Below are 55,452 nucleotides of genomic sequence, written 5' to 3'. Positions count from 1 at the left end.
TCTTTTCTGTTCTTGAAAGAACAATGTTAAAGGCACAAATCTGGGATGCAATTGATGTAGAAAATGTTTCAAATAATCAGAGATCAACAGGCATGTTTTTAGGACTTTCTTTTTTAACTCCTTCCACTTAAATGCGTTTAAACACAAATACGTATGTCCTGACAGTATTTTCTAATTGAACATGAAAATAGTATTGTATCATTGACAGGAAACACATACAAACAAAAGTGCAATGCTATTAGAGGCAGAAATGTAAAATGTAAACAAACTGGCTAAGTTAAAGACCTGAGCTCAGTTTTCTAAGCTTCATTGTCACAATAACATGAGAATAGAAGAACTAAAATGTGTTGTCTTATGTGATTATTTCTCATAGCACAAAAATAGAGAAGCCTCTATTCTAGAATTCAATAGGTTGAAATTCAGTGCTCCAACCTTCATCTCCACAGTGATAACCCATTTTTTAACAAATACTTTTCTTTCTCTTTTTTCTTGTTTTAGCACCTTTGGGTTATTTTTTCAATTTACATTGCATAAATATTAAGAAGTTGCTTCTTTCAATGTGTTTTATGCTAAAATGTTGCTTTTTTGGTTTTTTCTCTTTTTTTTTTTTTTTTTGCAAACCCCACATCGTAGTACCTCTGAAGAATATATACCTTCAAGAGCAACAACCACATAGCAGGAATGTGCGCTCTTATTAGGCTGACTGGAGGCATGGTCACAAATCACCCAGATGAGTTCATTGTCCATACTCAGTTTATCCACAGAATTATAGTTTGAGGTGCTTTGTTCGAGAAATGTGAAGGCCTTCCTTACAATGTCAGAAAATAACCAAGAGAAATAATGTAGCAGATGTAAGTAGCTGACCTGCACCACGTAAATATTCATCTACACATTTGAAGGTGAATTACCCACACAGTTTTCAGGAGGGTAGCAGGAATCATATCTATTCACTAGCACGCAGTCAATTCAGAAATAAGAAGTATGCCTGCTGGGCTCTCCTAATGCATCTTAACGGAGGTATAGTAAAGTGCTATGTGAGCAGACGTTGTTACTGACTGACCTGGAGCACAAGTGCTAGTGAGTTTTAAGGGGAGATGAGCTTGTTTGCTGGAGGAACTTTTGAAATTCCCACTTGTATTTTCTCAGTTGTGCCTAAATCTTATAATTTGCCTCTGGAACTGAATCAAACTATGGAGAGCAATTTGGGTTTATTGTAGTAATGGACAAATTGATGTTGCCTGAAGACAGCAAGTGCTCCAACTGCCCAGAAATTTAGGCAGCGTCTCACACTTGCTGTGAGAAGATGAAGAATGTGTTTTTAAGCCACAGAGTTTGGAAAACTTTGAAGAGGCTTGAAAATTAGATTGATTGAGCATCATACACAAGACCATTATTCTTATAAAACTCTTCCTCTGCTCCCAATAGAAAGATTATTGTAAGCACAGAAATGTAAAGTGCTTTGACAAGAAAAAGCAACAGCAAGAAGTAGACATTGGCTGAAGTCTGTAAACCTGAAAAGAATTAATCTTTTGAAAATAGGAGTCAGATTCTCAGCTGTGGGATAAAAAAGGCTCAGTTCTACTGTCTTCAACATAATTGTGCTGTCAGAGCCATCTACCACTGTGTCATAGTCACAACACATTCTTGTACTATTATCACAAATTCCTTCTTTTTCAGCATGGGCAAAGAGACTGCAGGGCTGGATATGGTGGGGAGAGAAGTACAAAACAAAGAGGGAGGAGGACAAAACACCATAGGGAAATAAAGAAATGCACTGAAAGAGCCCAAGCAACTGCAATGTTAGTCACTGGTGGATGGGATTGCTTTGAGTACACAGAGTTGTCATGAATTTTAGAAGAGCCACACAGCATACTGAAAGGTCTGCCCTCAGACCTGTTTTCTCCAGGGCATCAGGAGCAGGAAGCCAGTCTTCCTAGAAACTCATCTAATGCCTCAGTGTCAGAATCCACAGAAGGGAGACAAATAAACAGGATACATATTCTCAGCCTAGAAGGTACCAGAGATTCCAAGTAAGACAGAGATGGATGCAGTGTTGCTCATTTCATCAGGATTAACAGGGAAAACAAGCTCAGTTCATACAATAAGTAGGATTTCAGGAATTAATTAGAGGAAAAGAGCCTGGCCTAGTGGGGTTCAATGACTGTCTGCTGGAAGGGCCAAAGTAGGGTTGTAGCACAAGAAAGAAAGGCACAAAGGGGGCCTGGCTGGAGCCTGGCACTGGGTTTGGCTGTGGGACACCAGCAGGGCCCTGGGACCCCAGCAGTTTGTGTGCCAGTTGGGACACCAGCAGAGGGCACCAGGAGTAGCTGAAGCCACAGCGGCAGAGGCCTCCCCTGTGTTCAGATGTCCCCTGGTACGAAATTACTTTCTTCCCCTTGTCCTTGCTGCCCTTCTCTCCAACCGGCCCTTTCCCTGTCACCAGCTGTCTGTACTGAAAGCCTCAACACAGTACCCACATTCCCGTCATTCCCCCTAATTCTACCGCATATCTGCTAATTCTGCCTTTCCTTTTGCTGCCACTTCTCCCAGCCACCCTCACTTAACTATGTGTATTAAAGGGGAGATGCTGGTGGGGTGGTGATATCTACAATGCTGGGGCACCTGCATTGACTGTGCATGGCTTGCTCTGCCAGTTTTGACCACAGGTTTCTTAAGAGTGGGCACTATCATCAGCTGGAATCTCAGGACATGAGCCTAGCAATCCATGTTCTGTATGGAGGGTCAGCACCTGGAAGCTGAGTGGTGAGTGCAAGAAGAGGCTTTTTCATGGCTCTGCCTGTGGAAGGATGAAGAAGAGAAGAAGGACATGAGGCTTGCCACAAGCCTGAAATGGGCAGCAGAGAATTTGTTTGAGTGGGTCAGCAGTGTGTCGCTGACTGCCCAAGAAAACTGTGGGAGCTGTGGTTCAGAGTGAACTGGTGCTCTCGCTGGCTGCTGAGGATCCATTAGATGACCCAGCATGGTTGTTCAGCCAAGGAGGACTGGAGGCTGCAGCTTGTTGGCCATCTGTGCCTGACAGAATCCAGCCAAAACAGCACCCCGCAGGAACCCATGCTGATGCTCATTCTCATTTTGGCAGGTAAGGAGGTAGAGACGAGGGAGGAGTGGTACAAAGCTCTGTTATAAGGAGGATTATTAGTGTCTATGAATTTCTGTTTTCCTGTAAGAGCTGTGACTGATTGCACCAAATACTTCTTGCAGACAAAATCTGAAAAGCTGAAGAGTACAACATAAAAAATGCATGTGTTATGCAGAACCATACTTGTCTTATCACTCTCCTACCTGCGGCACATCCTGTGTGCTACTGGCTTCATTTAAGCTATATTAGATTGAGGATTTATTTTAAAGGAACACCCACTATCTAACTGAGAAGCATCAATTCATATGGATACCTACATTCAAGCATCAAATATTGAACCCCTCATCTACTGAATTCAATGCTTGAGTAAAGGCAAATTTGGATCTGAATAAAAGTCTCTTGCATATTTATGAGACTAACAATTCTCCATGAAATATTAATGTGTCTGTCTAACTATCTACTTGCACATTAAAACTTTACACTAGCTTTCCTAACACATATGGTTGGACTTTAGGAGCACCAACTTGTGAGTAATTCTCAGTTCAGCAAGGCATCAAGTGCCTGTGAGCATTTTTACTCCCTGAGTGCAATACTCCACACTTCTCCCAGCCTATGTATGGCTATTTACTTGTTCCCTTCTCTCTGCTTTAAACATCTGAGACAAAACAAAAGCGGAGAAAGGGAACTGGGTAAAGGGTATCCAGCATCCATCTGGATGTGAAACATGGCATGTGCTGTGAGTTGTATTTTTCCCTCACCTTCAGATACAGAGGAATCCTCCCAGCACATCCCCATGCTGTGAGGAGCACAGTCTGATCACAGGCTCTCCACTTCTGTCCTTCAGGGAAACCTCCTGGCCACTTCAATGGGAATCTGAGGAAACACCTCAGGCTTCCCCAGCTGCAGGCTGCAATGCTATAGCCATGTGGAGTTGCTTGGAGACATATTTGCCATGTCTGAGTCAGACCAGACAATGTAGTCAAAAGATAATTTTGGATCTGTAGATAATTTTAAAATGAAATTGCTTTGAATGAAGCATCAGCTTCATCAAAAAGCCAAATTATGCTGGAGTTAGCAAACATCACTCAGCTATGAACAAAACTCTGTGATTCCTTCTCTGTGCTTATTTGCTCTTTTCATGTCCTCTGTGCTAATTTCCCTTGGGTTTTCTCCCCTGAGTACTGTCTGATGAGGAGAGTCTTGCATTTGGCCCCTGTTACACGATCTTCTGACTGCCTGGTGACAACAGACATAATTAGCCTGAACGGGAGGAAACAGTAAAAGATAATCCTGCAAAATGACAGCTGCAAACATCCCGTGTGATAGCCCTCAATGTGTGCTAATGACTATTTTCAACACATGCCAGTGAAACACAGTGCAAACATGACTGTGGAGTAGGCATGCATGAGAGCTGGAGAAAGTAATGCAAAATCTTCTACCAAATGATGAACACGCAAAGAATTATTGTAGATAATTCCTTGCTGACATATACGAGCAGACAGATCTTTGTCCATTTCTGCCCTCAATTACATGGTGCAGTGACCAGGCAATTTAAGGGGGATGGCACCTGTGTTACTGACGGCACCTTGGATCCTCCATATACTATAATTACAAGAGGCAGGGCAAGTTTTTAGACTTACTTAAGCAGGACTTACACCTAGTTCTGTGAACAAAGCATATTAAACCTGCTGATATTTCTTTATTGTTCTAGTTTTATGTATATTAATTATATCCAAGAAAATAAATTCTAATAATTATGTTATTACTACTAATTAAGCAAATACAAAGCACATAGCATTTTGTTACAGAAACATACGATTTCTTGAGCTTCTCATTCCTTAGAGTACTTACCTTAGTCTAGTGAATCATGTCTTTCATCTCCTCAGCCTTTGAGAGGATGTATCAGATTAGAAGAAGCTGTAACTTATCTTTACTATAAAACCACTGAAGTGACTCAGGCTTCTTTGGAGATCAGTTGTTCAGCTACTTGTACTAGCCTTAAGAAAGAGAACAGATTTCTGGAACTAAAAACGTTCTGCATCTTGGAATACACCTATACGTAGGCATTTAAAAACGTATGTCTTCATTGCCAGGTAGGCAATGTAAGTAAGCTGTTAAGTTCAAGTCTATTGATACTGTTTTCTGCTTACTACCACTAATAATAAAATGTCAAACTAATTCTGTAAGTCAAAAGTCATAGTTTTAATGTGGAGAACAAGCAAAGAGCAAGTCAGACTGTTTTGGGGGACAGCTCAAGTCAGAGATTTTGCTATGTGGTGAGGAAAAGGGAATTTGTTACTTGACATGGCAATGCTTTTATGAATGTTGTGTATATTGACCTACAAGATTTACTGTGAGGCTCGCACAGTCTTTCAGTATTAATTTCCTTGCTTTTAATTCTTGTTTTGTAAATGCTGTGATAGATAATTATCTGTAGTCATTTCACAAATGTGGCTTTCGTAGGTGTCCATTTTCTACATTTCCTGGTTCTTCGGATGTATTTTTCAAATTTTATTTTTCTGATAGATAGCTAGACAAAACAATAAAATAGATGGAGTCATGAAGGTCACCAGATAATTAAAAGAGAGTGAAGGTAGCAGAGGCTGTAACTGGATATTGATGTCCCATTGTAATTATACCTGGAAAGCGTCAGAGAGCAAAAGTGCACTATCTGCACAGCATATGAGTTGCTGATGTGCTCCCAAAGGTGTGGGGCACTGCAGCTGCTGGGTAGCACACTGGGTCCCAGCAGCACCCCAGCCAGGCTCTGCACTTTGCTCACAGGCAGCATGGACAGCAACGACATGCAGCACTGTGCAATGCATGCTCTGCTTTGCCCTCAGCTCTGCTATGGATATATGCTCGCAGTTCTCAAATAAGTCAATTCCCACTCCATCGTACTATTTCTCACCTTGAATACTGTATGATTTAATATCATAAGCCTACCTATCTACTGGCATCTCTAAAGCACTTATCTCCATAGTGTGATACCTTAACATTGTACATGGAGTAAAATAATTGCAATTGCCTATGGACAGCTTGTAATGATCGCAAATATTTTCATTTCTGCTACTATTTTGGTAGGTAGGTTTGAAATAAACGACACATACTTGCTCAGCTTCCTATGAAAAGGTCTGTTACATCTTTTCCTTTTCCATTTTCCTGTTTCTCCTGAATTTCTTCCTTTTTCTCCTCTGAATTTCCTCCCTTACTTCTTTCACATTGCCCCTAAAAGAGATGAAAATAAAGAAAAAGTCAGAACCTTTTAAAAGAACATTCCAAAAGGCTTTCTAAAGAAAATCATTGTGCTGGCTAAAAGAATATGAATTGCATCTGCTGTTTCTTAACTCACGGAGAAAACTTACCTGTTTTAGTTTGTAGCAAGGCATAGGACCGGATGAGGCTAAATAAGTATGTGAGCTCTTGTGCTGTCTGAGCTTATATTGTCTAAGGTTTAGTTCCATCCACTAACAAACAAACAGACCTGTTTTTACTGTTACTGTTTCTGGTGACAAGATCAAATAAATACCCAAATACAAATGGGTCTATTTAAAAGCAATGCTTAGAAGATAGACATGGTTATACCTAATGTGATATAAACCTGAGAAAACTATGAGTTTTCATCCTGAGACAAATAAGACACAAGACCCCCTGTTTTGAGGGACAGCACTCAGATCAGAAAGGGGCAATTCATTGAAATGATGAAAGTCTAATTAGAAAACAGCTTAAGTTATTTAAATTGCAGTGATATCCTACTCTCATGCAGCTTACTTTTAAAAAATATGAAGTGTCTTTCCTTCTATTTTTATACTTTCTATAGACCTTAGCTGGAATTAGTTTGCCCCTTGCAATCAGGTGTAGATCTATCCTTTTACCATATGGTTTAATAATCTCCAAAAAAACTGCTGGGACTCTTAAAAGGGCTTTATTAAACCCCAGCAGACAAATAAGTATCATGTAAATAATAGTTTACATTGCTATTTACAACTGAGTAACAACCACAACTTACAGCCATCTTTCTTCTCCAAGAAAAAAAAGAATTCATGTTGAGATAAATGGGTAAAAAGAGCTGTCATGGTTTAAGCACAGCCGGCAACCCAGAACCATGCAGCCACTTGCTCACTCCCCCCTGCTTCCTCCCACTGTTCCCAGAGGGATGGGGAGGGGAATGGAAAGAATGTAACTAACTCCCACCGGTTGAGATAAGAACAGTCCAGTAACTAAGGTATAACACAAACCACTGATGCTGCCACCAATGATAATAATGATAAGGGAAATAACAAGGGAAGAGAATACAACCACTCACCACCCTCCAACCAATACCCAGCCTGACCTGAGCAATGATCTAGCCCTTCTGGGTAACTGCTTCCAGTTTTACATCCTGGGCATGATGTGCTGTGGTATGGAATACCTATTTGGCTAGCTTGGGTCAGGTGTCCTGTCTCTGTTTCCTCCCGGCTTCCCCTCCTCCCTGGCAGAGCACGAGACTCAGAAAGTCCTTGGCCAGAGTAAACATTACTGAGCAGCAACTGAAAACATCGGAGTTATCAGCGCTGTTCCCAGGCTGAAAAAAAAACAAAGTGCTGCAAGGACAAGAGGAAACTTGTAATTTACCTGAATCCAACAGGACCAAAAAAAGGTTCTTAAAAAAGCATTGCACATCTTTATATATGTTGGGAGGACAGTTGGCTGGGAAGCCTCCTCAGCTTGGGGGTACCAGACAGGGCCCTGGAGGACACTGGGGGTTGGCAGCAGGGAGCACACCCAGAGCTGTGGGGACTCAGGGAGCTGCAGGTTTCACAGGCTTCATGGGCTTCTCAGTTTAAAAAGACACTGAAAATCATGGGATTGGAAATCCAGGCTTGAGGAAGAATGTACCCTGAAGCAAGACAGGGGCAGGAGGGAGACTGGTTTCCAAACCTTGTGCTCCATTTTGGGTCAGAAAGCTGAGTTTATCTATTGAAAAAGGTTATCTTGGTTTAGCTTAATATTAAAGCATATGAAAAAGACAAAGCTTTAAGGCCTGGACAGTGCTGATGTCTTTTCACATGCTCACTTTGTAGAAAGAGAGGGATGCCCCTGGCATCGCTGGTAAGCACTAGTTCCCAAATTGCTGCTCTGCTGGAGAGGGAAGACTCAGGCTCCTGGTAGAGTAAGAACAGAAATGCAAAGCAGAAATAAATGGATAAAAAATACTTTTATTGTATTTTAATTTATCCCTCATGTCATTACATTCTTAATGCATGCAGCATTCAGAAACAACATACATTGCTAGTAGAGGGAAATTTCAGATTCTCAGCAACTGATATAAACGAAGAACAAGTCTCTGTCTTTGAGCAACCGTTACTCTCTTTGTAATCATGAAAGATGGTAAAGGATTTCCAGGGATACAAAGACCAGCACAATCTATCAAAATTCTGCCCTATGAATGAGATGACACACCACGTGCTGCTTCCCAAAACCCACCAGCCTCATACCCTTGTAACTGGCAGCATCTTGGCAAATTCTGCTGAATGCCTTAAGCAAAAAGAGGGTAGACAGAAGAAAGTTTCTGAATAGCAGGTGTCAAGCTTTGCTTTCAGAAAGCTGGGGGCACAGGGAAGAGCAGTCCATGGGTTTCCATCAGCTCATCAGCGCAGCAAATCAGAGCAGCATTACATCCCACTCACTTCCGTCTGGTTCCAGGGAGCATTTGAACACTATCAAGGCAGTCAGAGTTCCATCTCCTTCACTAAGCACCTCTCTTTGAACGGCAAAGTTTTCAAGCCACAGCTCCCACTGAGATCGTTGATGGTTGTAGCAACTTTGGATGTGCAAAAGATGGGGGGATTTTAATTTCCACATTTAAATATTAACTTTGATGTCTAATTTCAGGTGCCCAAGCCTTACAATGGGAGTCAAAACAAATAAACATATCTGCTCCTGACTAGTACTTTTTGGAAAGCTGAGTTCATCAGATACTAATCATGGGAAAGAAGGCTTCTTTCAGTAAAATTGTTTTCACATAAAGGTTACTGAAGCAAAGCAATATACAGGGTGTTTTTAAGTATTTCTTAACGTATTTACTCATACAAAATAACAGTCATTTGTAATACAGGACCATGTATGCAGAATAAATAACAGAGTGGACTGGAGTTTTTTCCAGCACATCTTTTCATATCCTCATTTCTGATTAGGTTGGAAGCACAGTGCTGGAAGGGCGTAATGAACATCTACCCAGTAATTTATGTGACAGGAAATTGAATAACCAGTTCCTCAGCCATTATTTCTGTGAATTTCCCAAGTTGTAAATGTATCAAAAGGTAACAGAAAAACATGAATTCTGTTGAGAAAAAGGTCTCATTTTTCTGGTATGCCTACAGTCTTTATGAGAAAAACACCCTCAGAATTATTTCGTTGACAAAAAACCTGCAAGACCAAATGTTTACTCATCTGATGATGTATTACCATGGTGGCCTAAATTGTCTGAAAATGTTAATGATTTTTAGATGCCCTGTCTTCTGGGATCACAAGAATCTAGAAAAAAATAAATAAAATGTTGGTTTCAGAAAAAAGCCACACATTTGCCACCCAAACCTCATTTTTTTACAAAATGTTTCAGGTTGGGAGTCCAAATTGCTGGACACTCAAAACAGCTCAAGCACTCAAATTTTAGCCGGTGGACTTGGCAATGTAGAAATGGGTGGTTCTTGGTGAGGAACATTACTCTGACACGTCCACAACTATACGCTCAAGTTACCATATTTCAGATGTCCTGCAGATACAGGGCTCGATTTTACTTACCCAGAATTAGGATTAATACCACTGGGATTTTATAGAATTGGTTTTAAAAACTGGAGAGAATGACTAACTTTGTGGACATGCCAGCCATAAATTTATAATCTGATTAAATATACTTGAACAAGGAAAACTGTGGTTTCCTCAGTGAAGTTGAATTCCTGGGTGTGTTTAAGTTGTCTGAAACATCCTACATCAAAACCCCAGCAGTAGCAAGCAGCAAGGTGCCTGTGTCCATTGAGTAGTACGAGTATAAAATTCAATTCTATTTTTTCACTTTGACTGCCAATTTTATGGCACTTCATTTAAGCCTGAATCTCAGAAGAATCAATTCAAATTAGCTTTATAATTTTCCCCAAAGAATCTGCTTTAAAATAAATTGAATAGGAACATAAGGCTTAGTAAATGAGTATAAAATTCAAGTGAACTTCTCTGAAGGAAAACCACTCTTAATCAGAAGACAAATAAAGCTCAGGTGCAGTAATGTATGACAGCTCTAAAAATAGTTTGTCCCTTCTGGTGGTTTAACATCTGACCAACTTCATGTAGTTGAGATGGCTACATGTTTCATGCTGTGTTGACTTGCTATGTAAGATTGTCTTTTAAGGCTGACATAAGGCCCTTTTTTTTTTCTCAAGAACTGTAATTTCATCAACCCGTAGTGATGCATGCCAGAGCACCAGTGCTTTTGGACTTGTTTTTGTGCAGTTGTGGTTCAGAGTGAGATTTATGCAGTTTTTCCATCACTGACGTTGGCATGATTTCTTACAACTTTGAATGTTTTCTGGCACACGTGTGCCAGGGCTTATCCTCCCTAAGTAGCTGATAGGAAGTCAGGGGAATGCATACCTGTGACCAGGTATCTTGATCACTGGCAGTGGGCACAGGCTCCCGAGGACAGAGAAAGAAAGTGGGACCATGCAGCAGTCATCTCCAAATTCGACTCAGCCTTCTTCCCAAGCAGGAGGAGTAGAGCATGTCTGGCACTGAGCTGGAAATGAATGCACAAAAGCATAGATAGCAGCCAGCAGAGTTGTCAGCGACACCTGAGGATGCTCACCTAAGGTGATATTAACAGGTTTTAACCAATGACTGGATGTTCATCAGAGCACTGAGCCCAGATATGAACAGCCCTTCTGAGTCTTATCCCTGTCATTAATTTTCACTATGTCTCCTTGGCAATTCATTTAGCTTTCCCTTACGGCTCTGAATAGCAAATGCTGAGAAAGTGCTAAGTTTAGTTATCCTACCACATATACACAAAAATCACTTTGCATTCTACTTATACACAGCTATGTTCAAGGTGGAAAGCTGAGACCGAGGTAAAATAAATTCCAGCCACTGTTTCCAGCTGCCAGGTGTCCCCAGTAATCTGCTTAGAGAAGGACGGTCAGGAGATGGGGATGTTCTCCTGCGGATTCCTGTGGCTCTTGCCCTGTTGTAATCTTCGGAAAGTTCACTGGAAATCCAGCTGAAGGAGGCATCTCCTGCTTCCTCAGCACAGCCGCAGAAATCCAGGTCTCGCCTTGCTCATTGCTAGTCTGATGCCACACATTTACAGAGGTACCAAACAGTCACTTGTGCTGTAACCTTTTTCCAGTAAAACAAATCAGATTACCTCCAATTTATTCCTTAAAAAATGCAGGGATGTTAAAAAATGCCAAGTGTTCGGCAACGTTCAGCACTGGCAGAGGCAGGACTGAGTTGAAACTAGCAGCTCCCTCTCCTTGCTCTGTCCTTAGCTGCTGCACGGGCTGTGAGAGGAGCTGCCCTTCATGCCACCAACATACCGACATTTGGAACCTTTGCTGCCAACATCCGTTGCAAAAACCTTACGTATGGAAGACAGAATCTACACCCAAGATGCTGCCAAGACATGGTGTTTGGGAGGAGCTGATGGGGGAATGGCAGCATTACCTCAGGAGTCCTAAACACATGAAGACAGAGAGTTGATTTTTTCTGCTGCAGAGGAGGCCCGGTACCATTCCAGGTGGCCCAGCAGGACTGCGTGACCGCCCAGCGCTGCACATGGTGACCCGGTGTGGGAGACCATCTGCACCCAGGAGGAGAACAAACCCCACGGCAAGGAAATACAGATACCCCAACAGTTCACAGGCTCAGTTTTGTACCAGGACAGACCGTGCAACACTTCCGGCTCACCTCCTCTATGCTTCTTCTGAGCTTAAAAGAAACCACCTCACAGAGTGCTGAGGCAGCATGGGCTGGTGGCTCCCTGCGGGCCCCGGGAGCTTCCTGCAGTGGTGGGGCAGGGCCTGGCAGCCAGGGCCCATCCCATGGCGGCAGGGCCCTGGCTGCCAGGGCACCAGGGCCAGCCCCAGCCTGTAGACAAGGCCGTGCCAAGGCTGTGGTGGGCTATGGGCCGGCCGGTGAGCCCAGCTTGGCAGGGCCCATGGCCACGCAGGGCTGTGGGGAGCTGGAGACCGGGCCTGCTGCAGCCTTGTGGTGTGCAGGAAGGGGAGCCCAGGGGGAAGCCAGGAAGGGACAATCAGGCCTGTGGGTGTCCTCGGGGACATCACACCAGTTCTACTATTCTTATGTTTTACCCTTCTCTTGCAGGCAGACACTGTACCCAAGAGCAAAAGCTCCTCCGTGTATCTGACAACCTTCACCATTATTATTTCTGGCGTCAGCTTGAAAAAATACATTGCTAATATCCATATGGGCAATGTGATGCCCAAGATGCCCAACAGAGAGCAAACAACAGGAGTACAAACCCTCCGTAGCTACAGTCAGAGAAGTCTTCATTAAGGACACCTCATTATTCACTTAATTATTCATTTTGCTTATTTACAGTAGAGATATTACACATAATATGGTGCAAATCCCTAGCATGCTCAAACACCAGATGCTGGTTTTTCTCTCTAGTCAAAGGAAAAACCAAAGCATCACTGTGAGATTTAACAAAAAAGTCCAATTAAATGCTTTGGCAGAATGTTAATTTCCCAAAGATAAAAGAAGCAAATTAATAATAAGCTTCTAGTCACCTCCCTTATCGCTTTTGCGTACATTGAAGCAACAGGAATCTGTGTTTAAAATGGCTGTTATCAGGTGGGCAGGCAAATTTTAAAACCAATTTTAAAAAACCAAACATACAATGCTTCACCATTTTCCCATCTTGGATACAGGTCAAAGGGAAGCTCAGCTAAGAGCACCGCTGCTTTGAATGACAAGTTATGCACTGTGTAAGGTGTAAAGGTGTGGGAGATGAGAATTCTTCATGCAGAAGACAGAGGACCCAGCAGGGGCTGGAAGGATCTCAGAAGTCATTCTTTCATCTCCCTGCCCCATGGCAGAACGGACTAAGCTTTTCTTGGCAGGTATATGTTCAGTCTGCTCTTAGAGCCCCTCTGTTAATGGGCATTTGACAGCTGCTCCAGGCAATAGACTCCTGCCAGTTATTCCCTGATCATTAAAGAGTTTTTCTTGCTTTAAAGTAAATCTCACTTGCCCTAGTTTAATCATGTTACTTTTTGCACTATCAATGGACAGGAAGAAAAGGATTGTTGCTGTTTTTTCCATACCTGCAAGTCTTGTGTGCGTTTGAATAACGTAACTATGTCTTTGCTCAGTTTTCATTTCTTCCTGGGATTTTTTCCAACTGGTCTGACAACACCCCTTGATTTGGGGGGACAAGGGCAATGCCACACACCCTTGTGTCAAAGGGAGTTTTGCCATTTACAGCAGTGGACTCTGGTCTGAGCCTCAACCACCTTTGAACTCTGCCCTTCCCAGCCATTTCCTCTGTGCCGTGAAAGTCCTAGCAATGTGTGATAAAACGGGCTAAAAGTTTCACACTGCCACTCCATGCTCACAGTGAAAATTGACATTTTCAATCCCCAAACTATCAGGTATCTTTCAGCCATATTTTCATTCCCTTTGTAACAATTACTATTAAATGCACATTTCTTAAGAAGTTTTGACAAGGCATTGCTCTTTTTTTTTATATCAGGGTCCTACAGAATCAGGCGGGCTTACATTAGACACACTTCTATTTCATGTGAGGGACCATATCAGTGCTTTCATTATCAATGAGCAACACATCTTAAGCTGCAAGCAGATGGCACTTGAGCAATTATGCACATACATTATCTGGCTCAGGGAGGAGAAACATCAAACATAGTTTGCTAACCTACTGTTGCCCATGTGACTTCTGCGATAATACCAGAGACTGTTTCACAGAGGTGAAATATTTAGGTTTTTTGTTGATTGATTCAGGAAGGGGCATTATGGGTTTTGTAAAAACTGTAAAATTTGCAGCATTTGCATAGCTGGAGACAAGCAAAATTGGTCAGAAAACAGTGAAGTAAGTACGTTATCTCAGCAGGAAGAAAGATAAACTATGTACCTTCTTCTTAGAGGCAGAGACCCTTTTAGACATGCGTGTGGAGTACTTTACTTTGCCTACTGGGATGCTGTGCAAGGACAGTTACTGCTGCACTAAATATTCCTGAAACAGTGATCAAGTGTTTTAAAGGAAAGAGAATTTTTTACTGGATTACATGCAGTTTCCAGCATAGAGCCTTTAAAAGTCATAAAAATACAAAGTTTAAGATAACCTAGCCCTATATTGCATGTAGGCGAACATCACATATATATTGTAATATACCGTAAGAGTGTAACTGTAGAGTTAGATTAACTGCTGTGCTCTGAAAAGTGACTATAAAATGGAATCACGGTGTTTCTTGCTTACAGGACAGCAATGATTTTTGAATAAAATACAAGTTGTAAGTAAAAAGATGCTTTGTGTAGTTGCAAATCTTCCAACAAAATTTCCAGCAGAAGTTGACACAACTAGATGACTGTCTTCATGCACTATCATCAGAATTCAAGATTCTGCTGACAAAATCTTCATTGACAACTCTGATTCCACTGACTATAGATGGGATATTAAAAAATGGCCAGGGGTATTTCTCTGCTGTGGAGCACAATGCAGACACCCACAATTTACAATAGATGAACTAGCTGAGATATTGAAAGCAGCTTAGATTCAACAAATTTTCACTGACATAAATTAGCACGTGCATGTCCTTATGTCCTGAGTCAAGCCCTAAGGTATTCTATCTTCACTGGTGCTGATTACAAATCACCAGACATTATTAATATTGCTATTAATATCACGCCCATTGAATAAAAACATATCGAGAAAAAAGTTTTATGTTAATGTAACTGCTTTTGTATGAAAGCAACTATTTCATTTGTTTGTGTATTTCCCTCAGTACTTTAGCTGCATTTCTAGTGTCATTTTCCAAGGTTTACTCAATTCTCCTGAGATGCTTTGGTCAGCCTGATGTAACACTGACAGGTTTGGTCTAGTTTGTTTCTGGACCCTTTTCAATTTTATTCCTCAAAATACTGTCCTTTGTAAGTCTCTATTAGCATTTCTGCTGTACAATCAGCAGGACTGTTTATAGACATTAACGTATTGAAACCTTCTCTTTGTGTACAACAACTTTATCAACAGAAGTCTAAATTTTGTTTAAAATAGTGTAAACTAAATTCCTGCTGTTGAAAAATAAATAGAAAAGAAAGTAGAAAGGAATTTTAAGCACTTAATGTTAGAGTATGAAGAATCAGGCTACCTCAGGAAAACATGAAATACAATCCGTTTAACATTTGTCTTGGCTTCAGATTCTCCTTCAGAAGAATTTTTAGGTAGACTTCCAAGGTTATACGCTCAAAGGGTATTTGCATTAACTGAGGTTTTATCTCCTGGAAATCTCCACTTTTTCCTATAATAACAGCATGTCACGTCTATAACCACTGTGTAACAGAAATAGTGAAGAAAACCTCTGAAGTGAGAGATGGAAGATAGGTACTTCAATTATTGCCATCCACTTGGGAAGATGTAGTATTTCCTGAAACATGAGATACTCCATAGAAGTTCTCAGGGAAACCCTCAGATTTAAACACATACAAATTTACATAAAGATAACTATGCTTATGATCACCCTTTGCTCATTTTATGTCATTTTAGGAATAAAAAAATGAGTCTAAACTACATTCACACTCATTCTAACATCCTTTTGCAGCGTGAAAATGAAATAAAAGGGCTAAATATAAATACGAATTGCAGATAATGCTTGAGACAATCCACTACCCTGTCAATAAGAAATCACAGTACTGTACTTATGTCAATGGACACATTTTAAAAGAACAGATCTTGTTAAACAAACTTGATATGATTTTCCTATGAAACGACAAGTCTGGTGTATTATACTTTTCTTGATATGACAGCCTCTTTGAGGCATTTGACTCAGTCCTAAGCAACATGTAGATTTTGAAATTACTGTATAAAGACAACACAGCATACACTAAAAGGGATTCAAGTGTCTGGAAATGCCCTCATTTAGGAGTTTATGAGGAATCATTTCCGAAATATTTTGTGGACTTTTGTGATCTTTCTTTATTAATATGTTATTCTTTAATGATTGTGCTACTACAAAGACTTGCAAATAATGAAATTGACACCTCATTTGTTACCACGTTTAAACACTTGATGCAACACGCAAACCACATCAGGCACATCTTTGTGAAATACAGGGATCTGTCATTGGGAAACAAACAAAAAAAAAAATCTTCTTTCAGCCTGAATAGATAGAGATTTTGAAGTAAAATACAACTGAAGGATTTTCTATCTCTTCTTCTGTGTGCAAGTCCATCCTTGGATCTGTCCATCTTTGATACCAATGTCCCTGTTAAAAGCTATAGCTTTGCTGAAAACATAATAAAAGTCATTTAAAAGGAAGTAGGTGTAACGGAGAGCAAAGCTGCCACTGAAGAATTTCCTCTGTTGTCAAGAGTCTGTGGAACATTATTTATTAGCTGTTGAAATCTCATCTCATTTGTATGCTTTCTAGAAAAAAGGAGTATGCTGTAAAAGACCAGTAAATGATATCTAAATAAAAGATCATAAATACACTTTGAAAGCCTTCTACTGTTTATATTTTCTTATGAGAGTCTAGGTTTTGCTTTTTCAACGACGACTGGAAGGGCCCAAGCCATTTCAAGTTTAACATAGCCTGCGTTTAGCAGCTTTCGTAAATGTAAAAGTTTTTTTGCCTCGTAAGCCTTTAACATTAGCAGTGTGTCCTCCAGCTTTATTAATCAGTGACTACGGACGCTGGGGCAGTATGAGGGGGCTGAACCACAGGCAGCATCCAGGCTTGTGTTCTCTTTCTAAATAGCATTTCCCACAGGCACAGTTGGAGAAAAGCTATTGAACTAGATGGAGCATGGACCTGACCCCACAGGGCATTTCTGAAGTTCTTATGATTTCGGTATGAAAAAGGTTCCTGAACTTCTTTATGTCCCTAGGCCTATGTATACCATTTCTACACTTTTCTGTTCCATGCTACAGTTAGAGGACTGCCATAGAGAACAGAGAACTGCAATGATGAATCACTGCAATGGAGAACTGGTACAAATCAGAGAGCTACAAATATTTTCTTTACGATCCTACTATTCTTTTTGCCATGACCAGCTCTCAACTAGAGAACCAACATGATTTCTCACTCTTGACTTACAGTGTTCAGTTACATATGTCTCAGAACTGGTCTTTTCCTAACCTATATTTTATTACATCATTGCAACTTGTAGATTCTGAGAGTTTTCACAATTAGGAGAAAAATATTATAATCATGGCCATAATATAAACACAGTTTCTTACCAGTCTTTGTCAAATGGGTCTAATAAGTTTCAGTACTGAATGATTTTTTTAATAAATCTGGATGACTCACTTTTCTTAAGTTCCAGAAAATTTATGTGATTTGCTAAGTTTAGAAATCCACAGCTGTTCTTACGGATCGCTGTGAACAGAGAAAATCTCTCTATGAAGTAGTCCCTGTCTGATCATAATATACCCAGGTTGTGGTACTGCATAAAGCTTTGAATGCTACTTGCCTAGTAAGGCAGATTAAGCATGGGAGAGCATTGCAGAGGGCTCTCAGCAGACGCCAACAAGGACTGCTCCACCATTTGGAGCAGCACAGCTGTCTCAGCACAGCAGAGACCAGGGCCCAAACTGTGCTTCTAGGCAGCATTTTGCAAGATATTGCCCTGCAGTGTATGAATACACCAGTGGTCATGTACCAGTCTGAGGTCCTACCTCACATTCTCAGTGAACCGTGGGTGTGAGGCTGCCTATGATAGGTGTCGAATTTTTAAAACCTAACAATGGAGGCTGATTCCAGGAGGATTTTCAAAGCTATGTACGTAGTTAGTGCATGAACTATTACATTCTATGTGCACAAACTATTAGCCAGCACTAGCGTCCTCAACTGTTTTGCAGATGACAAGAACTGTTCATTTAGGTGCCTAAATATTGCAGATAATCTTTTAATTTTTATTTTTTATTTGTGATAGTAAAGTTATATAATGTATGAATAAAGATCATGGCAAAAATAAAGAACTCTAAGTGCTTCCTGATATAATTTATGAATGATTAACTGTAGATCCATTTCACTACTGAATCTTCAAAAAATTATTATGAAAGTTATAAAATGGGAAACATTGTTATGCTGCTATATAAAGCCACAGTTTTTCCCACAACTTCAGGAGTCAGCACAGTTCTGATCATCTCAAAAAGACTGTAGTAGGACTGACAAAAAACACAGAGAAAGGAGTAAATGTGATTCAAGACAGCACCACTTCTATAATACAGGACATAACAGAAGGGTGTTGTTAACCTTTGGCTACTGGACACACAGAGAAACGTGCTAGGGAAACACCCCTACTGCTATATGGTTAATCATTACTACTGCCAGAGAAGAGCTTGGAAGAGGTGGATCTTAGGTCTGTCATGTACAACAGTTACAATTTTCTGGCATTTAGCTTCAGTTTCAGGACTCTGCTTTTCAGTTTTTATGTAGTGAAATTCTGTCTCTCTCCAAGTAAGGCTTTTGGGCTCCATCATCTGCAGTATTCTGCAATTGTCCCTGTAGGCCTGAATTCAGAGCAGTATTAAAATCTCCACTAAAATGTGTTCATTTCACAAAGCCAGCTATGAAAATGTCAAACAACATCCCCCAAAACCTTTAATTAAATGTATTAGTTCAGTTTAATTAATTAGTTAAGCATCTCAGAAAAAGGAAAGCTTAAAATCTGTTGCTGGCTTATCAGGAACTGACCTATCTTCCAAATGGGGACTTGGAAAACCTAGGGTACCTGGGGTCCTTCTTCAGTGCTGTCTTTGGCACAGCATATCTGTACCTTCCAAAACAATGCTGTCAAAAGTCAGAATTTCAAGTCATTCATCTTCCAAGGCCTTTTGAGACAGTGAAATGTGTCTGTGTGCTGCTTCTGCAGCAGAGTGGGTGTGTAGAACATCAAATAAGTTGCTATTTGTACTCTTTTATCACTAGAATTTCATATTACTATCAAAATCGCCCTTAGCTATGAATAGGAATTCCAACAAATACACAACACTTACAAAATTAGTACAACGCTTGACTATGACATGATTCCATAGCATCTGTTACATCTCAATATGTCACTGAATATTTCACAATTATTTAACATCTATCACAGCTTTCTCTTCCAAGAAAAAATAAGTATTTCAAAATTATTTATAGTGTAAATACTCTGCAGCTACTAGGGTTTTCTCAGTAGGCCTATCTCAGGTCTTTTAATGCAGCAACTCACACTAAGATGAACAATGGTAAGTGTCTTCTTTTTCATAGCTAGTTTGTAAGCCATCTTTATCTACATGCTTCAACATTTTATTGTATTTAGTAAAGTCAATAGTAAAAGGAACAAATTTTTCACTTTACATGTTAGATTTATTTCCATTAGAACAACTCTAGCAGAATTATATATCTAAATGCAAATTTGACTGGAGTACACATAGAAACACTCTTCCTTGCCGTCAGTGAGAAGTTTAATCTGACTAAGGCTGAGATTCTCACCATACCATAGGTACCAAAGCAATTTTAAACCCCAGACTCCCTGGCTAACTCTACATTAGCAAACACTTCAGTGCAAAAGCAGCAGTTTAGTGTTATGATGCCAGTGATGCTGAGTCATTAGTTGAAATGTTCTCACCACACATTTGGTTCAAAGTTGTCTCACTAAAAGCTATGCCACAGAACTGTGGCTTTCTTGTCCTCAGGATCCTCCATCCTAGGAATCTCCATGCCATCCTTTTGTCTATCTCTTGCAGAAAACAGTAGCACATCAGTGCCCTGTCCTCTTATGGTCTCAAATTGGAAACCAGCTTTATTCCTTTTCCTGTTCATTTCTTGCTGACACCATGATGCTGGTTGCCCAACTCTGCCTGCACTCTAAGTTTGATCAACATCCAAAGGTCCCATTGAATGGAATAACGAAGGTCTGGAGCGATGGAAACAAATCCAAGAGGACACTCTGAAGGCAGTGATGCTGACATTTCTTTCAAATGAAAAACTAAACATTGAGAATGAGCTGCCTTGCTGCTGTGACTATTTTGCTGATGGTCAGCTGGACTGCTTGATATATGCTGGAGGACTTGGAGAACTTCGTGGTGGTGCAAGCCAGTCATCATTCAGAATTATGTCTCCATGAGGTACTGAAGAGCGTTTCATGTGTGCCCGGAGAGGTCTTCTAGTTTACTTTCCTCCAAAATGAATCTTGATTTGCACACACTGTAATGCTTTTGTAAATTCAACCAATACGCAGAATGTGGGGAAGATGAGGGGATTCACTTCAGAGCCACACTATGTTTTGAACATTAACGCATGTGCAAGCTCTGGGATCCTTCAAAATTCATCACTAATTTTTTATTTTTTGCAAATAAGAGGCTCAGATATAGATCTTTAAACAGCTGTGGGAAAATGGGGGAAATTAGAGACCACTTGCTCTTAGTTCCCGAAAGTTACATTATAACACCAAGGAGACCTTAGGGTAAAAGGCAGCTGCTACTTCCAGGGTGGGATGCAGCTGGCATGCGCAGAATCTACCCTATGATAGCTCCCCAGGCAACCCTGCGACCTTGGCATATGTGAAGTTAAACTGAACAGAGAGTGGAAAGGAGTGAAGGCACCACAACAAAGCTCTGTTATACTCCATGCAGGAGTGGGAACTTGAAGGCTCCATGTCCTGATAAACCAGGCAGCAGCTGCCAAACAAGGAAACTAGATTTGTATTTTTAAAAGCAAGGCATGAGAATGTTACACCTGTCAGTAATAACGTATGTATGACTAGAGTCACTCAAACTCCATAGGCACAGGCTTGAAAAACTGAAACTTGTGTTGCAATGGAAATGCCTGGACAAGGGCCTCCTACAAGGTCAGGATGAACACCACTCACAAAGAACTGATAGTGGGAGAAGAGGCTTTGCCCTTGTGTAGGCAGATTAAGAAACAGGGCTAAAGAACTGCTAATCAGGAAAGACTATCCTTGAAGACTGGCACATCCTGGAAGCATATGAACACCAAAACATGGCTTCGCGCGTCAGCACAACATGATTAGGGTGTCTTTTCAATGAATTATCCTCATGATACCCCCATTATAATACTAAAAATCACACCCACACGTCAAAAGATCCCTGCCCAGGTCAAAAGACCCTTCCCTGAGCACGTGCAGTAAGAAAATCAATGATGTGACCTTATTCAAATTGACTGACCACTCTGTACGTAGTAGGAGGGTTACAGGGAGTTACTAACCTGAAACAAATTGTATAAATATGTGAAATTAGGAAAGGAAAAGGAGGGAAGACTCCGTCATAACTTCTGGGATCAGTCAATGGGCTGAATCTATCTCCTCCTTGATAGGGACACCTATTGCGTAAGAACTTTATCTTTTGCGTGTTAAATGACCAGCTCATGCTAGCTGTTATAGTCTGTCTGTGTATCACTTCAAGCTTGTTTTTGCAGACAGTACCTTATCACTGGCAATCGCTGAACCTCATCCTGTCACAAACTTGTATTCTATGTAATAAAAGACTTCAGCTGAGGTCTATTTTGTGTAAGTCTCTAGATACCTGAATATTTGAAATAAAGCATTTGACTCTGTGATGCTCTCCGTGCAGGTCCCTGAATAGGTCAGATGTATCACCCTCTGATTCAGTGGGCTGTTCAGTATGCAGATGGGCTGGCTGGGGATAAGGGTCTTGTCTTTCTCGTGAAACTGGCAGGCTGGTCAAATATAAAGGGTTCCAGGAAACCCCCCTTGTAATGTGACAGTATTGGCATCTGGGACAAATTCGGATAAGAAGGTGCAAGCACTACACAACCCTTAGACATAAACCGTTGGCCAAGTCTGAGCCTAGAATTGGATCCAGCCACATCCAGTCTCTCTAGTATCTGAGGATGAGCTAGAAAGCAAAGAGGTCCTTTCTGAACCTCATGACTCAACAGGAGGGTCTTCCTAACACATCTTGTACACTGGCCTAAGGTGACCACCCATTCCACAACAACAGCTGTGATTAAAAAACCCACTTGTTATTCTTGCTTCTTATGGACAATGGTGCAATGCATTTTCTTGAATTTCTATTGGCAATCTTTACACAAAAAGTTATACAAACAGGTCTGATCCTTCTTTATATCTGGGCAGCCTTCCTAAAGAACAGTGTTAAGGAATCAAAGCAGGAATGCAGCTCTAATTCATTCTAATCTTAAGACTGTATTTCATTGCCAAAGAAGTGTAAAGCTGATATGTTATAGTAAATGAGAGTCATGCCAAAGCTTTTCTTTGAACTGTGACATTTTGTGTGTCAGCTAGTTACTAGGTTTGACTTGTCAGCCACCACCCACTCTGCTGATTAAAGATAGAAGACACAGTAACATTGTGGCAAACATAATGTACTATCTTTACACGAAGTTTTATTTTGGGAACCTTATAGGGACATATTGCATATTCTACTGCACATCTTTATTTTTTTATTCTTCTTATTGCTGAACAGAAGGATGAAATATTCATTATTTGATATACCAGGAGAGGAAAAAAGCAAACAAAATATTTCAGTGAGGACAATCATGATACTAGGCTTGATTATTTGCATTCTTTTTCAGTCAAATCTCTCCTAGATTTCAGTATACCACACTGTGCATGCTATCAGGAATGTCATGTTGCCATAGTTTAACAACTGCTCATTCAATCAATAAATAGAACCATTGAATCGTTTGGGTTGGGAAGGATCTTTAAAGGTGATCTTATCCACCCCACCCTGCCAGGGACACGGACATCTTTCAAAAGATCAGGTTGCTCAGAGCCCCATCCAGCCTGGCCTTGAGCACTTCCAATGATGTGGCACCCAGAACTTCTCTGAACAGCTTGTCCAATTTAAATCTATCCTATTTCAGTTTAAACAGCTGCCCCTTGTCCTGTGACTACAGATCCTGGCAAAATGTCTAAAACATCCAAACCCTTTAAAAGGATATTACAGATTACTAGATTTCAACAACTATAGTGAACTACAGAAGCCCCAGGGGAACAAAACAAATACACTTGGATAGTATTTATGGTTATATAATCTATTTGCTATAAAGTGGAAGCAATAAGCTACATGTATAAAGGATCAATTTACAAATAGTTTAAACAGATGATTCCTTGCTTGAAAACTTGAAAAAAGTTAATATTCTTTTTATGGATATTTTTAACAAAGAAATCCTGCTTGTTAACTAAGTAACTGAGGCATCAGAAAACAACAAAAACTCTAATAATAATGAAGCAAATATGCTCATAAACTTGAAAATACAGTATAACATGCTGGTAAGTAAATCCTGAAGATCCACCTCTGTTTTGTTCTGTACATAAACAACTATTTGTTAAAGAGCAATGGCTCTTTAGCTACTGCAACTCACTTTTTCAGTGCTGGGACACAATTCATTTCCCAGGGTTGTGCCAAAGATGGCAGCCATCAAAGAAAAGAAGACGTATCTGGGCTCACATCATTGATATCAGTGATGTCCTTCCTTCCATGCTTGGAAATGTTGCAGATAAGAATTTAACCTGCAATAGAGAACATACAAAAATGAAGAGCATGTGGCCTCTTTCACCCAATAGCTGGGTAACTATTCCTTTTATTGTTTTCCAAATCATTACTGAGAATAGGCCACCACCTAACCCACTTAATAAATGTCATTCCTAATTTTATCAATTTGTAGTGATAGCTGAAATGTTTCTGCAGTTTTTAGCCAAAACACACATAAGTACCAGTTAGCAATTAATTTTTATTCAACTATTAAGTAGGAAGAGTGACACCAGGGTATACTCAGCTCCATTCTGCTGTGGTCATCTGCAGCTTCAGTCTCCATGGGAGAAGAAGCCAGAACACTTTTGAACCTTTAATACAGGTTTGTTCTTTAAAAAGAAATAATTTCTAACATGGTAAAATAATTTCATTGGCCTCCCCTGTCGTTTATGTTCTCAGTAATTCAGGTTCATAGCAACATTCTAAATCCTTGAGAAAATGATGCTTGAGAGCATGAAGAAATAAAGGAGATAGAGAACACTTTCCTCTCTAGAGTTCCTTGCCATATATATAAGACATGTTTTTCTTAAAATTAAAAGCATACAGAAACCTTTGTCAGTTATACTATTTAACAGAAGACTATACTTGTACAATATAGCAGATATATTGTCAGATATTTAGACAACAAACCACAGCTGCTCTAATAATATAAGCAAGAGGCCATAGATTTTTTAACAGTTCCTTGTGAACTGAATAATTATTTTTGAAGAGTAAAATAATTAATAATAACAAAATGATATAACATAATAAAAAAATAATGCTTCATGGATTCAGTGTCAAGGAAGGGCCTAGACACCACAGAAACTGAAGTCTACTGACCAAAAAAATACAATGTATGTAATATCACAGCAAACCATCATACATTTTTTCATTAATGTGTCTAGACCTTCAGTGACTATCCCTGTGGGATGATAATTCAGCCTCCTGCATCTCAGAAGAAGCTGGGATGATATTGCTAATTAATATCCATGGTGATGATTCCCTTATGAAAACACTCATCTATTAGAAAATGGCATTCTAAGGCAAAACCTCCAATCTAGTTCACTCCCACTGATTAGCACATAAAGCATGCTATTTGAGTTACAGCTCATTTTGTCTGATGGCTATCTGGGTTTTTTTTATGTAGTATCAGATATACCTCCTGATATATTCAGTGTCTCCAACTTCCTCTTCTTATTTATGTGTTACCTACCTTGGAATTAAAGAAAATAATAAAGATTTTACTTTGCCTGTACCTACTGAGATACATACATATAATGGGAACGGAAAACACAGATACCATTTTACAGGTACTTTACCTGTAAATTGTACTCTTGAATGCTTCACTAAAATTTGAAAGAAACTCATGACCCTCTTTAGAATTGACACTCTATTCCAAGAATCACAGAATCATAGAATAGTTAGGGTTGGAAAGGACCTTAAGATCCACTAGTTCCAACCCCCCTACCATGGGCAGGGACACCTTCCTCTTACTGATAATTATTACTTGTTATTTATTTACAGATGTATTAAGTATATGCTGCAGGCTGTAAGTTTAATTAAGGAGAGGATTACTTCTGGATAGTTTCAAAAGAAATCTCTAATCCATGCAACTTTACAACTGGCAGGTAAACAGAAACAAAGTGACTTAGTGGACCAGATGATAGGACACAGTGCCTATAATGAAATCTCTATTATCTGTTACTATTAATATGAATACACAAAGGCAGTAGAAATTAAGTGTTCACAGATACAATAAAGTGAATAAGAAAGATTTATTTCACTACAGCACAGCTGGGCTGGATGTATGTATAAAGTCACAGCACACAAGAACGTCTCACAGTTACTGGATAAGAGAGAGAGAGAAGACAGCTTTGTAGGTAATGATAGATTCTACATTATGCTTACTCAGCCTCGACTCCTGGAAATTCTCTGATCTTGCTAGAGTATATATATCCAAACTCCTCCCTGAAAGTCAGATGAAAGTTTGAATACACAGAATTTTCAGCCTGTGAAACTGAGGTTCCTGATTTATACTCTAAAGATTTCTTAACTCCATTTAAAAAAATGTTAAAAAAAAAAAGAAAGCTAAACATTTATGCTTTACTTTCTTACATACACAATTATTTATAATTATTCAGAATTAAATAATGTAGATAATTAACCAATAACTATTAAATTAAAAATAACATGTAATACGTAAAAAGAGCAATATATGAGAGTGAAACAATACAGGAAAGACAAATATACTACTGATTAAAAAAACCCCAGGCATTAGTTGCCATAAATTTAATCAGTTTCTATACATGAGATACTTTGGTCTGTCAACAAAGAACTGTTGAAGAAGTGAACAAGTAAATTTCAAAGTAACTGGAAATTGGAGTTGCTCCTTTTTCATCTGTTAAGTCAAAAAGTACAAAGTTTCAGTTCCTAACTAGCGTGATTGGGAATCAATTGAGATTTCAAATATTTTAAGTATTCTACACACAAATACACATGTAAATTAATACACTCAACTTGTCAACAGTAAAGCTTCAAAGGCTGTCCTTCAGAACTACATTTACAGCCAAAGTTCTTAAAATGCTGGCTGAAACAAATGAAGATTCATTGATTTTTAAATATCCTGAGATCTGAAGTTTTCACTTTGTGGTTTCACCAGAGAATATTCCTTAGGCAAAGTACACTGGTGATACTACATTTTGTCCATGCTTCATCGCAGATTCAAACTCTTTGAAGCTGATGCAACCATCAGAATCTTGATCGACTTCTCTGTAAGAGTAAAGAGATTTGGTACTTAAAACCCAAAAGACATTATGTAAAACAGACATTATATTTAGTTGAAGATTTCCAACACCAGTACTGCTTTTGAAGTGCTCAAGAGTTCTACTACTTGAATGCTATACAAAGAATTAATGAACTAGAAAAATGCTTTTTGTGTAGTACAACTTATACAAGGATCTCAAAGCTTTCTCAACAGGACAAGTATCATTTTGTGTATTCAATGGGAGTTAAAAGTTAATTACAATATGACTTGTGCAACTTTAGCACTTTCAGTACAAATATGCTCCATAGCTATTGTGGAACTTTAACTGAGAAGAACTTAAAAGAATTTATATAACTATCATATTTATATGAGTACTGGAAAACATGTCTTTTAATGAGAAATCAAAATACTCTGTTCAGAAAAAGAAGATTGGAGAACTGACCTAATCAAATCAAGACCAGAAGTGTATCTATCTCTAGGGAAAATATTTTGGGTAGTAAATATCCTTGTAAGCTTACAAGGAAAGTCATGATGATAGGCACAAGTTGAAGCCAAAGCTAGAAAAGTTTATATACCAAATTTCATTTTGTTTAGAGATTGATCAGCTATTGAGGTAACTTGCCCAGGGATACGGGAAGTAATACTTCATTGGTCTACCCTCCCTTGGGGTATTCATTTTATATTCAGGCATTTCCTAAACCACATATGTATGTCTGAATGTAATTATTCGTGATGAATATTTATGGCATGGATCTGCCTAACAGCTCTTAAACCAATGTGAAGCCCATGGCTTGAACACCTGCTCTAAGATTAAGTACCGCCTCTTATTTGTTTTGAACCTGCAGGTCATTTGACGATCCTTATAATTTATGTACCCTTCTCAGTGACTATTATGTATCAAAGGGTACATAAAAGGGATCTGTTTTTAAAGATCACCCATTGAAGCATTTTTTAACAAAAAGCCTGTTTTAATGACAGTAATTATTATTACAACCTGTGCTATTTGCAAGTAAATTAGTCCATTCAAAGAAAATGCACAGATTTAAATACCTGAGAGAATGTGTAATACTCAAATAGCAGTATCTATTTTCCTAATATGCTGATGTATGCTCAGAAATTAATTCTGGAAGATCACAAGTGTTTTAGAAGTTAGTGCTGACACTGGCTAAACTGAAGGTAATGGGAGTTTTACCATTAATTTTCACCCAAAATATCTGAGTTCTGGGCATAAATCAGATCTTTAATGTTTGTATTCACTACATGTGCCTGTTTGGAAGCCGCTTTTGAAAAATGGCTCTCAACTTTACGTGGTGTTTGTTCAACACCCTGAAAGCCACTAATGCCTCTTTGAATTAAGAATCACTTTTTGAATAACCTTTCAGCAGAGATTAGCAAGACATGTTGGGTGATAAATAAATGACAAATAAACTGGTAAGTTAGCTGTTGTAATCTGAAGAAACACTACATTTATTTAAATGTTATGGATTTTTGGAATCTTGCCAAATGTAATCTGAATGCGAGAATGGCCTTGGAGTGTTAAATTTTCATTTTCATCTAGCTGAAGCAAATGATATATTCATCCTTGTGATTATGAAAATACTGTGTCACAGCATATTGATCTTTATTTCACAGGTCACTATTCATTTAGCACTCTTAGTAAAATATATATAGATAGTTCAAGGTATGTAGTGCCTCGGGTAGATTGTCTGATCTTTCACTGAAAATTGAGTAATAATCAGCATCACAAGTTACTGACAGTGAGATATAAATTATTCTCTAATACAATTAGATAATTGAAGACTCCCCAAATCACCTAAGTGTATTTTCATAGGAAACTGGATTAGATAAATGGTACTTTCCTTCTGACAGGAATATTTTAACTGTAAATCTAAGTAGAGGAAATGAATAACCTAAAAGACTAATGTTTAATATGTTTCCTCTTGAAGTTTCATGTTTATTAATTCACTGAAATGAATACTTATCAGAAAAGTATCCACATGCAAATACATCCTATCCTTTTATATTATAAACAGCTGTATATATTAATCAGTCACTTAAGCTTTTTCTAACTAACCTCACAACAACATGGTCACATCTTGCAGTTACTGACGTAAAAACACTAATACAGAATTTGGCCATAATATTTCCTCTTTTATATGGAAAGACTCTCACATAAGCAGTACCTCTCAAAGTAGGAGCATAATTTCAAATATCCTGTATCTATCTGATTTATACACCTTTTTTTATTATTATTAATCAATCATATCTCTCCAAACCATGCAAAACTACAGACCAAAGATTTTAATTCTACTCTGCATTTCTCTAGATAACTCAGTATCTGTCCTTAGCAGTAAATAGGAGCATTAAGCAATCGTTTTTATTACTAAAAACAAAGCAGTGAATGCAGTGCAGAGCCAGCAGACATTACCATTGAGTTGGCTTTCAACTCATTAGCTCAGTAGGACAAGCCCCAGAAATCAAATAAGAGTCAGGATAAATTAAACTTTGCTCAGATCTCTGATGCTATGGCCATACATTTGATATATGTAAGTGAAAAAGGTGTCTTAAAACTAGTTTATATTTCTCCACTATGTAAACATTTTTAGAGATCATTAATTATGCTACTAAAGATGGATGGTTCTTACTTTTACTTTGAAAGAACTGAAGTTAACCCTCAAGAAGGAAGTTTTCATTTAATCTACTTTATGCAGGCAGAAGTTTTCACAGAGATCAGTGAGATCAGAGACCAGATACATCACATAAATAAAATACAGGAAGAGAAATTTAACATATGGGATACACCACTGAGAATGAAAACTTCAAGGCTCCTTCTCACAGCATTCCACATGAATAGGGGCTTCCTTTGGTTACTGCTCCAAATAGAAAAAAAGAATATTTCTTTAGAAGTGATAGAAATGGTTATTTGACTTTCCAAATGATTTATTCTCTAATGCATGACTTGAAAACATTAATGATACATTTAAGTTTGCGTAAATCAGCCTTAACAGATACCATAGCTAAATATAAAAAGACTTCTGTGTATGACTAAAGTTAGAAATGTGAGGAATTTTAAATACCTATTTCCAAACACGTTTACTTTCCAGTTAACCGAGGTATTATGAGAAACAAGTTACAGAGGCCCCTACTTTCCATGCACAGTTGCAATTTATTAAATGCCTACATATGGAGGCATAATACCTGGCATTTTATGCATTGCTATGTAACAACCATTCTCTCACAGCAGATAAAAATGAGATATACCACATGTATGAATAACTTATTTCTGTAATAGTCCATGAACTAGAGTGATTTTCTTAATTGTACATTCTTCTTGCATACTTAGTCAACAAAACCTTAGCAATATTATATACCAGTCCTCCTGAATTAGAGACAAAAGCATGCCAAGCACACAAGGCTGGGTCTTCAAATCACTATTTCTCTGCAATTTACATTTCCCTGGTTTCAGGACATACCAAGAATAGCAGTGTGGGGTTTTTTCCCCTATTTATCGTAGCCTTACATATGAAATCCGTACACATTTCTAACATATGTTTCCAAAATCAAGTTCATATCAAGTTCAGTGTTATCTCATTATTTAGGTGTATATTGTGAGTAAAAAGAAGTTGTGCATTTTCTTTAAATTATTTGCTGTAGATGCCCCATCCCTGGCAATGTTCAAGGGCAGGCAGGACAGGGCCCTGAACAACCTGCTCTAGTGGAAGGTATCCTGCCCATGGCAGGGGGGTTGGAACTATGTATCTGAGGTCCCTTCCAACCCAAATCATTCTATGATTCTGTTTCAGAGAAGTGCTGTTTCCTGAATCACCATGCGGATATCTGAACTGCTTTTAAGTACTGCAAGCCGTTCAGCCATACTGTCTGGCAATTCTCACAACACATTTCTTGCCCATTAAATATTTTCTACACTTCACATGCTGCATCTTACTTAGACACCAGAGGCCAGCAGGTTTGCTGGCTATGAATGATTTAGGCCTCAAGTCCTTTTTGCAAGTATTTCTGAGCATAGTTCTTTTATGCTGAAGTTCCTGGCACCATTCAGGTCTAGCAATGTCTACCTCAGCTTCACTCTTCTGATGTGGCTGTGACAATCTAAAGCCCATTTTCTATTAAAATAACATTTGTCATTGAACTATTTATGGAAATCTAATGTGAATGTCACAGGGAGCCAGCCTATGCAGGAAACCCATGGTGTTTTCACAAGGTGAAGGCACCTAAGAACATCACTGCTCCTTTCACTAAGATAAATTATGCTAGATTTTGGTCCAAGGAAGCAGAAGCATGGAAGAAACGCAACTTACCTTGTGATCCAGTGTCCTGGGTTTACCAGTAGCGGTTTTGCTCCTTCTTAGTAACTGGTTCAAGCTCTGTGTTTTGACTTCCAGCCTGGGCAGAGAGCTGATAACACCAATCACCGATTGGATCTTCCTTTACTGCTGTTCTACTGTTTCTGACACTATCTTTCCTTTGTCTCAGTCAGAAAATCTGGATTCAATTTCTAATGGAATCATCTGTTAAAAATGTATCACCCATTGCATGCACCCCAGTGATAAAGTTTTCAAAATTATGTTGTCTACTGTATGCGTATTCTATTTAACCTTATTACTGATATCCTTTTTTTCAATGTTGATTTGTTCTGTAGAGCCACTTCTTATAATGATCTCCCAAACCTCCTTGATGCACTGAGCTTCAAAACAGTATGGGTAAACAAAACTGGTCTCTCATCCTGCTGGCCGTCAACTTACTCTTTGTGACTTGACCAGTGTTAAAAGCTTTGTTGGGTAACCTGTTGCGTTCCTGCCATGAGTCGGACATGACTGCTTTACTGCCTTTTTCCTCAGATTAACTGTTAAGAACATGGGGCTCAGAATTTTCTTTCATGTCTTCACTATCTGAGTGAGAACTTCAATCCCGCTTTCTTTGGGGATTACAATACTAATACCACCACCACCACCAATAATATTTTTTAAGTCCATTTACAGATCTGCTAAGCATGTTTTCCTACTATATGGTCACAGTTTTATAAATTAATATTGGCTCCAATAGGCAACTACTATAAACTAGACAAATAAGTCATACTAACTAGAAAATCCCCTTTTATTCTCTCCTGCTCCACAAACTGCTTACAAAAATAGCAATAAAAACACCAGAACATTTTCTTAGACTTTCCAAATTACCAGCCTGTGACACAAACAGGTTCATAAAAATATTCCATAAGATTAGAATACAATTCCAGAGAGTAAGCAGAAGTATCACTCAAATACATATTAAACTATAAAAGACCATACAGACCCGTGGGTCTACAAGAACCTGAAATCCTGCATTTCACAGTTTGAATTGCTCTAAGAAACTCAATACTTGACAATTATTCAGAAGAAAAAAAAAATACCACCCAGCAGCAAATAACTTGAAAACAATTGCTAGAAACTGCAGAAATTGATCTTAACAGTTTAGGAATAAAGTTTTCACATCCATAGTTTAAAATGTATCTTTTACACCCAAGTTGTATTGCTCTTACATTTATTTAATATTTTAAAATAAACTATCAGAGAACGATTTAAATCAGAGCCAAGACTTCCACTGCATTTAGAACCAATCTAGAGTCACACTGTCACACTGATTGAGCAGTGAGAGTAAAAATTGCACGTCATGCAAGGAGTACCTGCCGAGGACAAAATGACCTATCAACTGAAGATTCAAGGATGACAGCTTCTTCAACAAGCTGCCTTCTCTTCTGATTAACCAGCTGGCTCTTTCTACTCACCCTGCTTGCTTCCTTTTTGATGGGATTCCTGCAGAGCTCCACAGCTGTTCTGTTACTAATGCGTATATTAATTTCACTTCTTTAAAAGCTAAGTGTTGAGAAAAGCCATTCTGATCTTTAGTAAACACGGAAGAATTATGAAAGTAAGCCTGGTTTTCCTTGCTGAAATGGGACATGCTGTTGGAGTCAAAAGTTTCAGTTAGGTAGGACTGCTTAAGGAAGCACTTAGATTGGCATTACTATCAAGGTAGAAATGCACTTCACCTTATTTTCAATGCTGTTCAAGTTTTAAAAATTACTTTAAAAAGTAGAGAACAAATTATTTACTAGCTGAGGGGAGAACTGCACGAACAATATGCTACCTTCAGTTGTTTCTTCTTTGGGATAAATGCTAGCTGACTTGCAGGCTGCAGGAAGACACACACATATATTTCATGGGTTTTCTCACTCTTCAAAGCTGCACCCTCAGATCTTGCAAGCTAGGTAGAATCAGATCTCAACAGTTTCAAATAAAACACAACACTCAATCCTCTAAATCATTCTTAAAGCAATGTTCAGCATGGACAAAGTAGATACACTGTGACATAGGATGCTATCTTTCTAAAAAAAACTTAAAGTTGAGTATTGAAGGCCACAAACACACGAATAAGCTGAGAGGTGGTGAGCTGAACTCTCCTAGTTGTCCAAAGCTGCAAACCCACAATGAAAACTTTGACACAAGTGGCAAATGTCCTTCTTGATGAATGACACAATGTTCTCACACTCTTATATGCTTCTTTTTCATGAACAGCCTTCTTTTTCCTCATGCTTTCAAATGCACATCTGCTCATCTCTGTGGTTGCCACGTTGCAGCAAAGTTTACGCTTTGAGCTTCACAAGTTAAGACAGCACATTGGTGTGGTAGCACTACATGCACACACTTGAATCCAATGGCACATTCAAAAGATATTCTTGCTAGATCTTATTATATTCTTGCTGCCTACACTTTAAACTGAATACTACCAATCACCTGTCATGATCTGAATTCATTACAGGACAGAGGATAGAAAGAGCATTACTGTCACTGTCAGACAATCCACAATATGTATCTCATAGTTCCCTTTTTCTTCAACCTTATTTAAAATACAGGCATAGAGACCGAAAGAACTGCAAAGTTTTCATGACCTCCAGTGAAAACACAATGCAGACATTACGAAGTTTCATCCTTTTATCGTATCACATCACTTGCAGTAACACAATGTCACCAAACTGCCTTAGTACTTGAGCTTATGGATAAAAAGCAAAAAGTGGAAGCAGAAACTGAGAAAAATATAAGTTGGGCATGATGTCAGGACGGAACACTTAATGGAGCTTGTGGCACAGTGAAGTACCTACTGGCTGACATTCCACACTCCCATTTTGGCAAGTCAGCCTATAATTTAGAACTGATCCTGGACTTCTCTCTCTGACAGTAACTCTAAAACAGGTACAAGAATTCATCATGTCTTTGCTGTTGATGATTTCGCCTCTGTAATACGTGGTTTTGTCACCTTTCAGCTGGACTACAGCAATGCCATATACTGGGCACGAAGCCATTAGCCCTTCGGAAACTCAAAATAGTACAGAACACAGCAGCACATTTCCACTGCAACCCAGGGTACCATAAGCACATCAAATCTGCTTTAATCTTCTACACTAGCTCCGTAAAATACTGAGTCAAGTTTTATGTCTTTGTCATTATCTTAAAGGTGTCCAATAGTATAGGAACAGAACACTTAAAGGATCAACTGAGAACCTGCAGCTCTGTCCCGTTAACAAAAAAGCTTATTTTGTGCTGCAGATAGAGCTTTAACAGAGAATAGTCTAAAGCAGTGGAACAAATGCTCATAACATCTAAAGCATTGTGACCTGCTATTGAGCACAAGAAGTACTTTTTGGATCTTAATGTCGATAACTAGTTCTTTTGTAATACTAACACAGCAGTTAGTTTGAAACAAATTCACAAAAATCTAACAAGTTTCTCTTTGCTGTAATAGGAAACGATGAAGTAAAATAGAATCACACATGTTACCCCTATTTGATCTGGAAATTACTTGGCTACAACGATAATGAAGTACATGTAAATACCTGAGTAGAAAAGCATTCTCTGTTTCTTCCAAATGTAGTGGCACTGCATGTCTTACATGAACCAGGATATTCCATGCCAGTGACAATTAACCTAATTGCAAAAAAAACCAAAAAAACCCATAAACAAAACCAAACCCAAAACATCAGAACAAGGTGTTTTAGAGCCCTTTAACAAAAAAGCAAAATAATAAGAGGCAATGTAAAACATTCCAAATCACTTAAAATGTTTGAGGACCAAAGTGTGATTTATTTTCAGGGAGACAGAATTGTAAGTGCCTAACAGACCTAAAAAGTACTGTGGGTGTTAGGCGCTTTTAATAATTCTATTTAAGTTTTATCAAGATAGGAATATATTTAAGGTGATATAAAAAGCTGAATCTCTCATGCCGCATCTTGCATGCAAAGATTAAATAGAAAAACCATGGAAAATCCAGAAACATTCTATTCAGCAAAGGACAAATATAAATGAAAATTTCTTCAGGGACATACTAATTGTAGTGTCTCTGTACAAATTATCAAAATGGATGCCATACAATATTAACAAAAATATTGGTTTTACCAACAAAAACTGTTCTGTAATCAATTCACTTTAGGAACACAAACAATGATATAATCATCATGCAATAAAAGCTTTTGAAAACTGATGATTATTTAAGTAAAAGGTCCTGCCTCCCATTAAGCCTCCTCTGAGACATCAAGTTCCCCTTCTGTACACCTGATTCAGTTACAGAAACATGCCTTAATTTCTTAATTGCATTTCTTAGCTTCAGTAAATGAAAATTGAAATCCTACCTCTACCATATCAGCTCCTGTTAGACAGACTTATACTCTAAATATCACTCAAGCCTTCAAGTAGGGGATAGTTACAAGGACTCGTAAATAAATCTTAACATTAGTGGAAAGAAATCCATCTGTCTTAAACACTGTGATACGAAAAAGGAGATCAAATAATTTCTATTATTTCGAATATGAAACTACTTCAACTGAACTATATAGTACCATCTTGAAGTTGATTATAAGACGAGAAAAAGGACAGAGATGATAATCATTTAATCCCTTAAGAACAGGTATTCTGAAGAGCTTTTGTGCACTTTGTGCTCAACAGTATTCTAGTATGTTATGATCCAGCTAGAAAAGAAGTATAATGATAGAGAAAATTATGTTTCAAGTAACAGAGAATTTTCACAGTAACAGGAAGTCCTGAAAAAAAAGACAATATAAGAAAATTAACCCATTTAACAGATGGTGTCATACATGAGTGCACCAATGCACTAGCTGACAGTGACAATTCATGTTATCAGATGTGGTGAGGAGTTGTAACTTCAGAACTAATGTAGCAGAGATTAATACATACTTGTTAATCCTGAATACGTACATGGGACTGAGAGACAGCACGGTTTTGACTGTGTTCACTGACACATTCAAATGAAATCCTAGCTCTGATTCCCAAACTGAAGGTGCAGAAAGATGACACATGAATACCCAAGCAGCTTTGATGTAGGAAAAGGCAGTATGTTTGCTCAAGAGGGAGTTTCATGAACCCCTTGAGAACAACTAAGTGCAACCTATCTGTCAACTTGCTGGAGTTCTTTGCTTCTAACAGACCACAATGGAGCCCAAAAGAAGGGCATGTCTGGGAGATCCGAAGCTCTGCAGGAGCTGTTACTGTTACTCTGATGGAACCCTTCCTCCAAGGCGAGCAGTGGAACACCTCTTCAGAATAACTGTATAACCTTCCCATCACATAATTTTTTTTGCCACCAGCTTCACATTTTCAATTTCAATTTTGAATTACTTTGGAGAAACTTGTCTATTACTGTGAAATGTTTTAAAATGTTTTAACTAGATGCTTCCTAGTGGCTGAGTAAACACAGAACTAACAGCGCCTCGCAGGGTCAGTCAAATTTGCATGCAGTCTAAAAAACTAGTTGGAAGAAGAAAACTAGTAAAAATATCATTAAAGCAACTAGGACAGCAACAAGAGATCAAGCTTGATTTGTATGATCTGTTTTACATACAGGTTACCAAATAGCTATGATTAATTTATTTTTATAACAAAGTATGTGGACTAGGGAGGACAGCATTCAATATGTCATCCCTTTCAAACCACAACACAATTTTCTCAAAGAATAAAATAAAACAAAACCAATGGAAAATCAGAACTAACATCAATTGCTGATAGCTTGCAGGAGGCAGGAGGCATAAGCTTTTCATCATTGGCAACCCTGCATGCTGGGCCTGCTCACATCTTGTGATATGTTGGAAGTACCCCATCATATATGTCCTCACCTGGAGTATTGTGTGCAGTTCTGGTGTCCTCAACATAAAAAGGACATGGAACTGTTGGAACAAGTCCAGAGGAGGGCCACGAGGATGATCAGGGGACTGGAGCACCTCCCGTATGAAGACAGGCTGAGGAAGTTGGGGCTGTTCAGCCTGGAGAAGAGAAGGCTGCATGGGGACCTCATAGCAGCCTTCCAGTATCTGAAGGGGGCCTATAGGGATGCTGGGGAGGGACTGTTCATCAGGGACTGTAGTGACAGGACAAGGGGTAACGGGTTCAAACTTAAACAGGGGAAGTTTGAATTGGATATAAGGAAGAAATTCTTTACTGTGAGGGTGGTGAGGCACTGAAATGGGTTGCCCAGGGAAGTTGTGAGTGCTCCATCCCTGGCGGTGTTCAAGGCCAGGTTGGACAAAGTCTTGGGTGACATGATTTAGTGTGAGGTGTCCCTGCCCATGGCAGGGGGTTTGGAACTGGATGATCTTAAGGTCCTTTCCAACCCTAACTATTCTATGATTCTCTGATTCTACTGTGCTACATAAAGGGAACAGTATACATTGTAGAGCTTTGGCTGTTAATACTGTTATGTGCATACAGCTGGTATTAATACACAATCCTCGACTTAATGAACCACAGAGATAGAGTTATAATAGATCTCTGTTAATACTTCACTTGTAGACTTATCACACTGCATCTTCTGTCTTCAGATTTACATAACTGTTTTCTTAGACTATGCATGAATTGTAATATTATTTTAAAGACGCAGTTTTTAAGGACAACTTCAGATACACAACTTTCCCATAGTATTTTATAGAAAAAGGCAGAATGTGACCATTTTGTTACACGCACTACTGGAAAAATGTCAACAGGACTTCTTTTTAAAACTCAAGCATTCATAGGAGATTTTGTAATTTACACGTATTAGCTTTTAATAATAATGATTGCAATAGCTAAGAAAGGTAGTGGGAAAGAGTAAAAATAGCAAGATGAAGTTTGCAAAACAAGAATCTGAGTAGACTCAGAAAGCATAATTTTCCACCAGCACTTCACATTTTTTTTCAAAATGCATCCATTTCTACAGCAATCTATAGAAAGCTACTTCACATTTTATAGATAAATGTTCCAGTACAACTGCACCCTGTAATATGAGGATTTAATGCAAAATCTAATCCAGTTGCATAGAACAAACTAGCTTTCCCTTTAACCTTTTGTTTTCACATTAGAAATAAAGAATATAAACACAAAAATTGCCACACTTGATCAAATAATTGGTTTTATCTTGTACTCAGCCTTTGACAATTATCAATAGGAGATATTTCAGGAAAAAAATACTGAAGTGTTTGTAAGTACTTTTAAGCACTTTAAAGTATTTCTAAGTACAAGTACTTTTACATGTATTGGCAAGTAGAAGTACTTGCCAATAGTACTAAGTATTGAAACAGGTATTCACAGAGGACTGTTCTACCCTGTGCAGTGGCTGCCTTATACTCCAAGTGTTCGTATTTAGTTACCTAAATAAAAATCTACTTGATATAACTTCCTGTATTTTTACTCTTCATAGAAGCAAAGGCTTAAGCCTTTTCTGAATACTATTGAATATTATGATTTATATGTATTCTGTGTTCCTGCAAGCTTCATTGCATTTTTTTCACACGGTGTTCGTATTTTTATTACAGTAGAAGATAAATATTAGTTCAGAAAGAGTTCCTTGTCTTTTTTTAACATCGTATTTTTTGTTTCTTTCAATCATGCATGTTCTTATTCAGTTATCTTATTCAAGCTAACTGATCCTAATCTTTCCAATTTCTTCTCACATGCAAGTTTGCCCTTATCTATAATACTTTTTGCCCATTTCTGGATTTTTTCCATTAAAACCAAAGCCCTTCCAAGTCAAGAGGTAGAATTTATGTGGTTTAAGTTATCATCAAAAAGTTCTGTCTGGTTGAAACTAGTTACCTTGGTTTTGTCTAGCCACTGGAAAGAGGGAGAGGCACTTCCTGAGAGGAAGTCATCCAATCCTACCACAGGCATCTAAGATAGGTGGGATGAATCATCCCCAGTAAATAATCCTTAAAAGAAGATGAGAGATGAGACTATCTGTTTCCACTGAATTGCATGGAACACCCAAACAAAAGGAATAACAGCAGTTTACATCAGTATATTACAAATATTCCAATATTGCTTTTTTCCTTGCTTCTTTTTCTTCCCAACGCTATCTTCATGTGTTTTCCATAATGCTCTATACAAGCAGAGATGTGGCTATGACAGTATGCAGATCATTTTCTTGAGTAGCTGCAGAGTTAATTTAGAACTGAGAATGCATGTGACTATTGCAAACCATTCCTTAAACTTAATTGTTTAGGTAATGGTGCTAATTTCCAACTAGGCTACTAATTTACTTTGCACTGAAGATTCCATTAGATATCTTGATAAATTCACAATCTCCACAAAAATAATCTGACATTCTTTATTAACCAGTAACTTTGATATTCACCCCCTTTTAGTTAATAAATATACAAAAGGAATATAAAATTTTATCAGATGCAATCCCTCTATTCAAGTCTCATGTTTGCAGTTTACTCTCTTTTTTATGCATGCATTTTTCTGTTTTTCAGACATAGACATAGTCCTATGTCTACAACCCTAATCCTAAAAGCGCCCAAAGCTCTGATCAGCATGGAAGCTTGTATGGAACAAAAAATAAAATGTCCATAGAGAATCTATAGTGTCTCTGTGGAAAGCTACTACAGTGTAATTTTTCCCACCCCAAACTCTCTTTCTGAAAGTAAGTGTGCTTTTTCTCCTACTTCCACACCCGTTAAGGCTAGGTAAAAACCAATTTAAATTAAATACATGAAAGCAGTTAGGTACACTGGATCTGCTGTACCCAGAAGTCCTGAGGAAAGTAATGAGATCCCATTATTTAGCAGTGTAGATTATGTAAGAGGAACATGTGAAAAGGAGACAGCCAAATTGCAGTGGTATTTTAGAAAATCTAGTAATTCTTCTACCACATGATACTATTAACTTACATGTAAATTTGCTTACAATTATCTTTATTTATCAGAATTTGGTTTTCTCAATGACAAGAAATCTCTGTGATCAGATCATAGAATCATAGAATCATAGAATAGTTAGGGGTGCAAGGGACCTCAAGATCATCTAGTTCCAACCCCCCTGCCATGGGCAGGGACACCTCACACTAAACCATCCCACACAAGGCTTCATCAAACCTGGCCTTGAACACCGCCAGGGATGGAGCACTCACAACTTCCCTGGGCAACCGATTCCAGTGCCTCACCACCCTCACAGGAAAGAATTTCCTCCTTATATCCAATCTAAACTTCCCCTGTTTAAGTTTTAACCCGTTACCCCTTGTCCTGTCACTACAGTCCCTGACGAAGAGTCCCTCCCCAGCATCCCTATAGGCCCCCTTCAGATACTGGAAGGCTGCTATGAGGTCCCCACGCAGCCTTCTCTTCTCCAGGCTGAACAGCCCCAACTTCCTCAGCCTGTCTTCATACGGGAGGTGCTCCAGTCCCCTGATCATCCTCGTGGCCCTCCTCAGATGCAACTATTTCTTTTATGCTGAAATACTGTAAACAAACTGGCAACAGCTCTATAAGCAAAACAAACAGAAAAACAAATGAAAGCAAAGTAGTAAGTAATGCCTATTTTACTCTTTAGGTATAAATACTATATTCTCTCCCATAAGTAGCAAAAGGCTTGTAGTTGCTCTGTAAATGAGTTACATTTCTGTTTCTCAAAGGAAATCATATACAGTTGGAAAGGCACAGCATAAACAGCATCTCATCCCACTTAAAAAACTGATCTATGAAATCAATAATCAATCATAGACAGAATCATAAAGAAAAAATATGGCTGGCAGACAGTTGGACTAGTGCAGAACTGGAGGCCTGTGTTCAGTTACTGGTGCTTGTATTTATTGCATGTGTGACACCAGCCAAGCCATTTCACCTGCTCTGTGTTTCAACTTTCCTGTTTATGACAAGGAGAGAATGCAGCCTTTCACTCCCCTAAGCCCTCTCATTATATACTTTTAAAGTGGCTGTAAGATACTCAGATACTAGTCTGAGGAGATAGATGTTCCTAAGAAATTTACTACACTCATCACTAAGTTAATTCATAACTTCATTATAATATCCAACACAAGTAGATCTTTTTTCCCCATTTTGTCCAACATCTAAAAGATAAAATCACAGCTGCTTAGTAGTTTAACCATGAGCCAGCTACAGTTACGGGGTTTTTTTCCTCTTTTCATTTCTACTCATGCTCCCTTTTCCCCGTTTTCACTCTTTTTTATTGGGTTTTTTTTTCATTGCAGCTGCTGAAAAAAAGTTGAAGTAAGGAATTTGTATTTTGTTCTTGAAGACAAGACCAGGTCAACTTTCTCTTTTCTTGTAAGAGCTTTAAAGCTTCTCCCCTAGTGTTGGGGAAGCTCAGCTTTGTATTTCACAATGGATTTAAGAGTTAAAAAGTCACTACTGGAATTTGGGAAGTACTGGCTCCAGCACCTTTTACTAGTAGTAAACATCAGCCTGATGGTCTTAAACAACTTAGCTGCGCACATGGATTACTATAGTAAAGACTACAGATTGGAATTGCAGCAAATATCTTCATTACTTCATGAAGGCAAGCATCTCTGTAGCACAGCCCATATGTTGTAAGACAGAATGTAGTTTATTTGTATATGTACAAGATTAAAAAAAGTCTGTATTTGCATATTTCTAGCTCACCCCGTAATTTTTTCTTTTAATAGAAACAATACATTAAATGCAATATTATAATTTAAAAAGAAGTAAGATAAAGGGAAGTTTAACAAAAGCAAGGGGAAAAAATAGTACATGCTAGATTTTAGCACATTTAGAGGTCACCGCTGAAAGTTCTTTCATGTACAAGATCAAAACAGATAAGGTACATAAAGCTCTTGCCTACAGTGAAAAACAATGAGAAATAATGGGTCTAAATGATAAAAGATTGTCTATATCTGACCTATGCAACACTTACTAGAACACTTCACTCACTAGTGAAGGTGTGAAGTCAGAATTTCTATGCAGAAATTACATGTGAGTTTTTATTTTGTCAAGATATGACAATAGTGGTAGGACTTTGGAAGGAAAAATGTGTGGTGACCATCATTCTCCAAAAGTAATTTTCTTCATTGCATCTGACCAGGCTTACTCATTTGTGCAGAACATAGTGTATTTAATATTTTAGAAATTACACTTTCAACCACCATCAGTCCAATAGAACAAAATACTAAAGTGCTGAAAAGTGTATAGCACTCTATGAATTCTGGTGCGTAATTATGCAAGACAAACATTATACATTTGTAGTAAATGGTGTTTACCTTCTTTCCATCCAACTATTTATATGTTATAGAGGAAAGTCATGCTTTTAATTTGTAGCTTCTCACATTTTTACTATGCAAACCAATGAAGCAATAAATTTGTTTGCAATGAAGGAGTATTTCTGCCTATTGAAATTTTAATGGTAGTGGCATCACAATACAGGTTTAACTTCGTAACTATGAAAGAGAACAATAAAACCAAATTCATATACACTCCAACATATCCACAAAGAAAATACAGTTCTGAAAGGTACAAAATACTGTTAATCCTTTCCTATGACTTTGTCGCTCAGTTGATTGCTCACAGGTCATAAGTTCACCATATTTTTCAGTAGATTACTTTTTAAATACTTCTGTGCAGAGAACATTGTTTTGATAATAATTTTTTGTATGAACTGTTTCAGAGAAAGAAAAACAATCTTTCTCATGTGTGAATGGGTCAGAAAGCAGATATGCAAACTAATAAAAAAGAAGAAATCTGTTTAATGTATCAATATAGTTTCACTCTACATGCTACCTGCTTCTCCTTTGTTAACACAGTGGCATTTACAGCCAAATTCCCCCGTCATAATTCTTGATTTTTTTTTCCTTTCTCTGATTTCATATTTTTAAAACCATATTCAGCTTTCCAGACTACCTCATCTTTCCTGCTATAGCTTAAATCATTAATGCTGCTAAAGAATACATTCCACTTCATTACTCTTTCTTACAATCTCCTTCCTAAGTTTCTAATAAAACCTAAGAGTTGTATTGTGAACAGTAGAACCTGTATGCAATTTTCCTTGTTACTCTAGTTGAAAAACTTCTTAGAAAATGATGATGTTACTAAGTTAGTAATGGAAGATAATTATAGCTAAATGGTCCAAGTCAAATGATAAATGTACAGCAACAGTTTCTTTATCACTGTCTTTGGAGGGGGACAGAAATTGCCCAAGTCTAGATGGGTTGATAAGAATACTTCTCCAAGTAAAGTACTATAGGAGCAGAAGATTCTGATGAAGGATATTTTTATAAGGAATTCAATACTGAGGAAACTAGCTGTTTTGAATCCAGTTCTTAGCAATCATTTATACAAAGTCAACACTTACTACACAGTATTATATGTAAGTCTTGGCAAGCAAGAACTAAAGAATAGTGCTACAGTATTACAGTGTAGGACATGGCTATGCCAGAACTGAGGCTCATAACATCACAGATAGGACTGTCAAGCAGATTAAAGAAAAACTGACAGCAGAACTGAGACTTGCAACCAGGAGGGATAAGGAATCATGTATATAAGAAGTTCAGATAGGAAACTGAGATACTAAGTCATCCAGCCTCTGTGCTTCCCCACCAAAGAAATTCTCTAAATTCTGATTTGATATTGAACCTTTCAGCAAGCGATTCTGATTTTTATTTGTCAGCTGTTGCCCCCATCTGCTTACTGTTGCAGACAGGCTGTTTAAAAGGTCCTTACTGAAACAAACATCTCATTTTGATACAGTAAAGGATTCAAGGGAAAGAGAGCAAAGTAATAAATATTTAGTATTAAACAATAAAATTCTTCACAAACAACACCAGACTGGCTCTATTGTTTCTCAGAAAAGGACCTTCTGGAACATTTCCAATATTTAGACTACCAAGTATGTAAACACATTTTCAAAAGTTAGTTAATAGCATTATTTCATATAGGTATAATGGCTTACAGGTAGCAAAAACATTGCTTACTATATCAAAGTCCTCACTAGTAAAAAGAAAAAAAGAGTATTTTTTCAAAATACAGAAACAGTGTTTCAAACGATTCTCCATATGACAAGAGTGAAGTTGCTCTTTTATATCCTGTAGTTGCCTAAAAAACCCCTAAAATTCAACAGATTACAGATGATTAACAGATTCATGGGATTAAAACTAAAATGGCTTGCTATAACCATCTAATCTTTCTTGATGCGTAATAGGCCTCAAAATTTCCAACCAATAGTGCCTCTGATGCAGTAAATGATTAAGTTCAACTTTACAGCTAGTCAATTTAGGTTTTACCTTAGATATAGATAAAACAGCTTTATTTTCAGCAGCCTTTGAAGAAATGAGAGCTGCTTTCTCTGGGATAGGTATCTATATATTCATTAAACATTTTAATGAGCTGATTTAGATAAATGGATGAAAGCAAACAGCTTTGATCGTAAAATACTATTTTACTGCTGGAAACCATCTCCTTCACTATAACCTTGAATTAAATAGGTAAGGAATGTCACTTTATAGCATTTTATCCTGTTAAATTTAAACAGTATCATTTTAAACTGTTTATGTCTGAAGTATTTGCACACGTCAAAATAGTGTGTGAAATACAACATTGAAAACCCTAAATTTTGGTTTAGTAGACTCATTCATTAGAATGTCTTGTGACAAAGATAAAAGATTAGCTTAATTTACAAAAATCCACTCCTGGAACACTTACCATGATGTGCAGTGCTACCATCCTATGGAGGAGACGAAGTGACATTTCTCATTTTCCTTGCACCTCAGCTGTACTGAGGTGTAATTTTTATCTCTTTGAAGAAATAAGAAGCCTGATACTCCCGTCCATGCACCTCAACTATTTCATTTAGGAATGCTTTAATTTCTATGGATATTAAGCCTGCTTGAGTCATTGGTAAAGCCTCTGTTTTTTACATAGATTTGAACAAATCTTAATACAGAGTACATTATGTTAGCAAGGGACTTAAACATATACTGAATGCATTCCATCACCCACAGACATTAGCTCCTTATACCTAAGGAATTAGGTACCTAAAGTTAGCAGAAGGGCTAGCTACATTCCATGTTCATGGATGAAGAGATGAAAATACAATTCCTGTGCAAAATCTTTATGAACTGTATAGAAATAAAAAACCCCTAGCATTACATATCAATCTGGCCTTTGCTCAACTACAAAACTTGGTATCTGGAAAAAAGCTAATAGGAAACATCAGACTAGATTCTGGTTAAATACAAAACATTGCACATGAAATTAAATATTTCATCTGACAGGTACCCTCACCAATCTTACATGTCTATAACCATGGGGGCAAAGTCTGTGATGGAATGATTCAAATTTTGCTATTGATTTCATTCAGCATTCATGTCTTGTACTATATTTCTCATGTGGTAAATTGCAGCAAAAGTTAATTCTTTTGCCTGCTGAATGAAGAAAACGGGATAAACCATAAATAAAAAAGAAAGTTTAAAGTTGTAAAAGACTGGGTCACCAAGATTATCAAAGATATGGCAAGGTCCCAGATCATCCTAAGAATGGTACTAAATGTGTACAAAGCCAACACATACAAAGCAAATGATTCCTAGAATAGCAGAAACTCACTAATCAAACGATTTGCATAATAATCATCCATCTGTATGAAGCACCATATGGCAAACAAGACTGTAATTTCACTAAATATGTTTTCTAGGAGAAACATGTTGCTTGCATTTTCAGCTAAGTAAAATACCCCCAAACCTAGTCATAAACAGCTGATACACCCAAGTGAGGGGAATCTTAGATGTAAATATGAGGAAGGCATGGAAAGCGGGATGCTGCAATGATCACACATCCGAAAAACAAATTTCATGTGTATAACAGAACATGTGAAAAAAACATTTTCAAGGGGAAGAAAAGCAGTGGGCTACTGGCAATGAATTATATGTTCAAATCTTTGTAGGTCTTTTAACATGAATAATTTCAAGTTACTAACACATCAAAACCTGAATTCCATTTTAGCATTTAAGAGTACAAACAAAGTGAACACTTCAATATGACTTACTTGTACACATTCGAAATAACAGAAAAGATAATCAAGATTACAAACATAGGGATAAGACCTAGAACTGTATCTGTAGCTATAAATTCTGAGGTTATTAATTTTGACAGCTTCTTCAGGAACAGAATCAAATTGTAGCATAGGTATATAATCCACACACCAGTCTATCTATATTTAGATAGCTGTGCTTCATCAGAAACATGAGTTCACTGATTTTATAGTAAATAACAATTTTAGCAAAGCAGTACTCTCAATAAGGTTTTTAGGAATGCTATGCACTGAGAGCTTTACTGGTTTTAAGCATTGATCAGGCAGCTTTTCATGAAAAGCATTTATTTAAAATAGACTGTCCTTGTCATTATGATATATAACTCCATTGCTCACGTTTTACAAATTCAGGGGCATAGAGGAACGTCAAACCAAGGAAGAAACAGTATTCAGCAAAAGCTGAATGGGCCTGTTCTGTGGGTATCTTTTCTAAATGTGATAAGTGTTCTGAGGAGTCTCTTGCCTTTGAAGAGGAGGATAGGCAAATCTATTTTTGCAGGCATATATTCTTAGCTCTTCGGAGTTAGGTATATTGAGAGAAGACCACTCAGTAAGAACATACAATAATGGGATTAATTTTTGAGGAAGAAACTTGTTAAATCTCAAGCAATCTATGAGAGTATCTAAATAAAAGTAAATAATAGAACAGGAAGGGAGTAAAAGATGATACATGGTAGACCAAATGATTGGAGAATAGTAGAAATAGGTAGGGTTCTTTCATTAATCCAGATGTCTATAATTAAATGTCTAACTTGAAGTTGCAACAAAAGGAAGTACCTTACAAATGTCATTTTAATTTTTGGCACAAGGAAGTCCAAAAAACCATCTGAGAGATTCCGTTGAGAATATGCTAATTTTTGCCTCCACTAATCATGATTTAACAACTGGAGAAAGCATTTCCTGCATGAAAGACCCTCCTGTCAGCTGACCTCTGAAGCACTAGAAACTGCCACAGAAATTAAAGCAAAAATAAATTGGAGAGCTCTTTCCAAGTGACTCTAAAGAGATGTTACTGAGAACACAAGTGACCAAATTAGAATTCCATTTCATCTCTTTGGATGAAATCCTGTCCCACAAAGCCAACAGGAATTTATAATTGTCACTGAATTAACTGTTAAACTGAGAGTGCATGTAGATGGTGATGATTCAGCCTGCTCGGCAGAAATGCTACAGGCAGGAATCTCCCGTATTTATGCTTGGAGCTAACATTTTTGTGAACCAAGATAAGCAATGCTGAACAGCTTCTATTATTTCTCATTACTATTAGTTAGGGTTAGCCAGGAATAGAGATCCTAACAAACCCAATTTTTAACCATCTAAGATTTCCAACGTGATTTTGCATAATAAAGTCAAGATCCTCGGTCATATCCAGCACACACAAAAGAAACTGCTTCAGGCTCCAGATTTTTCTTAGGTATGTTGCAGAACTGCTACTACTGCTTATATATCTTCATTAAAGAGAAAAGGTGGGTAAGATAATTAGCATTGACTGGTCATCATCAAAGATACTCCTATAGGGCAGGTAGGTGCTTCTGTTAAGGAAAGTCTCTTTACTGACTTTCCAAACTTCTTACGTAGTTGCACGTATCTAACATGTTCATTTTAATGAGCTCTACAAAAAGGTCACATTTGTGACCTCTGGAGCTCAAAGATCAACTTATCACAGTTTTACTTCTTGTTAAAAAACTCAAATCTATTCATATCATGGGCATTATATGACCAATTGTTTTAATGAAAATTGGGCAAACACGGAAGTAAGAGTCAAAGTGATGTGTTGCCTACAGCCCCAGTGTCCATAATTGATTCATCTTTAAATAATTACTGTATAACCTATAACCCTGCAAAGCCTGCTTCAAGAATCAGGATTCCCTGGAGAGAATCGTGTTTTATTACTAATTGGTGTTGAGAAGAGAAGATGGAAGGAGGAGGCAGCTAGCTTTAACTCTACTTCTTCTTCAATGTTAGCGTAACAAGCAGGTAATTATTTCTTTTTATGCTGGTCTTCAGTGTTTCTAGATTTGTTCACTGCTCACCTTTATGTAACTGGGTAGCAAGCCTAACTGCAGGCTAGTACCAGGTCTCCAATGACAAAACCGCAAACTTTGCCTAATTTTAATGTTTATGGTGCAGTAATTTTAGTTTGCACTTTGCCTTCTGAGCAGAGTTAATGAAGGTGAGGCACACACAGAACCTGAGGCAAAATATGAAACATAGGCAATTATTTCAGAAAGATGGCAGTAGCCATGCAGTAGCTCTGAGTCTGTTACGTGTTGCTGAAGTACATAGACCCAGGCACATTCAGTGATCAAACTATGACGCTGAATGTCTTCTTCACAATATTAGAAAATGGAAGTTGAAATGGTTGGTAAAACCGTTGCACCAGGAATGAGTGAGGGGAAAAAGCCCTGTCCAAGGAAAGAAGGATGACTTTGGGGTCACTATACCTGCCAACAGTCATAAACTCTGTGCAGTTTCTGATTCACCTACAGATTTTGGGTTATCTTCTGTATGTCTCATTTCTGTGACTCAGTTTTTGATCAGTCAAGTGAGAATTAAACCCCATATTTATCTCACTACCCATTTCCCTCAGCTCTGGCATAATTCCGTTTGAGACTATAGGAATGTATAAAGCCTGGATATATTGTCTGATAGTTCAGATTGCCTCTAAATGGTAGCAGTAAAAAGTAAACTCCTTACTGTAACTTGCAAAGAAACCCTACTTTACTGTAACTTGCAAAGAAACCCTAACAGCACTTTGTAAAGGTTTAGAAAGCTCAGCTTTTGAGTCAAACAAGAATACCAGACTCTTGAGAAACTTGTTACCCAAACAGCATTATTAAAACTATAATTGAATTTCACTCCTTTTGTCTAAGCTAAATGAGATGTGAACTCTCAGTGGCAATTATGCCCCATTGTTAGTATGGGACCTTGAATTTAAAGCAGATGGTTGGTTTTGACCCAGATCTAGAAATTACACATTTTGCATCTCACTGGACTGACGCACTAGCATCAGTTAGAGGGCTGCTGCTAGCACAGGTCTTGGCTATATATGTATACATCATCCTGTGAGCCTGCAACAGTGGTCTTAGAAGTAGCCTGAAGATATTCTCTGAGAATGGTGAACCATGCATATGGATATGCTTAGTAGCTGGATACATTATTATACATATACATATAGGCTGTCTGAGGGTTATCACTGAGATTAACATGCTGATCCAACTGATCATAACTGTTCCTAAAAGCAATACAAACAGAATTCGTTGTCTTCTGCTACTGGAACAGGCAATATGACTACTGTCTGTCAGAGCATTTTTCTAATGTATTTATGGGATATTATTGAACGGTATGCTTACAAATACATTTTACCATTTTTACTGTACATTTGCAAATGCCAGCCTTCCACTTCTATACAGTACGTGCACAACATAACTAGAAACTGGGAGAGGAAGATATTGTATCAGATCTATTAAAAAAATAATAATAAAAAAAATCTGTAATTGCTTTCCAGAATCCATTCTGTTTAGTGGAGGCAGAAAAATAGATACAGATCTTTTAATACTAATGAGAAAAGTGCTGTTGTGAGTAGAGCAACAACGTCAAGCAAGAGAATGATATAAACAGTAAAAAAGCCCCAGCACTGTAGCTACAAAGCATATAATTGATTTGAGTGTAACAAAGGACATCAGTTAAAATCGCAAATAATTTGTAGCTGTGGATGTCCTCTATACATGAACACAGCACATGCCTCCTATGAAAAAGTAACCTGCTTGGTTGATGTGGGGCAAGTAGCAGACATTGTCTACCTGGATTTCTCCACGACTTTCAATACAGCTTCCCATGACCGCCTCCAAGAGAAACTGATGTGTTATGGTCTAGACAAGGGGCTGGGCAGTGGGTGGGAACTGGCTGACTGGACACACCCAGAGGGTGGGGATGAATAGCTCCTTTTCAAACCGGCAACCTGCCGCTAGTGGGGTCCCCCAGGGATTGATACTGGGCCCAATGCTGTTTAATATCTTCATATATTATCTGGATGATGGGATCAGGAAGTTTGCCAGTGACATCAAATTGAGTGGGGACACTTTGTAAGGGAGAGCCACCCTACAGGGAGACATGGATAGGCTGGAAGAGTGGGCTAACAAGAACCTTACAAAGTTCAATGAGGACAAGCGTAAGGCCTTGTACCTGGGAAAACATAATCCAGGAGTGCAGCACAGGCTTGGATTTACCTGGCTGGAAAGTAGCTCTGTGGAAAGGGACCTGCAGGTCCTGGTGGACAACAAGCTCCATATGACTGAACAGCGAGCTGCTACAACAAAAAGTCAAACATGGTGCTGGGTTATATCAACAAGGGCATAACTAGCAGAGATAAAGATCCCACTTGGGATCCTACTCAAAGCCCAGCACTTCACTGGCTAGTTTACTACCCAACAACAGAGGAATTGGTCACTGTATGAGTCCAGGAATAATGACAACAGCAGATGCACACTCCTGAAGTGTCACAGTTCTACTAATTCTGTCTTTGCTCAGGACTTTTATTAGGGTGTCTGCCTTAACAAACATATTTTTAAGGAATTTCTTTCTTTTTAGGACAAATTTGATGTTTCCAGAACAGGCAGTTTGTTACTTTAGGGAAGGTTTTTACTAGGGGGAAAAAAATTACCAAGGAAGTAAAAATAAATAGTGTGTAAGGATTTGGAAAGTGCTTTAAGGCTAAATTCTTTTTATATACTCTATAGCACTGACATCTTACAGAACTTTCCCATTAAGTCTAAGTCAAAGTTCTGGGTATTTTATTGTGCACGTGTGAAAATGGGGTCTCTTGTATGTTTCTTAACTCCCTGTTCGGAGCAATATTTGTTAACCAATTGATTCTTGTGCACATGCTGAAGTACCAGTCAATGGATCTCAGAAAGGTCTAAATGCATCACTGATTTATCTGTATAAAAAGGCCTATAATTGGAATATATATTTGTAGAAGATTTAAAGAAAGATTGAAGAGTCAAGATCAAAGCCCAAATCCAACCTAGATATTCACTGTGGTAGAACAGTTTTCTGCTTGCTCTTTTCAGCAGCCAGTGACATGAGAGTGAGATGGATGAAGTTTGATTCCTCAGCCTAAGAAACCAGATACTCATTTAAAACTGATGAATTCTGGTGCAAATCCAGATAAAGTTTGAATTTTTACTCAAGGCTCACACAGAAAGGCTTGGCTCTCTGACCTCAGTAAAAGCCAGTAGGTCTTAAAACTTCTCCAGTTTTTGCAAATGCACCCATTGATCTATACAAAATATTACTTCACAACCCTGTCTCATATTTGTCAGTGTTGTCATTTGTGCATTCTGTTACTATATCCATGAAAGCTGAAAGCCAGCTGCCAGTTCAAGACCCTTTCATGGTCCTTAAACAATGCTCCTGCATAATGATTCATAAACCAGAAAATAATCTGCTTATCTGACAGGGCAGTTACTTTGTCTTTCTTTCAGATACTAATCCAAAAGAGAAACTGCGTTAACATGTAAAGTGTAACATTCCTATACATTCCAAAACCTGCAACTAAGCCACCAAGAGATACACAAAACCAAACTAAAAAAAGATATGCATTTAATCTAAAGAACACCTTTAAAATCACAAATACTTTTCCGTGTTTCATTCAGAGAAAACAGCATTAATAGAAACTCAACAACAACAACAAAAAAAATTGACATTTTTCTAATATGCCTCAAATATGCCTGCTGGTCTTAGTTTTCTGGTCAGTTCTAATGAGATACATTTTGCTTCCATGAAATGTAAGAATGAAATCTCTTCTGAGAAGTACTATACACTAAGTAGTTCATTTACACTGCTCATGCTTTCCAGAAGAACTCTACCTTATTCTACCTTGTTTGATTAAAAGATGCCCTATCTTCAACCAATGTTTAAAGGCCCTCTGGCCAGTACAAGTGCAGCTATATCAAATATCATCTTACTTTTTATCCATGCTATTTTTCTTTATAAACATCTGTAACCTTTTTCTTTAATTTCAGTTTTGCTGCTGGTTTTCTTGGAAAAACCCAAATGCCAGCTCTGACACGGTGGCTCTGAAGCTGCTTCTGTCAATAAAAACCCAAAGTTTGGGTTTTGACTTGCCTAAAATCACCGATTTTTTTTAGGTTGGAAAAGACCTTTAAGATCATGCAGTCCAACTATTAACCTGACACTTCCAAATCCACCACTAAACCATGTCCCCACAGGCCACGTCTACACCTCTTTTAAATACCTCCAGGGACAGTGACTCCACCACTTCCCTAGGCAGCCTGCTCCAATGCTAGACAACCCTTGCAGTGAAGAAATTCTTCCTAATCTCCAATCTAAACCTCCCCTGGTGCTACTTGAGGCCATTTCCTCTTGTCCTATCACTTGTCACCTGGGAGGAGAGATTGACACCCACCTCGATACCACCTCCTTTCAGGAAGTTGTAGAGAGCAATAAGGTCTCCCCTCAGCCTCCTTTTCTCCAGACCAAACAACCCCAGTTCCCTCAGCCACTCCTCATAAGACTTACTCTCCAGGCCCTTCACCAGCTTCATTGCCCTTCTCTGGACCTGCTCCAGCACCTCAATGTTTTTCTTGTAGTTAGGGGCCCAGAACGGAACACAGTACTTGAGGTGCGGCCTCACCAGTACTAAGCACAGATGAAAAACCACCTCCCTGGCCCTGCTGGCCACAGTATTTCTGATACAGGTCAGGATGCCATTTGATTTCTTGGCTGCCTGGGCCCACGCTGGCTCACGTTCAGCCAGCTCTTGACCAGCACTCCCAGGGTTCTTTCCACCAGGCAACTTCCCAGCCACTCTCCCTCAAGCCTGCTTTTGCCAGTTGTGACTTGGTGGCTGTGAAGCTGCTTCTGTCAATATAACTGCAAATATCTAATGTAGCTGCAAATATCCTTATTATTCATGTAAACTGTCTCAACTTCTTGAATACAGTTAAACTTTAAACTTTGGGTTGTATCTCATGGAACGCATTCTTTAAACAACTATTCTCTGGTCTGGGCCAGAACAAATAAGAAAAAGTATATCGTTTCAGCAAAATTACTTTCTTTCTTTCCATTCTTTGAATTACTACCCTATAAGGTGAAATATGGAATTATAACATTTTATACCCATAATAGGAACTGGTACTATGTATCCTGATACTTCCCTATTTCATAAACTAGATAGTCCCCAACTTTGTGGTCTCCTCTCATGTAGAAGTCTAACCAGGTTTGCTCCAGTTTTCTTAAGTTCATTGTAAGCTGGAGAAAGTGAGTGTTCAAAGGCAGAGTGTACATGTGACTTACACAGTTCTATCCTTGTTCATTGTATTTTTCCTACCCCAGTCTTGTTAGATATTTTAGTGCTCTTTGAAATTAATTTCACATTTGCAGTGGAAACTCAACATCAGGACTGCTTTTAAGTCAATAAAATATATCTGAGACCCAATAATGATTCATTTTAATTTGTATTAGCTTTATTGTTGCACAAATCTTTCATCAATCATTGGGCAATTATCACTTATTACTAGGAGCCTATGACTCCTCAAAAGTTTCTCTATGTATAACCCAGATAAATAACATTACATCATTTGTAACTATTGCTACTTGATTCTTCATCTGCTATATCGGATTTTAAAACCCTTAGGCATTTCCTTACAAGTTTTCTGAAAATTAAAAATGGCCTATTTTGTCTTACTCTTTTATTCTCATTCACCATTGTACAGAAATACATCTTAACTGATAGCTAACATTGTTGAAGATTCTCCTAAAGTTATTCTAAAAAGCCTTCAAAAATCTTGGAACCTTGACTTTAGTTAATATTTATGGAGCACTTTGGACCCATAATCTTTCTCGAGAATAGACACACATATTTTTTAATTTACTGTCACCACAGTATCATTAAGGTTAGAAGGGGCCTCCTGAAATCATCTAGTCCAGCGCCCTAGGTTTGTCCAGAATTGTCTCCAGTTGGTTCTTGATTATCTCCACAGATGGAGATTCCACAAACTCCCTGGGACACCTGTTCCAGTGTTGGACCACCTTTACAGTAAAGAGGTGTTTTCTTGTCTTTCCACCAACATTCAAACACCATCTTCATTAAAGGCAAGTTGCATATTGAAAATAATTTTCTAATTATAAAAAACTCAACCAAACAAAAATAGAGATGTACAAGCTAAGATTAATCTCAGCATTATCTTGGTACAGAATTCAACAATTTTTGGATTCAAAGTATTTTGGAAACTACTGGATCTATTTTTTCCATTTTTTTTAAGCATTCTCATGCAGTTATTCTACAAGCCTGAGCTGTCTCCTCTGGGAGACTTACTGGTGCTGTGTTTGTATACAGTGTTCATTGTTTCAAGTGCTTTTGCAAGTCAGATTAATTAAAGTATTCATTTTTTTTATTTCACTGCTGCTGTATCAAGGCAGACCTAGATCTGATAAGAATATAAGTACTCTACACTTCTACTTTTAGAGCACATTCCACTCAAAGTAGTTGATTTTCCTCATAGGGACCAATTATAAAATATGAAGGAAAATGACACTTATTCACTGATACTGCACCTTTAAAAAGGGCAGCAGAAACAGTAACAGAGGAAAGCTGATAAGAATATACATATTCATAATGTTTTTGTTAGAACACTGATATATATCGGAGAACTTCAGTAAATTTTAAACACTCGTTTAAAATCCCTTCCTTTTCTCTCAGCAAACTAGCCAGTAAGTGTGATCAGACAGTCTTAGATGTTCTTCAGCTTGATTTTCCATCCATTACTCTTTTGCTTTCATGGCTGAAAAGAGGAACAATAGCCTTGCTGTTGCTGAAGTATTCCTGTTCCTGACAGGCTTAGGGGTAGGTGTTCCATGTGTAAAGAGCAGAGATATTTATTTGCAGGTATCTATAAACACAATTGCAGGAACTGCCCTCAATCACAGAACTGGAATCACCAGTGGCTGTGCAAACAGTATCAGGACTGAGGAAGGAAAGCAAGCAGTATTTCTACTGACAAAGAATTTTTACTTAGGTAACGTTGTATTCTGGACAACAGGCATAATTTGTTTTTTTCATTGATGTTTTGGGGGTGATCCTTTTTACACAGCATGCTTAAAGACCAGTCGTCACAGTCTGGCATATCATTACACAGTTTAGCACTGATTTTAGCTAGAACAGATTTTCCTTTCAGCGTTAGTAACATCACATTGTTATACCCAATAAAGTCAAACAGTTCAGCTTAAATAAATGCCATCTTCACACTTTAATCTGTGCTATCCTAACAGCCCTGAGATTTTCATTGGTAACTCTGGAAAACTGTATATATAGCTGTTCACTGTGACCCTGCTAAGGCGAAGAAAGACAATGAGGTAAAAGCGAAGAGTGGAGTGAAGAAACCACTAGAACAACCACCAGAAGCTATCAAGCAAATGAATTCAATTCTGTAACTAAGTTTTTTAAGGGCCTAGCTAACACTGGGATTTTTTATTTTTTTTT

General features: G+C 38.2%; 1 long non-coding RNA gene across 4 annotated transcripts; it reads right to left on the bottom strand.

Annotated features, from left to right (window-relative positions):
* Positions 1–5,325: 5,325 nt before the first annotated feature.
* Positions 5,326–34,560, bottom strand: LOC136017537 (uncharacterized). Of its 4 annotated transcripts, XR_010613967.1 has the most exons (6): positions 34,475–34,560; positions 30,906–31,002; positions 23,674–23,821; positions 10,727–10,868; positions 6,211–6,328; positions 5,326–5,630 (listed from the first exon to the last, which is right to left on the bottom strand). It is a non-coding gene; the product is annotated as an uncharacterized LOC136017537 (long non-coding RNA). The 4 variants fall into 4 exon arrangements; XR_010613965.1 differs by lacking the exons at positions 5,326–5,630; positions 6,211–6,328 and adding an exon at positions 8,377–9,616; XR_010613968.1 differs by lacking the exons at positions 5,326–5,630; positions 6,211–6,328; positions 30,906–31,002; positions 34,475–34,560 and adding exons at positions 8,377–9,616; positions 24,982–25,035; positions 25,731–25,954.
* Positions 34,561–55,452: the final 20,892 nt, after the last annotated feature.

The sequence above is a fragment of the Lathamus discolor genome, chromosome 6, assembly GCF_037157495.1.
Source record: "Lathamus discolor isolate bLatDis1 chromosome 6, bLatDis1.hap1, whole genome shotgun sequence".
NCBI classification, from domain to species: Eukaryota; Metazoa; Chordata; class Aves; order Psittaciformes; family Psittacidae; genus Lathamus; species Lathamus discolor.
The sequence above is the reverse complement of the archived record's forward strand: the minus strand, read 5'-3'. Positions and strand labels throughout refer to the sequence as shown.